Raw genomic sequence first — 71,908 nt, forward strand, 5'->3', positions numbered from 1 at the left:
AAAAATATATACAAATAAAAAACATATAATATATTAGATTATGCTCATACAGTATTTATCTTGTAGAATTATAGTTTCTCAGCTCTTCGCCTCCATTTGACCCCATGCTTATACTTGGTCTTTATTGTTAAATAGTCTGTGGCTCTTTTGTTTATTGAAGCTTGTAGAGGCCAAATCTGCTCTTGCTGTGGTGTCACAACAGACCAACCACAGGCTGCTATGACTGCACTGTAGAGCCCTCTATCCCCAATGGAGTCTTCTTCCCAAAGATAGGATTACAAAGCAAAAGCAATATCCTCATAGTGTCAAATGGTTGACATATTTTTTTTGTAGTCCGGTCTTTGTTCTATCCACACTTCTCCATTAGAGGGTCGGGAGACCTTTGTTTTGCCGCTGAGGAAGAGGACAAATGTAGGGGTGACGAGAGCGGTGTGGCCGGTTGAAAGACACCAATATCCGCTGAGCAGGGCCAGTCTGTGCATTTGGTACCCTGGTTACAGTGCAGTGCAGTGCAGTGTGTGTGTGTGTGTGTGTGTGTGTGTGAGTGTGTGTGTGTGTGTGTGTGTGTGTGTGTGTGTGTGTGCATGCGCGTGTGCGTGTGCGTGTGCGAGTGCGTGTGATCGAGTGTGCAGCTGGGCCGAGGCTGAAACAGATGTACTCACTTAGCTCCAATAAGAGTAAAGAGAGGCTAAAAGTCCCTCTAGGTCACCTTCACTCCAACAGATGCAATCTCTTACAGGAAAAAATAACGAGAGTGAGGGAAGAGTCCTGTAGCCTTGCCGGCCAAATCCCCACGGCCCTCAGAGAACTGGGGCACAGCATGTTCCCTTTGAAGATGGCGTTAGCTTCGATGCTGTTACGCTGTGGTCCCAACTAGCCGTAGGCAGCAGTTGTATGTAACCCACTCCCCAAGCCATGGAGCTGAGTCAGCAAAGCACATCTGACCTGGTGAGATTGAGAGCGCGAAAGCCCCCTGATTTGAAGTATGTCCCATCATGATGGGCATACTTCAAGAAAAAGACCAGGAGGTTCGGGCCAGGGCCTTAGAAAGAGGTCTGAAGATAATAAATGTTTTACCGGTTTGATTTATTGAATATGGGTGTCATTCTTTAGTCGATTCTTGAGATTTCCCCCTATGTGACACTGACCGTATTAGAATCAGAGTTTCCATACTATTGAATGACTGGACCGAACTTGATGGGAGAAGATGGGGAATGGGTTGAAACATGCAGGTCTAACAATGGGCTCTCTGTTTTGAATGATACAGTATTACAGAACTAGAATGACCACATACTCTGTCATGCTCTCGTCTCTCCTCTCACTGTGCTATGTAGCCTACTCGTTTTATTTTGTTTCTTTGACTACAGTAGGTAGGTCTCCTTGGTTGGGCAATAATCCAAACTGAACATGAACAGAATTTGAAATATTACCACGTATTACCACCGCAATACAGAGTTGTTTCAACTGGTCTTTTATGTAGACCTGTATAAAACCACAATGAGACTCTCATGCTACTCAACCAATGAGACATTACTTCATTAAAAACAAAGATAGTGAATAAGGTTCATCAGTTTGTCTACTGTACTTCCTCCTAGACTAGTATCTGCTTTCTCATTTGGCCAATCGATGACTTTCAGGACAATACAACCATTATTTGTTATGTACTGTAGGCTATATCATGCCGAAAAGGATGAGTAAAAACAAGACTCATCAATTGCATGTTTTATTTGCTAGGGGATTGCGCAATTGTAAACAGCCTGTAATACACTGATCACTGTTAGGACTGGATATTGCACCACACATTTTATTCCCCTGTCTGATGAAAAACAATGAACCTCAATCTGCAGATTTACTGTATGTGAGATGAGAAATCTGTGATTCCATTGGCTGAGATGCTGTTCATGGTATATTGATATACCTGATTGAAATAATAATGGAATGTTTGATCAACATTTATTCATGAGACTGTTTCACCATTTACAAAATGCTTGTTCAGAACCTGGTTACCAATATTGTTTAATTCCATGCCCACATCCAGTCACCAACACAACTCTTCACTCAATTAGGCCTCTTTCACACCGGCAGTTCCGAACGCCGGTTCGCGTTCGCGTGCCGAAACCTCCGAACGTTGCCGCTGTCTGACGAACGAGCCCGCGTTCATACCAGTGTATCGTTCGCCAGACATCGCCAACGTTCGGAGGTTTCGGCACGTGAACGCGAACCGGCGTTCGGAACTGCCGGTGTGTAAGCCCTATAGAGTAGTCTTATGACATGAATAACAGACCATGTTTATTTCCTTCGATTTAAACTTCCTTGGAGTTCGACTCCCCTTATAAATGTACTTTCATTCCGAATTCAGATTCAGATTCAGATAACGTTTATTGCCATTATGCCTGACACATATAGGAATTTGTTTTGGCATTTACAGAAGGTGCGTTTATGCTTTTTTCACATATACATGAACAAAACAAATGCAAAAACAGGAAAACACAGGACAGACAGTGCATGGATAGTGCTGTATGTAAAGTGCAGTGCAGAGTTATTTAAGGTCCAGTGCATGTTCAGTCCTGGGCAGACTTGGAGGCGGGGGGGAGGCGGAAGCCAGAGTCATTTAGCAGCCTGGCGGCTGAGTAGAAGAAACTGAGCCTGTGGCGGGCCCTTAATGTCTTAGGCAGCCGCAACCTTCTTCCAGAGGGAAGCAGGGTGAGGAGGCCGTGGCCGGGGTGGAAGGGGTCGGCCATGATCTTCCTTGCCCTCCTCAGAGCCCTGGTGTCATGCAGGGAGTTGAGGGAGGGCAAGGGACAGCCGATCACCCTCTCTGCTGAACGTATCACCCACTGCAACTTGGCCTTGTCCTTGGTCGTTGCAGCAGGGAACCAGGTGATGATGGAGTGGGTGAGGATGGACTCTATGATGGCCGTGTAAAACTGGACCATCATGGACCTCGGCAGCCTGAATTTCCTCAGCTGCCGGAGGAAGAACATCCTCTTCTGGGCCTTCTTCGTGAGGGCCTCGGTGTTCCGCTCCCACTTAAGGTCCCGGGAGATGGTCATGCCTAGAAAGCATAAACATTATCACAATGTTTGTATTTATTTGTAGAAGAATCTAAGAAGAGTGGAACATGCAGAGTATCGTGTCCAGCTTCCTCAAAATCTGTGAGAGGCCTCAAATTACATTACAGTAAAGTAACTCACCAACTCTGTTATAGAGGAGAAAATGTTTACTACTGTCATCCAATCACATTTTCCATTTTAACACAGCTCACAACTCTTAAACATCCACTGAAGTTTTACAGGGAGGCCTATCAGTAACCTTATCCTCTTTTAAACATAGTGTTTCATCTTCCACCACCAGTCACCTCACCACCCACTTTGTGCACACACAGAATAAGTTATCCTGTGTGTGTGTGTGTGTGTGTGTGTGTGTGTGTGTGTGTGTGTGTGTATGTGTGTGTGTGTGTGTGTGTGTGCGTGCGTGCGTGTGTGTGTGTGTGCGTGCGTGCGCGCGTGCGTGCGTGCGTGTTTGTGTGTGTGACTCAGCAGGGTAGTGGGGGGTTTACTAGGGCAGACTTCTTGATCTACTGTAAAATCATTGCTAGAGAATGTGAGACACAAACATGGCCGGATATGTTCGGCAGGGTTTACGAGTAGATGTTCATCTTTCCTTCACTTTTTAATTGAGACAGTCCCTCAAATGTGAGCCCATGCAGCTTAAGGGTTAGGAAATGAGAAAACTAATTCCACTATGTGATGACTTTATTGAAGGGCTTTCCATTGTGTTAAGAGGATTTTGATACATACATAGAAGAGAGAAAAAAAGAAAAGCGAAAATAAGTTATACTGTGAGGTTTTCTATTCTGCCAGCTCCTAAAGTCCAACTTCCAGGATCCCTGAAGAGTGTTTTCACTCAGACACTTGAGATAGGCGCTCAAATCCAGCGGGCAGGAGTCCAAACATGAGCAGGGAAAGACCTGCTGGAGTAAGACAGATCAAGCGTTTTCTGTCCTACAACACAACAGACCATTCTCATATGCCTGAATGGAGCCAGCTTATCAGGGATGATAACAATCAAGTAGGACACTTGCCTCCTCAGGTTCCTCTTTTTGGGCTGTGTGGTAATGGAAGATCTTTTATAGGAATGGCGGATCATAATGCCATAGATAGAGTATAGTGTGTGTGTGTGTGTGTGTGTGTGTGTGTGTGTGTGTGTGTGTGTGTGTGTGTGTGTGTGTGTGTGTGTGTATGTGTGTGTGTGTGTGTGTGTGTGTGTGTGTGTGTGTATGTGTGTGTGTGTGTGTGTGTGTGTGTGTGAGAGAGAAAGAGAGAGAGAGAGAGAGAGAGAGAGAGAGAGAGAGAGAGAGAGAGAGAGAGAGAGAGAGAGAGAGAGAGAGAGCAAGAATCAGAAAATGACAAGCACTGGTCTCTTGGGGAACATGCTCCAAGACCCCTCTCTCCTTGCCTCCTTCCTTTTTTGGCCTTTTTTGCCAGGTTATTTCTCAGAGCTTTGAGCTTTCACATAACTAGGACACTTCAGTCCAGCCCTCTCTTCTTGGAAGCTAAACAATGGTCTATAGTGACCACTAACTTCTGTTTAGAAAAATATATATCGTATTGAAACATAATGCTACAGACAAGTGTTTTTTCAAGGGCAAATAGTCAAATGTTCCGTTGGTCATGCTATTATGTATTTACATAAATGCAATGAGGAAATACATTTTGGGGGGGGGTATGGGGGATGAAAGAGCCATTCAATATGTCATTGGTCAAAATGAGTAGGCTACAATGAGAGAGAAGAATAGACTTATTCATGTGGTCAGCTAAATACTTTTCCAAAGTTATTCTTGAGAAATATGTTGCATACTGTATACTTGTGTTAGTACCATGAGCTTCTGATAGCGAATCAATTCCAAATTGGCCAAATGTCATATTTCTCTTTTTATCGTGTTAATCACATTTGTCATCTTGTTCAAAGTTCTCTGTAAACATCCCACAATTGAAGAACAACTGTCTACCCAATTATCATCTATCACATCTATGACTCACCAGTGGTTAAGAATAAGGGATTGCTCTATATTGATCTGAAAGTAAACCCTTAAAACTCATAAAATACAATCTGGAATGCATTAATATAATCCGCACTAATACAGTCAATCAGTCTTTTTCGTACTCTTCGAACTGGCGTCTATGCCGGCAGTGTCGTGTATCATGTCTCATGCTGCTCTTCACTGTGAATAATCATAATTCATTGTATTAGCCTGTGATCCCTTGAACGCAGACATATTTTCACAGTATATTAATGTTGCTCTGATGTAACAGTGGTTTGTATTTCATCTTATTTAATTGCTCTCCATAAAACCGTTTTTATGTAGTTCTGGTCGTTTTAGACTGTAGTCATCCATACAATGCACTCCCTTTGAGTAACAAACACATGGTATAAGTAGTAGGTACTACTGAGTTACAAGAATTGTATTTATTTTAAAATGGTATGCATTTATGTATGTATGCAATCTAGATCAACATTTACTGATTGATTGATAACCACATTGGTTGACTTCAGTGGGCATGGTTTGATCATGAAATATTGTTTAACTACTTGTTATTACAGCACAGGTACCCATTTGGGGTTTGCAAAGGAGGGCACATCGGGATAGTATTGTGGCCCAGATAAGAACCGGTTGGTTTGGTACAGCTGTGGGAGAGATGCCCCACCCGGAGACCCTGGATGGAACCCCCTAGGTTGAGAAGAGATGTTGCCAAGTAAACAATCTCAAAGCAGTTGTTGAAACTACACAAAATTAAAATTTATTATTGAGATGTTTACAAATTGGTATCTCTAAGGGGGTGTTCTCACTAGAACATTTGCTTCACTTGAAACGGAGTTTAGGATAGTTCGCTTTGCTCTGCGTCGTTTGGAGCTGTGAGAACGCGCATTCGAAGTAACTCCTGAAACAAATAGCCGTCGGATGCTCCGCTTGAAAAGGGTGGTTTCGCTTCGGTTACAAACGACGCATCCATCACTTTGCTTCGCTTCGCTTTTGGTGAGAACGCTGCTTGAAGCAGCCCATAGGAAAACAACAGCGCACGTGTTATGTTATGTTATGTTATGTTAATTTTATTTATAATGCGCCCCCCATCCAACTTTTACATCGGCCCGGGGCGCAGCCCGGGTAAAGGAACAGATAAAGACAAAGACAAGGAACACAGAAAGCAATCAGACACAAACGACTTAAACGTAAATCTCAGGCATACAATTCACAACAAATTGGGAGTAGACTTAGGGAATATCATTTAGGAAGAGGTGGGTTTTTAACTTGGCTCTAAAGGAGTCCAGAGTGGGGGCAAACTTGATGGCAGAAGGGTGCGCGTTCCACAGGGTCGGTGCTATCACCGCAAAGGCACGGTCACCCTTCCTCTTGAGGTTGGTACGTGGGACCCTCAGGCTGAGTTGGGCGTCGGACCTGAGCCTGGGTCTGGGCCTTGAGGAGGTAGACTGGTCCAGGAGGTCCTTGATGTAGGGTGGGGCGAGACTGTTGAGAGCTTTAAAGACAAAGGTGCAGATTTTGAACTTCACTCTCTTCTTCACTGGGAGCCAGTGAAGGGAGATGAGGACAGGGGAGATGTGGTCCCTCATTTTGGTGCCTGACACCAGCCTGGCAGCGGCATTTTGCACTAGCTGCAGGCGGTAGATGGTCTTATCAGGAAGTCCAGCATAGAGTGAGTTGCAGTAGTCGAGCCTAGATGAGATTAGCATGAGGACGACCCTCCTCAGGTTGCTGGGGGTGAGGAAGGACTTGATCTTGGCTATGATGCGTAGTTGGTAGAAACATGCCTTCATGACGGAGCTCAATGTCGGTCAAGGTTGAGCTCGGAGTCAAAGATGACACCGAGGTTCTTGACATGTGGTCTGACAAGGGTGGACAGGCTTCCCATGTTGGTGCTGAGCTGAGTGATGGCGGTGGTGTTGCCGATGAGGAGGATTTCCCCCTTGCTCTCATTCAGCTGTAGGAAGCTCTGGGCCATCCACTCCTTCACATCGCGGAGGCAGTCCATCAGGCGCTTCAGATCGGCGGGGTCGTCAGTGTTGATTGATAAGTAGAGCTGGGTGTCGTCCGCATAGCAGTGGAATGAGATCTTGTAGCGTTGAGGGATTAGACAGAGGGGGAGCATGTAGAGGGAGAACAAGATGGGACCGAGGATGGAGCCCTGAGGGACCCCTAAGGTGAGGTTGGCTTGTCTGGAGGAGCTGTCTGCGACGTGGGTTGATCTGTATAAGGGCGGGACAACGGGCAATTCTAAATGTTTCTGACCAATCAACTACCACGTCTGTTGCTTCGATTGCGTATGTTACTTCGTTTACATGAAGGGCTGTGAGAACGCAAATCAGAAAAATAATGTAGCCTATGCAACAATGTTGCGAACTCATCCACTTGCTCCGGGTCTCGATTCGGACTTTCATGTGAGAACATGACCTAAGACACTTACGTGTGATTGTTTTTAACATCAACAACGAGTTGGAGGTTATTAAACTTGGATGTGTGCTGTTGATGTTTGTTTATTCTCTTTCTGTATCTCTATCTCGGATCTCTGGCCAAACGAACTGATCCCTGACATTTATACAACACAGACCGAACCAATAGCAGATCAAATCAGTGACAACGCCAGAGGTCCCAAACACCCAGATTTGTTTTCAGGAAAGCAGGATTCGTAATTGGACAACTCTCCTGTGTGTTGTGCAACACCATCACAATTTGCAGATGGTTTAGAGATCGACTTTGTTGAGCCATTGTGTAACTAAGTTCCTGCAGAGGAGACAAGGTTGAACTGTGTCATACAAACCTCCCACTGATCAGTGTCTAACTGTGTGCACAAGATCTCCATGAGGTGGACTTCTGTGAAAGACTCACATTACATGTCTATGCTCTATTGTTGATAGCTCCTTAGGGTACGCCTTCTACAGTCGATTAGGCTGCTTTTAAATGTTCATGGATATAAATATGCAACAAGTCGGGTTTCAATATTATAGAGCTAAGAATGCTTTTTCTTTTCTTTTCTTTTAAGCTACTTACTTACTGTACTGTAAGTCCCACTTACTTACTCACTACTTACTTACTACTTAAGTCCCATTCATTGGGCTAGTGGGATTTGGGTTAGCTGTGCTTTATTTTTACTTCAACCCTGATATATTACCTAGATACTTACAACACTTTTTTCTTCAAGATCCATGTCATCGTTAATTTGGTTAACTGATCTGTTAATTGGCTAATGCTGTGGTAATGTCGGAATCCATGTTGAATCCATTAGTGAGAATGAGAGTGAGATATCATATAGGACTACAGAGGGGGTCTACTGCTGAAGTGCCCATAATGAAGAAATTAGCTGGAATTAAACCCTACCACACATACACACACACACGTGCATGCACGCGCACACACGCACACGCACACGCACACACACACACACACACACATACACACACACACACACACACACAGAGACACACACACACACACACACACGTGTGGTGGGAACTCCAAGTGTGCATGATGAAAGAAAAATCAAGAGAAACCGAAGGACTGAGGGATGATGAAGAGGCCTGAGCACACTGTGCTAATTTACTTCTGGGCCTTGATTTTTACATATCTGAACATTTCCTTTTATGCTGAATCCAGAGAGCAAGACCATAGCCAGCTGGCTAATCCACAGCCTGCTCTACCGGTTTATAACAGTCTCAGAGCTTCTCTCTCTTGACATCGCTACAGTGGTCGAGTATCAATACAGGAAATTAACAATGAACGTCTCCATATATTTTAACAGCCACAGCCCACAGCGGTCATATAAAAACAATAAAATCTATGAACCGCAACTCTTGGTCTAGGAGTTATTGGAGGACGACGCAGACCATCTTTGAATCCCAAGTACTCTAACAAGTCATTATCTTATATAAAATAAATAAATAAAATCATATGAAAATGCAATACCACTGTGACTGATGACATGACTTGTACCCTGTCAGGGTGAAATTATCATTAGTGTGCAATTATCAGTTATTTTGCCCTTTTCTTATTCATTATAGAAACACCAATGTTCATTCAGGAGAGGCCCCTTGAAAACATGTGAACACTTGAATTAACCAGAAGACTTGACTATGTACAATTCATAATTAAGGCTCACCCATACAGAGGGATCTTTGAACATCCCTGACCAGTCGATGTCTCAGTGTCTGTCACAGTAAGAGGTAAAAAGGTTATTGGCCCAAATATCCCTCCAAAAGTAGACACTATTTGTTGATTGACCTCTTGTTTCTCTAGCCACCAGCATGTAGGTTGACCTATCCATACGGAACAAACAAACTCTCGACTCCCCCTGTGATTGGATAGGGTCTGAGGTGAAAGGTCGAACCAGTAGAGGTCATGGGGTCATACCACACATGTGTGTGTGTGTGTGTGTGTGTATGTGTGTGTGTGTGTGTGTATGTGTGTGTGTGTGTGAGCATGAATATTGAATGCACACGCCCACACATATACACCTAAACACAGAGCTTTGGTCCCCCCCCAAAATGTATAGGCCTTCAGCAACACACACAGACACAGACACAGAGATACACACACACACACACACACACGCACGCACAATGTCTGAGCTTCTAGAGTTGACAAACAAATACAGTCTCATGTCCAATTCATTTTCAATGGACAATAAGAAGATGTCGCAACACATGGATCCAAATGAAACTTCCAAACCATGTATGTAGCTAATTCACAGAACGCTGTGGAGTAATAGAAAACACAGTCAACTCCTCTCTTAGTGACTGACATTCTGCCCGCAAAGTAGGAAAAGCAATTTGACTGCACTGTTGAGCCCTGGTGAGTTTTCAACTTGACGAATGACAGTAGATGCAAAGGTATACAGGCTGAAAGTCTTTCTCTCTAAATGTGTACATGGGATATTCCAGGATCACATGTCACGGATTGGGGACGTGGATGGAAGCATGCCAGTTCTCAGGCAGAACCCAAATCAACCTGACTGGACAGATCTCAGGACACCCCTGGGAAACGACTGAAGGTGGGTAAATAAGTACTGCAGTAAATCCAAGGGTAAAACTCTCTATGAGGCACACACATAATCCATTATGACTCATTATTATAGACATGTATGGTGTCTATGGTTAAACATTTTGTTATAAGATATCAAAATATGTTATGTCAGTCTATAAGACTGATGGAAAAAGATTATAGTAGGTCAGTATCATCATAAGATGAACGAATGACCTTTATTGTCGCTGTAACAGGTACAACCAAATGTAACTAAAATAAGGTGACAACACCCAGTTACAGTATTCACCAACGTTTTGTTTTCCTTGTCTGCAGGCAACGCTTTTGAGTGAGTGTTGTGTTATTGAATGAGCTCTAGGCTTTCCCTTAGAGTCACTTGATCCATAAGCAAATCAAAATGTGATTAATGAGGGTACGCAGTGTCTTAAATTGGAATATAATGACAGTTGATATACAGAAAAAAAGTTGTTATGTTGCAGATAAACACTTGAGCTGATTACAGGCACAATGTTTTGAAATAAGCCATCTTTCACCGATCCAATGGGCTGGTACGTATCTGTCAAGATTAGCAAAATGTTGCGCTGTGAATATTGCAATACGTTCAGTTTCCACATTAAGAGTGAGTGTTGCATCTTGATAGCTTGGTTGAGTCCCCTCCTAACCACTGTTAATTCCCCCAGACCCATGGGTGTGACTGGTGAGCGAAGTGATGACGACAGAGTGGTTGGGAAGGAATTCCTGATTTAGGATGGGAAATCCCCAACAACATCGCTGGAGATTTGGGGTCACAATATTCTGCCTGACACCCCATACATACAAGTCATAGGAGGAGGATCCACTGACATTATACAGAGTTGTTTGTAAACAAATAGGGCTTACTGTACTGTACTGTTCTCTATTAGATTAAATGTTCATGTCCTTTCCTTAATTAAATGAGCTTTAACAGACATTGAGTACTAGTTATGGTAGCTATGCAACAGAGTAGGAAGTCACCAGACCCGAGTAGCAAAGTATTTGAAATACTTACAAATACTTTGAGTGTTTGCTTGGGCCAGCCTGGAGTGCCATATGGGTAAGGTTTGCACTTTTGGGACTACCGGTACTCTGTTGGTGCCATTGTGCCAGGGAAACTCAATCAAGCACTGCTTTGTAAAAGTATTTTTAAATTATTTATAATATTTGAACCTAGGTCTGGAATGGTTGAGGGGCTTTCTTATGTTAGCTGTTAAACTGGGATACAAAAGATCCTCTGTTTCTTCCCAGCTTGTCAGACATGACTCAGGCTAAATGAGAGACGTCTCTAGCTGAAGGGCCTCCCTCTCCAAGACACTCCCAAAAACTGCACAGGGGTCACTCTCTGTAGCACCGAGCCTTACCTATAGCTTTACCTATATAAACCTTACCTATAGCTTTACCTATATATAAACCTTACCTCAACTTTGCCTAAATATGGATTTCTCAAGCTTCTACTCTCTGTGATTTTTATCTGCTTTAATAAAGAAAGTAATATTTATCAACTACCATAAACATACAAAGAATTCAGTTTGTTATACTGCTTATTACTTTTAATTATAAATTATTGCTGTCGTCATGACATTAAAACACTTTATGATACATTTGAAAGGACAAATGTACAGTATGTCATGTTACTAGCTTATATGATACTGTGTCTCCTCAGTACAGTATTGAAGAGCAGTGACTAGACTTTGTGAGAGTAGCTTTGATGCCTGTGGTGGAAAAACAGTCAATGTAGGTCAATCTGTGAATATGATGCAATATCTATACCTGGCTAATGTCTGCATATGCAGACTGATATATGAATAGCTTACATAATTCAGTTTCACCTCATTCAGTCTTCCTTAGTGAGGTTATGCCCACCATCTGACTTGATGCCCAACAAATGTTTTAGATATCCATCAACGCTTCAAAGAAAATAAACTAGAATGACAGACGTGTAAACCTCAAAGTTTCAAAGATCATAAAGCACACATTTTCTCTCGGGGAAACCCCCTCACCTTGGTTTATTTGTCTTGTATACTAGTCCCTATGTGACCTCCCCTTGGAGGAAAAAAAGAGTGTAAACGTCAACATGACCCCCTCCACCTTTGGCCAGGGTATACGTGCTGTTGGACATGTGTCTGAAATGAATTCAGCTGATTGCACACCATTACATATCCACTACAGATGGATGATTCACACTGTAAACCTCTCACTATCTTTACACCATCAGGCAGGGGAAACACTTGAACACTTGAGCCTTTGAAGAGTGCTCAGGCAAACTGTTTGTTCTGACTATAAATATTTTCAGGGATGTTGTTTCTCTTTTCTCTCTGTTTATTGGGGTCATGTGACTGTTAAACTACAGATCTGTATATTAGGCTAGTCCATATACGTCATGGACCATCTCCCGGGACCTTAAGTGGGAGCGGAACACCGAGGCCCTCACGAAGAAGGCCCAGAAGAGGATGTTCTTCCTCCGGCAGCTGAGGAAATTCAGGCTGCCGAGGTCCATGATGGTCCAGTTTTACACGGCCATCATAGAGTCCATCCTCACCCACTCCATCATCACCTGGTTCCCTGCTGCAACGACCAAGGACAAGGCCAAGTTGCAGCGGGTGATACGTTCAGCAGAGAGGGTGATCGGCTGTCCCTTGCCCTCCCTCAACTCCTTGCATGACACCAGGGCTCTGAGGAGGGCAAGAAAGATCATGGCCGACCCCTTCCACCCCGGCCACGGCCTCCTCACCCTGCTTCCCTCTGGAAGAAGGTTGCGGCTGCCTAAGGCATTGAAGGCCCGCCACAGGCTCAGTTTCTTCCCCTCAGCCGCCAGGCTGCTAAATGACTCTGGCTTCCCCCTCCCCACGCCTCCAAGTCTGCCCAGGACTGAACAGGCACTAGACCTTGAACAACTCTGCACTGCACTTTATATACAGCACTATCCATGCACTGTCTGTCCTGTGTTGTCCTGTTTTTGCCTGTTTTTGCATTTGTATTGTACTTGTTTTGTTCATATATATGTGAAAAAAGCATAAATGCACCTTCTGTAATGCCAAAGCAAATTCCTATATGTGTCAAGCATAATGGCAATAAACGTTATCTGAATCTGAATCTGAATCTGAATGGTGAACTCAAGGCCTCTGTTATTAAGCCGACTGGTGAGAATGTAAAATGCTAAATGTTTGGTTTGACACTGGACACCCTTTTTGTATATTTTTGCTGTTTTATTTTTCATTCGAGTCAATTGGATTTAAGATCCATTCCTCTAACCCTAGTCCTCCAGGTCCTCTAGTTCCAGTCCCTCAGCCCAAGCCCCTACAGCCTCAGTCCTCCATTCCTCTAGTTTTCTAATTTTCTTTGATTGTGATCCCATGAGGGTCAAAGGCACTCTGAGAAGTGTACTGTGGACTTGTTATGCCCACGCTCAGTCAGACACATGAAGGACCTGGAGAGACGAGGTTGATACTAAGGTGCTAATATTTTTAGATATGGATACCATCTATGTAGAGTTGATGGTCTAACTTCCGAATAATGGACATAATATACGCTGACAGTGGGTGCGTTCGTAAATACACTCTGGAGATTTGATCAGCACTCATGCAATGCCTCTTGTCCAATCAAATGACTTGGTCGCTCTATGACGTTGAACCCAGTGTGCTCCAGCACTCTCAGAGCGAATTTACGGACAAACCCAGTGTCTCCTCCTCCCAACCCCATGCAGCTTTGTGACATAGTGTGTGCGTCAGGGCCATGAGACGAGTAGGGTCCATCTGGAGTAGGGTCCATCTGCGCGCAACAAATCCAACACCCGGAAATGTGTTATGCAAATATGCAGGCGCGGTATGATGACGTATGGTACATCATATTTCCGGGTGATGGATTTGATGCGCGCAGCGCAGATGGATACACTAGGAGTAAACCATGAATCGCCTTACTACGGCCTTACTACGGTGAAAACTACGGAAAAAAACTAATATGTAGAGTACAGTCCTATCAATTGTTCGAAAAGGAGTAGGAAGAAGCCTGTCCTACCCCTGTTTATACTTAACAATTATGCTTACATTATATAATCCAATTAATTAATACATATATTTCAGTATCATCCGTTCTAATACTTTTTCATAAAAAATAATTTAAACCTTTTTTTAAATAGAGCAATAGAGCAATATTTCTGCTTTCCTTCATATTTTCTTCATATTTTTGACATTAGGAACAAGTTATTAGTGTGATCACGATATCCGACCTCATGTACAATCTGTACTGCAGTAAAAATGTGGAACGCCCTTCCTATAATCTTAAAGGAGTGCAAAACACTGCCCACCTTCAAAACCACTCTCAAAAAACATTTACAGGAGGCTGCAATCCGTAACTGGACCCTCTAAATCAAAAATCAGATTAAAAGACCCGAACTACCCACTGTACATACTTTGTGTTTTGTCCCCCGCCCCCACCTGTGGTGTATGTCCCCACCTGCCCTACCCGCTGTACATACCTGATGTTTTGTTGTATTGTTCTTCCCATGATGGATGTATTTTTATCTTGTAGATAGTAATAGTTATTTGTCTGTATTATCTTGTAGATAGTACTAGTTTGTTTTGTCGGTCTTACATGTAACGATGAATTGAGAATCAAGGACCCCAATTGAAATAAGCCAGTGGCTTTCTTGGGTTTTTATCCTGTTAGTTGACCTTGTATGTAATATGTACTTTCATGTACCTACTTCTGCAAATCTTCTAATAAAGTTTTCAATCAATCAATCAAAATCCTCATAGCTTTTTTCTGTAGTGTAATCAATGGGTTTAAAGTGCTTTTATATTCATTTCCCCATATCTCCACACAGTAACTCAAATAGGGTAAGACAAGACAACAATATAGAGTATACAACATCCTCTGTTCCAGAATATGTTTTGCCCTGCACAATACTGCAATACTCCTTGATACTTTGGATCTAACGTATCTTATATGAGATTTCCAACAGAATTTACTGGGCTTAAAGTGCAGACTCTCAGCTTTAGGTTAAGGGTATTCACATCCAAATTGAAGGAAGGGTTTATGAATTATAGCTCTTATGTATAATAACCAAAAGTAATTAGACAATTGACTCAAAAGCTGTTTCATGGGCCAGTGTTGGCTATTTATTCCTTCATTATTTCTTTATCAATTAAGCAGGTAAAAGGTCTGAGTTGATTCCAAGTGTGGCATTTGCATTTGGAGGCTGTTGCTGTATACGCACAACATGCAGTCAACAGAGCTCTCAATGCAACTGAAACAGGCCATCCTTAGGCTGTAAAATGCACTTCAATTACATCTGGATTGTTTCATTTCAAATCCTTTGTGGTGGCATACAGAGACAAAATTATGGAAATTGTGTCACTGTCCAAATACTTCCAGACCTAACTGTATATAAATAAAAGAATGTCAATGACCCCAGGTGAGGGACTTTATTAGGTCAAACAGGTTTGAGGGGTCAGGCAAAGGACTTGGTGGAGTCAGGCAAGGGTCAGGCGATCATCGTTGTAATCCATGGAGCAGGGCAGGAACCGTGGTGCAAGGTGCTGGGCTGGAGGTGTCCATGGTGCTGAGTGCCCACTGATGAGCTAAATAAAACATTATATTTCTGATGTCAACAGCACTAGGGCTCCTTCACAAAACCCTTACTGGAATCTTCATACACTCTGTGAATTAGTCTTTACTTTCTGATGAGTCAACAGCAATAACCCCATCCAGTGCGACATGTAGATAGCATATATTTAGAATATGTAAAATGCAAACACCAGAAATGCAAGAAAGTTTATGAGGTATACCAAATGGAATTAATAACAAGTGTTACAACCCTTCTGTCTAGAGTAAAATAAGGGCCTAACAGGGTAGAGTGCAGAATGTACAGGTGTGTTGCAACACAAATGCCCAAAAAAAGTGTACAAGGGATCAAATCAATTCAAGCTTTATTTGTATAGCGCATCTCACAAGATACGACTCAATGCGCTTCAATCAAGACATCATTGCTGATTGCACTTTAGCACAAGTGCTCTTTCAACATTGTCTCTATGGTCTTTCAGCTTCCTTTTCTTCTCACATTTTCGACCATATAATGGTGAGACAGCTGCTTCTCACTGTTGAGACAAAATGTTATAAAGAAGTGATTAATAATTAATTTAAGAAACTCACATTCATCAGTGGTTGCAAACTGTCATGGAATTTGTATTAGCACTCTCCTCATGTTTCCAAAATGCATTGCAAATGCAATGCACTAACAAGTCATTGGTCACTCTTCGTTGGTGTTGAACTTGTTGAGCCCTTTCCTAAAATAATAATACAGTGCTTAACCATGTTACAATGAAAAGGTGCAGTTAAGTACTGAATGAGTCACTCACTTTCTTTCCTTGATCATTCTACCTCAAGTGTCCTGATAGAAAGTGTGGTTTCACTTTCCAGGCTTCTGACATCTTTGTCCCTGGTAACAGGATACACACATAAGCATGACTATGTGTACAGCTGTGAATGGTGGATAGTATGTTTGTATGCAATAAACTTCATTCACACTAACCAATTCTTTAGGAGGAAAGCTGTAAGGCCTCTTGAAGTACGTGTGGTCCTCGTCAGTGTCCAGTGGCATCTGTACAGAGTCCACCATTATTGCCAGTATGTTTTACATGAAAGGGTTAACTACTTCAAAAAGAGATCCAGGCTGGATTCAGAATGACACAGTACCACTAAACATATTGCATGTGCCATAAAGTTGCATGGAGTATGTGTTTTAGGAGCAGTAGCCCATTCAGAAACAGGCACACGGTCATAGATACTTAGTGAGAGATGCACTGACCATGGTGTTGCTTGCATGACTCCTTTTAACACTTGAATAGGTCCTGAATACAGGTGGGACACTGTCGTGAAGGGTCGCTCTGCCTTCCTCACTAAAGTGAGCAAACTTCCTTCCATATCTGAAATTAACACACATTATCTTCACCGGAAGGTTGAATTGTAGGGCCAGGTGTTACCCCAAAGTCCTCTTGATAATAAATGTACAAATACAATTATTATTTTTGTAGCACTGCAGCATACCCTTCCAGCCCAAGGTTTTCCACCAGGACAATACACCACCACCTTCTCAGGAGAGACATGTCATCCTAAAGAAAGAGCAGTTACTCAATTTGCATTCAAAGTCTTATAGCATATTGATATAATGGGTTCTTGTTTTCTTAATACTTACAATGCTGAAGTCAAAGGTAGCCTCCATGGCGAAATACCAGGCATACTGTAATGAGAAAAGACACAAAGACAAGATTACCATGTGACAGCTTATAACTCAGTGAGAAGGTAGTCACACACATCCAATGAAATGTACATGGCTGATAACTCCATAGGAAAGTGATATGAGAGGTCTGCACACATGAATGTTCCTTAATACCTTTTATTGCACACCTTTTTATTTGCAAATGCACAAACAGAATGTTGGTCAGGACTAAGTGGTGGTCAGTCATTGTTACATACATTTACACATTTTTTTGATGGTTTTAAGGAACAATCAAGTGTGCCATATCACTTGGTGGCATTACCATAACTCACCATTATCATGAAGACACCACAGTCATTGCCACTGGTCTGCCTCGGAAGCCCCTGTACGAAGAAAAGTTAGTTAGAGAATAGTAGGTAATTATGACTATAGCTATAATATGATAGTAACATTCAAACAATACCTCCAAATCCAGACCAGTCTTCTCTGTCCAGGATCCCGCAACAATTTTCTCAGCAACACCCCTGGGCAACCAAGAATAAAACTAAGTCAAACAAAGAAGTACACACCTCCTACAGGAGAGAAAAAAGGAACAACATTCGTACCACTGCTGCTTCAGAACCACTTCACACCATGCAAGTCGGTCGATCATGCTTATTTGCAAAAGTTCAATGAGGAGGATTTCTCTGTGTTTCTCTTTCCTTGTGTTGGAAATGTGTCTATTTAAGTCCACTCCAGCTTTCGGGAAGCCAATCCTTTCTGAATGTTGGACAAACAATCAGTACATAATGCATGCATTGCCACAATGCCTCCTGATTGAACACAAGTCTTTAGAAATGGCAGTAACATTAGACAGGTCAGGGGACCGCCAGGACACACATCATAGGCAGGTCAGGGGACCGCCAGGACAAACATCATAGGCAGGTCAGGGGAACGTGACCGCCAGGACACACATCATAGGCAGGTCAGGGGAACGTGACCGCCAGGCAGGTCAGGGGAACGTGACTGCCAGAGCAAAAAATATTTGGGGCAACCTTAATAGTGTTCTGTAGGCTTCAGAGGTGAATCCCCTTGGAGTTTTGAAATACTGCGAATCTAGAAAGAAAATTTCTTTCTGGTGTGGCCTCATTACCTACAGGGAATAACGCATTCTGGACAATAAGCAAAAAGGACACTTTGGGGGTAATACAATAGACACAAACTCACAAGCAAATGGCATATGAAGGTTAAAGCTGAGAAATGCTCAACTACATTGTATGTCTTTATAATCTACTACTGTGGATGTCATATGTTGCATATAAAGTTATGCTCTGTATATATATAGGAAAGCAGAAATATTGCTCTATTGCTCTATTTAAAAAAAGGTTTAAATTATTTTTAATGAAAAAGTATTAGAACGGATGATACTGAAATATATGTATTAATTAATTGGATTATATAATGTAAGCATAATTGTTAAGTATAAACAGGGGTAGGACAGGCTTCTTCCTACTCATTTTCGAACAATTGATAGGACTGTACTCTACATATTAGTTTTTTCCCGTAGTTTTCCGTAGTAAGGCGATTCATATGTACCATACGTCATCATACCGCGCCTGCATATTTGCATAACACATTTCCGGGTGTTGGATTTGTTGCGCGCAGATGGATACTATAGTCCATCTGCGCGCAACAAATCCAACACCCGGAAATGTGTTATGCAAATATGCAGGCGCGGTATGATGACGTATGGTACATCACATTTCCGGGTGATGGATTTGATGCGCGCAGCGCAGATGGATACACTAGGAGTAAACCATGAATCGCCTTACTACGGTGAAAACTACGGAAAAAAACTAATATGTAGAGTACAGTCCTATCAATTGTTCGAAAAGGAGTAGGAAGAAGCCTGTCCTACCCCTGTTTATACTTAACAATTATGCTTACATTATATAATCCAATTAATTAATACATATATTTCAGTATCATCCGTTCTAATACTTTTTCATTAAAAATAATTTAAACCTTTTTTTAAATAGAGCAATAGAGCAATATTTCTGCTTTCCTTCATATTTTCTTCATATTTTTGACATTAGGAACAAGTTATTAGTGTGATCACGATATCCGACCTCATGTACAATCTGTACTGCAGTAAAAATGTGGAACGCCCTTCCTATAATCTTAAAGGAGTGCAAAACACTGCCCACCTTCAAAACCACTCTCAAAAAACATTTACAGGAGGCTGCAATCCATAACTGGACCCTCTAAATCAAAAATCAGATTAAAAGACCCGAACTACCCACTGTACATACTTTGTGTTTTGTCCCCCGCCCCCACCTGTGGTGTATGTCCCCACCTGCCCTACCCGCTGTACATACCTGATGTTTTGTTGTATTGTTCTTCCCATGATGGATGTATTTTTATCTTGTAGATAGTAATAGTTATTTGTCTGTATTATCTTGTAGATAGTACTAGTTTTTTTTGTCTGTCTTACATGTAACGATGAATTGAGAATCAAGGACCCCAATTGAAATAAGCCAGTGGCTTTCTTGGGTTTTTATCCTGTTAGTTGACCTTGTATGTAATATGTACTTTCATGTACCTACTTCTGCAAATCTTCTAATAAAGTTTTCAATCAATCAATCAAAATCCTCATAGCTTTTTTCTGTAGTGTAATCAATGGGTTTAAAGTGCTTTTATATTCATTTCCCCATATCTCCACACAGTAACTCAAATAGGGTAAGACAAGACAACAATATAGAGTATACAACATCCTCTGTTCCAGAATATGTTTTGCCCTGCACAATACTGCAATACTCCTTGATACTTTGGATCTAACGTATCTTATATGAGATTTCCAACAGAAGTTACTGGGCTTAAAGTGCAGACTCTCAGCTTTAGGTTAAGGGTATTCACATCCAAATTGAAGGAAGGGTTTATGAATTATAGCTCTTATGTATAATAACCAAAAGTAATTAGACAATTGACTCAAAAGCTGTTTCATGGGCCAGTGTGGGCTATTTATTCCTTCATTATTTCTTTATCAATTAAGCAGGTAAAAGGTCTGAGTTGATTCCAAGTGTGGCATTTGCATTTGGAGGCTGTTGCTGTATACGCACAACATGCAGTCAACAGAGCTCTCAATGCAACTGAAACAGGCCATCCTTAGGCTGTAAAATGCACTTCAATTACATCTGGATTGTTTCATTTCAAATCCTTTGTGGTGGCATACAGAGACAAAATTATGGAAATTGTGTCACTGTCCAAATACTTCCAGACCTAACTGTATATAAATAAAAGAATGTCAATGACCCCAGGTGAGGGACTTTATTAGGTCAAACAGGTTTGAGGGGTCAGGCAAAGGACTTGGTGGAGTCAGGCAAGGGTCAGGCGATCATCGTTGTAATCCATGGAGCAGGGCAGGAACCGTGGTGCAAGGTGCTGGGCTGGAGGTGTCCATGGTGCTGAGTGCACACTGATGAGCTAAATAAAACATTCTATTTCTGATGTCAACAGCACTAGGGCTCCTTCACAAAACCCTTACTGGAATCTTCATACACTCTGTGAATTAGTCTTTACTTTCTGATGAGTCAACAGCAATAACCCCATCCAGTGCGACATGTAGATAGCATATATTTAGAATATGTAAAATGCAAACACCAGAAATGCAAGAAAGTTTATGAGGTATACCAAATGGAATTAATAACAAGTGTTACAACCCTTCTGTCTAGAGTAAAATAAGGGCCTAACAGGGTAGAGTGCAGAATGTACAGGTGTGTTGCAACACAAATGCCCAAAAAAAGTGTACAAGGGATCAAATCAATTCAAGCTTTATTTGTATAGCGCATCTCACAAGATACGACTCAATGCGCTTCAATCAAGACATCATTGCTGATTGCACTTTAGCACAAGTGCTCTTTCAACATTGTCTCTATGGTCTTTCAGCTTCCTTTTCTTCTCACATTTTCGACCATATAATGGTGAGACAGCTGCTTCTCACTGTTGAGACAAAATGTTATAAAGAAGTGATTAATAATTAATTTAAGAAACTCACATTCATCAGTGGTTGCAAACTGTCATGGAATTTGTATTAGCACTCTCCTCATGTTTCCAAAATGCATTGCAAATGCAATGCACTAACAAGTCATTGGTCACTCTTCGTTGGTGTTGAACTTGTTGAGCCCTTTCCTAAAATAATAATACAGTGCTTAACCATGTTACAATGAAAAGGTGCAGTTAAGTACTGAATGAGTCACTCACTTTCTTTCCTTGATCATTCTACCTCAAGTGTCCTGATATAAAGTGTGGTTTCACTTTCCAGGCTTCTGACATCTTTGTCCCTGGTAACAGGATACACACATAAGCATGACTATGTGTACAGCTGTGAATGGTGGATAGTATGTTTGTATGCAATAAACTTAATTCACACTAACCAATTCTTTAGGAGGAAAGCTGTAAGGCCTCTTGAAGTACGTGTGGTCCTCGTCAGTGTCCAGTGGCATCTGTACAGAGTCCACCATTATTGCCAGTATGTTTTACATGAAAGGGTTAACTACTTCAAAAAGAGATCCAGGCTGGATTCAGAATGACACAGTACCACTAAACATATTGCATGTGCCATAAAGTTGCATGGAGTATGTGTTTTAGGAGCAGTAGCCCATTCAGAAACAGGCACACGGTCATAGATACTTAGTGAGAGATGCACTGACCATGGTGTTGCTTGCATGACTCCTTTTAACACTTGAATAGGTCCTGAATACAGGTGGGACACTGTCGTGAAGGGTCGCTCTGCCTTCCTCACTAAAGTGAGCAAACTTCCTTCCATATCTGAAATTAACACACATTATCTTCACCGGAAGGTTGAATTGTAGGGCCAGGTGTTACCCCAAAGTCCTCTTGATAATAAATGTACAAATACAATTATTATTTTTGTAGCACTGCAGCATACCCTTCCAGCCCAAGGTTTTCCACCAGGACAATACACCACCACCTTCTCAGGAGAGACATGTCATCCTAAAGAAAGAGCAGTTACTCAATTTGCATTCAAAGTCTTATAGCATATTGATATAATGGGTTCTTGTTTTCTTAATACTTACAATGCTGAAGTCAAAGGTAGCCTCCATGGCGAAATACCAGGCATACTGTAATGAGAAAAGACACAAAGACAAGATTACCATGTGACAGCTTATAACTCAGTGAGAAGGTAGTCACACACATCCAATGAAATGTACATGGCTGATAACTCCATAGGAAAGTGATATGAGAGGTCTGCACACATGAATGTTCCTTAATACCTTTTATTGCACACCTTTTTATTTGCAAATGCACAAACAGAATGTTGGTCAGGTCTAAGTGGTGGTCAGTCATTGTTACATACATTTACACATTTTTTTGATGGTTTTAAGGAACAATCAAGTGTGCCATATCACTTGGTGGCTTTACCATAACTCACCATTATCATGAAGACACCACAGTCATTGCCACTGGTCTGCCTCGGAAGCCCCTGTACGAAGAAAAGTTAGTTAGAGAATAGTAGGTAATTATGACTATAATTCAAACAATACCTCCAAATCCAGACCAAAGTAATGTCTAATGGATTTGATGAGTGGTACCTTTCGATGTGCTTCTTGACGTTCTTCTTGTTGAGTACTAAGTTACAAAAACAACATGTTGTTGATTGGTACCTTGACCTCGATATCTGGGGGGCTGTCTGAGACGTAGTTGCTGGAGCCGTCGTCCCCACAGCAGCTGGGAGTTGAGTGCAACACTTTTTTAAGTGATTAAGAAAATACTCCTTACGCGTAATGACTCGGGGGCAAAAGCCACAGTGATAATGGCTGTTGGTCACACAGTCACAGTGGCATTTATAAAAAGCATATCCTAAAAGAAATAAAGAAAGTGATTTAGAAGATAGGCCTACTAGAAACATACCAATAAGTTGTATTTTTGTAAATACATAATTTGAAAAAAGGTGTTTGTGAGAACAATACATAATCATGTCACTAACAATAATAGACCCCTGGTCTGAGGTAGATTACTCTTCCTGCTACGACTGGTGAATTGATGATTCACTTGCTTAGTCAAATGTATTGATTAAAAGTCGCTTTGGAAACAGGCGTCTGCTAAATGCCCAAACTTTTATTAAATAAAAATTCGATAACATAGGGTCCATGCCTATAACTTGAACTTTTGCATTTGAATTAATAATTAAACCCACATTAGGTAATTAATTCAGCGTTGCTAACAGGTCAGAACCGTAATATAAATCTAATGTGGAATGTGAAAGCTCACACAAACATCAAATGAGCCCACAATGTCTGATCTAAAACTAATTTACACCAAGGATGTGCTGGGGCACAGAAATAACACATTAACACCATTTAAAATTCAAATGATGACATGATAATATATAGGTGGACTTACCTCCATATTTCACAGCAGAACTATGGTGGAACTGCATATGAGATAGAAGAGCAGGGTACTTCCCTGCCTTGTGACAACATGGACACTGGAATGTGTCCAAGTCCAATCTCTTAAGCGCAGGATATTGTCCATCTGGAAACATCATGTTGGTCTATGGAAGAATAAAATATAATTAGGTGAATGTATCGAATGTGACTCCAAATAACTTTCATTTCCTTTAAATTGAATATTTCATTCCTTTAATTCATCTTGCTTGAAAATATGTGACCTGAGCTCAAAATATTATATGTGCAACCTACATACAACAGTGAACACACTACCAAAGTTCGAAAATAGCATATAGTTCATCTTTAACTTAGTGTTAGTTGTAATAATTACCACGTGAAAGTCATTCCCTTCCCCCCACCTGAGCGCGGCGTTTTTTAGCCCTGCCGGCTGTACATGTTTATCTTTGTTTTGTCACTATTTGCACTTCTGGTTATATGCATAACTGCATTTTGTTGTTGGTACTTGTACTCAGCAATGACAATAAAGTTGAATCTAATCTCATATCTGATAACGCTAAACCACATAGAATTACCCAATTAGATGAACAAAACTACAGCCAAATGCGTAACACATGCAACAACCTAAATAATAAATACATATATGAAAACTATAACATGTTCATTAATAATATTTCGAAATTCAATTCTCACCTGAGCTGCATTTGCCATTGTACTTGTAATTCTTCTTCTTCTTCAAAATCTCGCGGATTCTCGCGGTTTCTTTTACCGACGCGCTTACGATGACGTGGCCCAACACATTTCCGGGTGTTGGATTTGTTGCGCGCAGATGGATACTATAGCATGAGACAGTAACAAGGTCCATGTGTGTCCAACTCCTTCCTGTTGCCTCCCGAACCTGAGGGGGTAAGATTAACAGGATGACAGCGTCAGGAGCAGGAAGTTAGGGAGGAAGATAATAACAAGGGAGGGAGAGAGAGAACGGGAGAAAGAGAGAGAATGAGATAGAGAGAGAGAGTGAGCAATAGAGAGAGAGACCGTCGGGGAGAATTCATTTCAATAATCCTTCTGTTCTGAAATTCGAGATGTTCTGATAATTAGCATATTTTTCACCAGGAAAAAGGTTGTGTAGGGTTTTGAAGACTTGATGAATACTATATGAGTGCTCTATAAAGCCTTTATCAATTGCAATGATGAAAGTGTGACCAGAAATGATCTACATTTTGACCACGGGACCAATGCTTAGGAGTGGATCTGACATTTGCTCTGAGTCACAACATAATTGGTCATCGCTGTCTCATTTGGGTAGGCCTCAGTAAAGACACGAAGATACTCAGCTCTGTTTGTAAACAATCAGGAGTTGAGTCTAGAATCCTATTCTATCAACATATGGCATCATTGCGAAACATCTAGGCAATGTCCTATTTCGTCAAAATAGAAGACATCTAGGTAATATCCAGAGAGTGGTCAGACTGACCTTATGTCTCACCAAATCAATCCAATAAAAACCTATAGTTAGTCAATTAATTAAAAGATTCATCATAAAGTGTCTGGATCTCAATGTGAGGCCTCACTTAGTCAAACAGCTACAAGAGGATAGTCATTGGGAGGAGTCCATTAGGAGTCCGTTTGATGGATTGTTGTTTATGATATAGAGTGTGGTTCCCAAAGGGAAGGAAAGAATCCTTCTGTGATTGCCAACCCCCTCTAGTCATTTAGTTTTATTGTGATCAATGTGAATGATTACATTCCCAGAATACACAGACGTGACGTCATCAAAGTGTGAGTAAAAGTCATCCTTTCAACCAATTCATCCAGCAGACACGTTCTCCCTCAAAGACAGGAGATACTGTTGACTGAAACCATCACAGCCACATAACATTTTCAATAACTGCTCATTGGTAGTCCGTTTTCTGTGTGCGTCCACATCATTCTTATATACATAAATACTAAGAGAGTTAACTTGAAAGACACAGACTACGTTATGTCGCTTTTGTAGGATGTTCTCTCAGTCCCCATGACCCATCGGGCCTCGTCGATTGTTGACATTCAAATCAGCATGCTAACAAAATTATATTAAAAAATGAAATGTCATGTTCAGAGTCAGAGCAAATGCTCAATAGACTCTTCACCTGGAAAAAGGTTAATAAGCCTTACACAACAGCAACAAAAAGAAAAGTAGGCAATACATGATTCTGCCCACAAAATCATTCAACAATCATTCATACTGTAGAGAAACATGCAAAGCCTGTCAATACGCACATAACACAATTGTTAGATTTTTTTTAAACTGCCTTCCCAATGGGACCAAATTACAGGCAACGTGTAAACTGCTATTATAATTTAGGAGACTTCATCACAAACTGACAAAGCTAAATTTATTAACATAATAAAAATCACAGTGGAATATTTGGCAATGGGGGAAAAAACAAATGATCCGCCACATCATCTCAGGGTGTATCCATTATAGCCAGACAATAGATATATTGTTTTTTTCAAACTCTAAAGTAACAAAGATTCCCCATTTTCCCACGTCAATTCGACATGGTATGAATTATAAACATATGTCGGAGGAATCTGTGAGAAAAATACCTCAAGATTGATTATTATATTTGTTTACTACCGTCTCTCAGTGTTCTGGTAATAATAATGTCCATCTTGTAGGCATCATCAGTCGGGCAGACAAAGACAACAAAGGCACCCCATACACTTTCACAATCCCCGACTGTCGTATTGTGGAAGGCTTTGATGATGAGCAGTATGAGAATCTGTGTCAGAGTCTGGAAAGTGTGTGGTGTAACAGCAAGAGCAGATACCCAGACAACGAGACAGAGGAGATCATAGGTTTCCATGACGGCACCTACTGTACAGACCAACTGATAGACGGTCAAGAGGGGAGGCTCTTGCCTCAGTTTCATTTGACCTAGAAGCTATTTTAATCAAAATAACAATATAATAATAATTCATTATCAGTAGCATGGGGGAAGTAATCATAATCGTAATAATCCTTTCCGGAGTCATTTTGTTTGATGATTTGTAAGAAATGGAAACAGGAAACTCACTCCTACTTCGTTCTTCCATAGATATCATCGTTTTCTATTGGAAGACATCCTGTGGTCCATGGTGAATGGAATGCAGTGGTAAATGGCATTGTCCTTCAGACTTGATCTTGAACTGGAAGCTTGTTATGAAGGTGTAGCATGTAGTTTAGTCAAAGGTGTAGCCTGTAGTTTTGCACATTGCTGCCATATTTGGTGACACTGAGAATCTGAAAATTGAGAATGTACTACGTTTTATAATAGTGGAAAATGAATACATGTCCACAAAACACACACATGGTACGTAATTGTCAGTGCTCGGCCACAACACCAGATTTTAGAAAGCGCCTTGTCTGGACCAATACAGCACTCTCCAATTAACATTCCTTAGCATGTTGAATACTGATTAATCATGGCCATTTTTTGACATACTTGGACACTGTAAATTCATTCCATGTAGGGTTTTGATTAAAATATGTTCTATTGATCAGATATGTGTAAATGTGCCACTGCATCTAGTAACCACAGAAAATCAATCATCATACTTCAAACATTACAGTACAACAATTGGCAGCTATGGCACCCTTTAGCAAAATCTAAATATATATCCCAAATCTCCTAAATGGCAACCACAGGGGGAATATCAGCTCTAGTTTCATGCCTCATAAAATAATCCTTTCATGGATCTTTGCAGGTTGGCCAATCACACAAAAAACCCTGCCACACACACCTGGCAAACTACACACTCAATGGGAACCAAAAGCATAAGTGTCACTTGAAGAGCAGAGAAGAAGAGATGGTGCTTGGTTGCACTACTTAAAGATAATAACCAATTCCAATCTTCTCTCCATATGTACACACACTGTCTGACAATGGGAAGCTCACTATTCTCCTCCTGCAGAGACAATACAAAGGCAGAAGGATCTATTCCAAGGTGGCAGTGGTCCAGATGAATTAGAGGAGATGTGTTAACACTGAAAATGGGGGTTTCATTTGGCTGTTATCTTCCAGTGATTTTCTTTTCATGAGGCTGTGTTTATGTGTATGCCGTCAGAGAGGACTTCAGGACAGCCTGCTGCAGAGACTGGTGCCAGTCCTGGAGGGACATACATAACAGGCTAAACTGTGAGATGTTTCCAGTGTTGCTGCTAAAGATGTATTTCTTTCTCTTTCTTTACTTCTCCATACTTTTGACACTTTTCACACAGCATGAATATGGTAGTATCAAATTAATTTAATTCCAGTCCTTCACAAATGTCAATTTCTAAGAAATGAAAAACATCATTATGGGAAAGGGTATGTGATCAAGTCCAATACCTGTGACATGAATGAAAAATGAACTGAGCAAAAATCAAGAGGGAGCGTAATAGGGATAAATGACTCAAGTAATTAGGATTAGTCACTGGTTGGACCTGGTCTAGTCCAGAACCAGTAGATTTGCAGCAGTGGGCCAGGACCAGATTCATTCCATCAGGAGCTCGTCCAGTCCATCAGCTCTGGCACAGCAGAATGGCCATAATGAGGAACACATGGGCTGACCACAAAGAGTGCAAGAGGCGAGGAGTGTGTGTGTGTGTGTGTGTGTGTGTGTGTCTCTGTGTGTGTATGTGTGTGTGTGTGTGTGTGTGTGTGTGTGTGTGTGTGCGTGTGTGTGTGTGTCTCTGTGTGTGTATGTGTGTGTGTGTGTGTGTGTGTGTGTGTGTGTGTGTGTGTGTGTGTGTGTGTGTGCGTGCGTGCGTTTGTGCGTGCGTGCACACACAAACACGTGCCTGTGGACTTCTCCGTAACCCACAAGCAAATCTAATCAAATTTTAGGTAAAGCCAAATATGCTGGAATAAACACTCAGACAACACACACAAGACACACACACGTCTGAACAGCTCCCTTGTGGTCTCTGGGCTGAGAATTATTGGAAATGATGCTCACTCACATTCTCTGGGGTCTCTTTAGATTCCTTATCATGTCAAGACAGTGTGATTTATGAACTGGACACTACAGTAGGCCCTGTCGTCCATGACCATCTGATAACAGGAACATGGTTGTTCCATTCACAAAACAGGGTGGCTTATCTTTTCATTTATAGATATGCTATTGTTTGTTTTACTCATCCAGACCATAGATAATAGAACAGTTCTATCCATGGATCCAGACGCCAATGATGTAAATTGGTGACACTAACTATAATAATAACCCTTAGCTAACCCTTTTCCTAACCTTTACCTCAACCATTTTAAACTTCAATAAGGGGGCGTTTTACCATGTTGTCATAGTTCCTTGAAAGTCACTTTCTGCTGTATTGATAGTATAGTATATTGATCCTAGCCTGAACATTTCATTTTGAGATCTTGAGACTGATTGAAATTTAAGGAAACTTATCAATTATATCTACCTATCGCCATGACACTTATAACTTGCAAAGGGAAGTTGACTAGTTTTGAGAGGATTTCCAGTAGCTTAACCTAAGTTCTATCACATGCACTGTACCTTCCAACTAAAATATAAAATCTAAATATCTCTATAACCCAACAATTTCCTATCAAGAACGTCACAGTTGTTTTAAAATGACATCATTTAGGCCAGAGCTTTTATGTTGAAAGCTGATGTTTTATCGCCATCCAGTGGTTATAATTGGTACATTCAGTCTGCTTAACTACTTCTCTTAGTACAGCTGTTTCACTTGAGGTGCCCAGTATATTACATCACATTTTCCTTCATCTCCTCTGATACAGCTGATGTGAATTGAGTAGTATAATACATTGCACAATTTTAAAGGGGCCACTATGACCAATCAGGTTTCCTGTACACATCAAAACGTTAGCCCACTGAGCATAAGCCTTGGCATTAGCTCAAGCCTTAGCATTAGCTCACAGAGCTAACACTAGACTTCAAGTTTTACGCAAGGACATGAGAATTGTTCAACGAACCACCTCTCTCACACACCCCCAATACCAGTGTATTTGTATTTGTTGTACTATAGCAGTGAATGGCGTTACTTTCTTCTTCCCGTACACACTCTGGTTTGATTAGAGTTTTAACCAAGACAAGCAGAAGAGCTCATATAACTCCTATTTTAGTGACTCTACACTGGCTTCCTGTTAAGTTCAGAATAGATTTCAAGATCCTTCTGCTTCTTTATAAAGCTCTCACTGGCATAGTACCAGAATATCTGAAAGACCTTTTGCTAGCATATCAGCCCGATAGAGCTCTCAGGTCTTCTGACGCTGGCTTTCTCTGTGTGCCACATGTACAAAAGAAGAGATTTGGTGAGGCTGCATTCTCATTTTATGCACCCAGATTGTGGAATGCACTGCCAGTTTACATTAGGGATGCAACAGCAGCAAATATGTTCAAGTCAAGACTAAAAACCCATCTTTTTAATATATAAATAAATAATTAAATGATGATTATATAATGATTGAAGCACTTTGAGCTGCAACGTTTGCTATACAAAGTGCTATACAAATAAAGTTGTTATTATTATTATTATTATTATTACATTTACTTATTAGACATCCTAACCCAAAGCCATAGTATCTCAAGTTTCATTACATGGTCAGACACACAATAACAGTCTACTGGACCATAGTACCCAAGTCAAATGCAAAAACTCTTTCCCTGCTTGGTATCTAAATACTTAAATATGTAAGTTAGAGTGAGAAAGAAGGACACTAATTTGTGAGATATGTGGGGAATCTAAACAGCCTGCATCCTGCTGAACATGTTACAGCAGGCATCTTTAACCACCACAAGGGGGTAGTGTGTTCATGTTTTTCCAGTGAGAAACAGCTACCAGGTGAGTGTTATACAAGGTCACGGTATGTGCCCTCACATTCATCATCTGAGACCAAGCATAATTACAAGAATATTACATTAATATTATATGAATATTACATGCACTATTTGAATGTAGCCATTGTAATGGTCGTGAGATTTGTGGGAGAGCAGTGTTACAATGATGATATCACAGACTGGTCATTTTCCTGTCAAAGGAACAGTTGACACTGTTCTGAGATTGTATGCACTCCATAGAAAAATATGTTATTCAATGTTGTATGAGTAAAGAATGCCTATAATTGATTGATGTTTTGCGGAAGTGGGTAGGGGTAGTGTTTCAGTAGTGCTTACTGAATGGAAACCATGGATTCATGAAATGCAACCATGTCATTTATTGGTATTGCAAAAACACTGAATGATATTATTGAGATCACATTAGCAGGTGACATTGTACTGGCATACAACCAAGGATACACCTATTCATTTAACCGGAAATGTACTCAGATATTGAAATTGGGGTAAAAAAAATCACAATAGTCTTATTTCATGCTGCCTTTAAAAAAAGGATGATCCCCTTTAGAGAACATTACTATAGCCCCTAGATGTGTGCTCGCTCTGTGAAAAAAATAAACTGTGAGGGGCAGTGCTCTATATACTCACGCACAAGCACACACATGCACAAACACACACACACACACACACACACACACACACACACACACACAGTAATCAGCTCTGATCCCATCCGTGAGACTGTGTAAAAATGTGAGTTTGAGTTCACTACACACACATACGCACGCACACACGCACACACACACACACACACACACACACACACACACACACACACAGCATCTGAGCCCCCATTGGTCGGCGTCTCTCCACCCCACCGCAGGAGTCTCTGAGGGGTCTGCTGCAGTACTCCGCTCCAGGGGCCTGGAAACGCTGGAGTGAGCCTTTTTTTCCCTTTTACTTCTATTTTTGGGTCGGATATCTTTAAGCACAGGACCACAGTCTCTCTCTCTCTCTCTCCCGTTTCCCCAATTCCAACACATTGGTTACCAGTGTACACAGTATACCTAATTCTCCTTTCCAACAGGAAAGAGAAACAATAGTGCTGCTTGCTAAGAGCTAACTAGGCAATATGACCACATACGGAGTAGCCGATCTATGCATGGATAGGCTGAGGGAAACATAAATCTTGCTATTCCTGAGAGGCCCAGGGGCAGCAACCGACTGCTCACCCAGCCGTAGAGTCAGGCCATAGCTGCAGGATTTTGGTAGGTCCCCTCCCACACACCATCCCCCATAAGAGGACATGATTTAGGCAGCCTCATTCCAAGTGTGCAAGGAATTCATGACCAGAGAGCTTCAGTGTGATTCCTCAAGACCTCAGCCATCTTTGCTCCCTCGCTGCTTTTCTATGATGTTACGCTACTTACACAGCACATTATTTACAACACATACTGTACTACGGTACTGTGTTATCATTTTCACAACTAACACCAAATTATTAATACGTCTGTGCAAATCTTTACTTGTCATAGCCAGGTTGTAGATAAATATCCTGGTGGACACCACTTTGTTGTCCCCGGCTCTGTGGTGTGACAAAAGAGTTTCTTGTTCAAATGTCTGTGCTAGAGCATAGAAATTAGGTTTTGTTGGAATTGTACGATATTCTATGGGCCTCTCAGCTTTCACCTAGTGAAACATTCACATCATTCACAATAACATAATAGAATAGAATACTGTATATACTCATAATGAAATACTAAAACAAAGCTTGCAAAGCCTGCATAGAACAAAATATCCAAAAGGTGTATGTCCAACAAGACAAATGCATTCAATACGGTACTGTTTATTGTTCTATCCACCAACTGATCGTGACGTTAGAATTATAAGGTTCTATCTCCATTTTTGTCCAAATTTAGTTTTTTACATAATCTATTCCATTAGGTGTTTATTAATGCCTGTGTGGTGTTATTCTTAAAATGTTGACATTTTTGAGTTAGTAATTCATAAAATACAAAGGTTCCATCTCACAAAACATAATGGAATGTAACAACTTTGACGCTCAATATCTCTGAACTACCCTAAACGGAGATAGAACCTTATAATTCTAAGCTCACGTGATGCCAAGAACTGTCCTCAGTGGTGGTTGAGGGCTACTTAAGTGTGGCTAGATATTATTATTTTTATCTGATACGGTGCATTAAAATGTGTTGTGTTATACTAGACCTCAACTGTAATTGTTTATGGGAATGTAGAAAGAACAACAGTGGAGGACAACGTTGATGAGAGAATTACCATTTTAATTTATGATGTTTGATCACCTGATCACACCTGCACCTCGCTACTGTACAACATTTTGGTGGAAAGGGTTCAACCGCAAACATAATCAGACTGATTCAGTATCCCAGTAGTAGGGGTAAGCAGGGAATGTCCAAGATAATATGGACCTCAAATATGTTTATGGGAGAAATGACAGCCTTGCATTATTACTAAGCTACAGAACAGTCAAGTCAGACAAATCAGCTGACTGTAACACCAAAGGAATATAGCCTATAGTGATACACAATATCAAACCAAAAAGATGTCTCTTACAAGTCTTCTATTTGAGTGATGAATAAGGACTGCCCACATTCATAGAATATAAGAGGGGACGGCCCCAAATTCCCACAACAGCCTATAGGACTGCAGTTTCATGTAAGAACCTGTTTGAGAGGAAACAATATTTATGAATGAATGAGTTCGTCCTCTGCCTGAGTTAACAGATGTGGATAAATATGCATGGGAAAAGAAAAGCCGACTGTACTGTAGATAGTAGAGAAGCAGGTTATATTAACCCCATCCATCATTAACATTTCACTCATGTTGTGCGTATGGTATGGCGCATTATTGGGCTATGCGTAAAGACGCATGTTTACTTCCACTTTGACTTTGTTGTGTTTATTTGCAGTTCATCATCCAATTTCAACTTTTTTTTTTCTTCAATATAGGCCAACTTAAACACTGTATTGATATGATATAAAGGACATCTGCACGGATAGAACATATATATTAAATTCATGTAGTCTTTTCTTTTCCTCCGTGCCCCCCGGAGGAGGTGGGTATCCAAGCTATTGATAGTGGCGAATGCCAGCGGGCATTACAACAGCGAGCGGCCATCTGCCAGCCTAGCGAACGAGCCGCAACCCCACCAGCTGCAGTCGCAAAACGCCCTGCCGAGCAGGACATGGACATGCATGCAGCTCCTGACGTCTGCGGCCACACTGCGCTGCTACAAAGCGGAAACAATGAGATTCCAGCTTTTAACAAACCGCATGGTTTAAAGGACCACTACAGCAAGTTTTGCGAAGACGACTCTTAAGTGCATCATTTCGGATTGAAGGTTAGTTTGGAGTTTGGAGGATTATTTTACTAACCCACCCGCGACACATAAACGAAAAGACTCATGCAGTGTGGACAGTTCAATACCCCGACATGGCGGCAAGAAAGAGGAGAGAGCTTTTTACTATTTTGGAAACTAGCGCGGGGGACACAGAAACGACCACGGTCTCCGGCGCCGACAGTGAAGCGTCACCGCTTAATCTTTCAGTAGTCGATGTGAAGTGGTTTGAGATCCCTTTCAGAGAGCCGGACTCGGACGAGGAGGAGGAAGGAGGAGAAGGAGCAGAGGAGGAGGAGGGGGAGAATGGATTCACACACACAGCAGCGGAGGCAGAGGCAGAGGAGACTGCAGACGCGGCAGCCAGTTACATCGCATCGGGAGGCGGCTGCAATATTATTTTGGTCACCGGCAACGGGATCAAACACGAGGAGGAGGACTCGTACGCACAGGAGGAGTGCTATTATTCCACCTCCAACAATTGCCTCTCCGACACCACGTCGAACGACTCGGATATTGATTTCTCCGATTTGGAGGAGGAGGAGGCGCAGTCGCACACGAGTTTTTTCAGCTTTGACGAGGACTTGGAGGAGGATTGCACTTCTCCCGACTTCTGGGGTGAGCCTGATCAGGTGATATCGATAGAACAGTTCTCCGCTGTCAGTGGCCCTCAGCACTCGCTGGGGGACGATGCTGACGCCCGTGACTATTTCCGGTTACTCTTCCCAGATTCTCTGTTCGAACACATGGTAGAACAAACAAACAATTACGCCCTCTACCGTCAAAGGAGGAGTGGGAAGTCGGACCCCCACTGGCACCCCACTGACCTGAGGGAGATCAAAGCCTACATGGGGCTGAACATTCTCATGGGGATCAACCAACTTCCAGATGCGGGCATGTACTGGGCCAGTGATATCTTCATAGGCAACGCAGGCTTTAAAAAGACAATGACAGCTCGCCGCTTCGAGAAACTCACCCAATATCTGCACCTGTGCGAGCGCGAGTCGGAACCGGTGCGCGGCGAGCGGGTCTACGACGGGCTCTACAAAATCCGCCCCCTTCTGGACGTGGTGGAGAACACCATGTGGGACACGTACACGCCCAACCGCTGCTTGACCGTTGACCAGTGCGCCATAGCTATGAAGGGCCGCTTCTCCCCCACCCAGTACATGCCCTCCAGGCCCCTTAAGAAAGGACTCAAGGTGTGGATGCTGTGTGACTCGAGGTCGGGCTACTGCCACCGGGCTAGGATTTACGTAGGCAAGCCTAGTGAGGACGCTGCGTCCGCTGCCCTGGGTTATAAGGTCGTGACCTCTCTGGTGAGGGGGTTGGAGGGCAAGCACCACCACCTCTTCATGGACAGTTTCTTCACTTCTGTGCCCCTCCTCCAGAGGCTCCTCCGGAACGGCCTTTACGGCTGCGGCCCCACCCAACCTGCCCGCCGCGGCTACCCTGAGGTCCTCCGCCCGCGCAATGTAGGCAAGCTCTCGCCAGGTGAGTTCTACCAGTGCCAGCGCGGCAACCTGGTCGCCACGGTCACGTGGGACGCCACGGTGGTCAGCTGCCTGTCGACCAACTCAGCACCGGGGATTGTGGGTATCAGCCCGGGTCGGCAACAGAGGGAGGAGGATGGGGACAGCGACGATGTAGATGCAGTGGCAGGAGGAGGGGCACATCTCGGGGTGCCCCGCCCTCTCCCCCTGCTCCTGTACCAGGAGAACATGAGGGGCGTGGACCTGTGCGACCACCTGAGGGAGTGCTACCAGGTGGGCCGGCCCTGTAAGAAGTGGTGGCGTTACTTCCTGTGGTTCTACGTCAATCTGTGCATCGTCAATGCCTACGTGGTTTTGAGGGAGAGCCGTGGGGGTGTGCCACCTGCCGGCTTCAACGGTAAGCAGTTCACCCAGCGTCACTTCCGCGTCCGCCTGGCGCAGCAGCTCATCGGAGACTACCAGGGGGCAAGGGGCATGGAGCGGGCGGCCCGCAAGCGCCACGCTGACTCGCCCATCGAATACGGGCACCGGCTGGAGCGCATGTCGGAACGCTCCCGTCGCTGCAGGAACTGCACAAACAAGGGCCTGCGTCACGAGAGTGTCTTCGGCTGCAAGATATGCAACGTGCACCTGTGCAGGGGAGGCTGCTTCTCTGAATTCCACAAATAAGCCTGAATCGTTTTTTTGGGGGGGGGGATTTTTGTGTCAACAAACTTGTGTCAAAAAACTTAGTTTTTTTCATACTTAAAAGATTTGTAAAAATCCAAAGGTTGCCACTAAAGGCGCACACTATAGCCACACTTTATCAAAAGTAGAAATAGTCTAGTCAAAGTTGTAGGATAGATGAATTATTATCGCACGAACGACTGGAGAAAATAATACTGTAATACTGTAGTTAATTTGCATTTAGTATAGAATGTTTTGGCGTATTGCCTTTTGTAAACACTGAGAAAATTGCCTTGTGTCACACTTTTTATACAATCAAAATACAATGTTTTTATATGAAAATTAGAAAAAGAAACCGTAAAGACATCTTTTCTGCACTTACATCGACCAATGTTTACTGTGGGAAGTTTATCTCTGCTTTTTCTAAAATAAATACTCGATGAGGTTCCTTTTACCCTTTCATTGGTCTTTTCTCATGAAAAAAAGAGGAAAAAACGTCATGTATAAAATAATTTAATTTATAGTAAATTGGATTAGATAAACAATACACACTCTGTATATACATCAAATAAATTCATATACTGTATGTTCACTAGCTTTTTAGATGCCACCCCCTTGAACCAACCCCCTCCTCCCGCCTGCCCTCCCTCCAAACACACATGAAAAGCTGTTTCCACAGACTTTCAAGGGGACACAGCTTGGAGCAATTACAGGGCAGAAAAAGCCCCTCTGTGTATTTCCCATCCAACGGACACACTGTTGCCATTTCTAAAGGCTCTCCAACCACACTACAGCACAACCATCTGTGAGGCCTTTACCCCGGGACCAAACCCTAAGTAGGGTGCTTGTCAGTGAGATGGGGTTTGAGTGAGGAGGAAGGGTCATTGTGAGAGCTGGTACTCCTTTGACTGAATGATTTTGTTAAGGTAGCCTTGTTAAAGAGCTTACCCTTAAGAGTAGAGACTCAGGCGGGTTACGTTGTTTCAGTTAGATTGCATAATTCAGTCAACAGCATTTTACATGTTCGCTCCATTCATGTTGGTTAAAGAGAGACCAATTGCTTTCTCTTGTCTCTTGAGAGAAGATGTGGTCATAAAGTCTTGTGCATTCCTAACCTAAAGCGAGTGCATAAGTTAGTATCTTAAAGGGAAACCACTGATTTTGGATTTCAAAATCAGAGTTCAGATCACCTTATGAATGTCTGGGCATGGGAAAACAGCTTTCAAATGCGTTCTGTAGATCAAAAGTTAAGTATCGTTAGTTTGAGGATTTTACCCTGAGTGTCGCTTTAGAGAGGAGTGAGCTTGCCATTCCTGAATTAGCTACTGCATGATTGTTTTACATCCATAAGCACCACGCTTGTGCATACATCTATCACTTGTGTTTACTGTGTTAATGTGCGTCTTCGCTTAAACACGCCTTACTGGCTGGGAGGAGCAAAGTACTATGGACGTTGTATAAAGCTTGCTCTAAAACCACTAATAACTTGCTGTTGAGTTGTGTTGACTATCGTTGAAACTTATTAACTGTTACTTTAAAACAACAGCTTTTGGCTTTAACACAATTGTCATTGGCTATAGCTTGCTTATGTTGAGCAAAGCTATACAGTATGTCTTTCAAAGGCATGGATAGACCAAGGTAAACAGTAGTGTTAAAGGCTGTGTGCACTTATGATGGAGCCTGTTATTTTTCTAAGGCCCTGTTTTCATAGTTCAGAACGCCAGCCTACTGTGTATCCTTCTCCTGGGGTTTCTCTATCTCTCTCTCTCTCTCTCTCTCTCTCTCTCTCTCTCTCTCTCTCTCTCTCTCTCTCTCTCTCAGCCATGCCACCTATCGCCTCCTTGGGTTTGGTGTGTGGTCCTGTCCACTATAGGCTCTGCTGTGCCATCACACATGGACACACACACGCACACACACACACACACACATACACGTACATGCACATGCACATGCACTATGCAATCCCTCTTGCTCTCCCTCTCTCAGTTCTGCTGTTCCATCTCACTCTCCCTCCCTCTCTAATCTCTCTCCTTCTCTTCTCTACTCTCTCTCCCTCCCCCCCACCCTCCCTCCCTCTCCCTCCCTCGCTCTCTGCTGCTCCCCAGCTGGGAGAGGGTTAGTCAACTGGACGCCCCTCCCGCTGATCTGCGGGAGCCCCGCGGGGAGTCACCATGGCAACCCCGACCGGCAAAGACAGGGAGTCGCCAGCAGGCCCGTACGGTTGTCATGGGTACTCTCTCTGGCTACGCGGCCGCAAGGCGCCAGAGGCCTCACCGCCCTACCCCTTTCCAAAACCAGGCAAGGCTGAGGAGTGTACAGGGTGCATACTGACTGACTCTAGGCATACACTGTACGTGGGGTCTAGTTGCCAGGCAGTTTCTGCTTCATCCAAGATCAAGCCAAACATGAAAAAAGACTTGGCAACCATGCGACTGTACATACAGGTATTCTGGAGAAGTGATAGTGGATAGAGAAGTAAATGCTGTATTGCATAACATCTTTGTTATTAGCGCTTCATCTTAACTGAAAACTGACTTGGGTTAAGCCTTTTCATACCTTTAGCACAGTTTTATTATCAGACTGAGGATAATGATAGATGGGTGTATGTTATAAGGAGCAACAATAATCAAACTGACCATACCGTGGTTAGTTGACCATTGACCATACTGTGCCTTATAAAACCCCTATATGTATAAAAGTAGTTTGGTAAATTGCTCTTATTCATGACTTTGGTCAATTGCTCTTATTCAGAACTGGAGAGTATGACCTAAAGGATTATTGTTCTATTATTTCTATATTGCCCATGCAACCTATTCTATTCCATTCCATCCCATTCTGTTCTATTCTGCCATGACGGCTTGTTTATCACCCTTTCCTCCGCCCTTCTGTACGGTTGATTGTTATTGGCTCAGATGTTGTGCGTAAGTGATTTAGAAGTGAATAAAGACATAATAGTTTGCTTAGTGCTGTGTGATTTACAATGCTGTTTTTACCCATGTGGTTCCTATCCTTTCCCAACTGGATCCATTTACGCGTGGTGGCGTATACATGCAAAAACAATTACGATCATTTGATGTATTGTTGGGATTTCAGTATGAACTACAGCCTGTGTGATATTATAGGATGCTGTAGACTCGAGTGGAGCTCTTTAAAAAGTCACTCGCAAATCACTATCATAACTGGAGCTGAATTGGAACAGTATTGTTGTTGAGTCTTCTTGTATTTCTCGCCCCCCCCCCCCCCGGGAGTCCTGTAAACTGAAACCACAGATTAACATAAACAACATTGTGATTTTACTAGATATAAACAGATGTGTACCGTACATACAAAAATACACCAACCTCTCTTTTAGGAAATGTTCTCTTCTCTACTGTAACTATGATTTAACAAATTCTACCAGCTGTTCTTTCTTCCCTCAGCTGAGTTGAACTTAAGAGTGAGGCACTGTGATTCTTTCTGCTGAGTCAGGACCCAGCGGAGCTCTGTTGCTGTGTGTGTGTGTGTGTGTGTGTGTGTGTGTGTGTGTGTGTGTGTGTGTGAGTGTGTGTGTGAGATGTCCCAATTTCCAGATCTGAGGGTTTCAGCATGGACCTCTGCCATAATATGCTCTCCTCTTAACAAGCTCTCCTTCTGGGCAACAGGAGATCGTCTCTGAGTCGCCTCAGTCACTGTCAAGGGCATGGTTTCACTTAAACCTCTTTGATTGGGTAACACATGCACTGGGAACCATGAATATGCTCCTTTGTTGTGTGTTCTCTTCCTTGTTGGACACAGACAAGCATGATCGTTTCCCAGTTCAGAGCACTGTTGTCTTCTGGTTATATATTTTTGAGTTTGTGCTCAAATTTCATAAATGCTTGGTCATAAAATGCTAGTCGTAAAGGCAGTTGACCTTGGGTCAACTGAGCAATAAGAAGCTCTCTCCTTACTCAAAGTGGTTAGATACTGTATCTAGCCGAGCTCTTATTACATTGTTCGAGAGATATGACCCTTTGCTGTTTACCTTAGAAGTTATGCTAAGGTGTGGTCAAGCATGCTTGTTTTGAGGTCCTCGAGTGCAGATAACTTTGTCAGCTGCTGTGAAGTCACTATACTTATTGGATCATTTCCCAGACAAAGATTAAGCCTAATCATAGCCTAAAAACATCTCCAAAAGAGATGTTCCATTGACAGTACGATTTAGTCCAGCACTAGGTGTAATCTGTGTCCGGGAAAGGTCTGGAATCCATAATATCCCATTGGAAAAGGTGGCTTCCTCTTTGTTTCATACGCTGAATAGATACATATTTGATAGCAGACTGCGAGCCAGTGGTACTCCAGTGCTTTGGTACAATGTCCCTCTCCCCCACACAGAACACAGAACCTTCTGGAAGCCCTTAGTCATCTGAGGGGCCACAGACCACATCCACACACCAATCAGCAGATCTGAATGGATCTGATTGAATGACTCAGTTGTATTACAGGGTTTAATATGTCACATTTTACATACATTCTTGTAACAAACCAAAGGCTAAGGGTGCAATGATAAAGTGAGCAAGATCTGGGAAATAGTGAGACCAGGGTTTACAGTAGCCTACAGCATCAAACGCATAGAATACCTGTTGGCAGTGTATCAGAGTTAACAACCTGGTCACTGTTCTTTTGTTTCACTAGTCAGGAGCAGACCTTCACATCACCATGCACCTAGCCGTATTATTACATGGAATGAGAGGTACTGTATGCATAGTTTTGGAACATCAAACATTTGTGGCGTTGTAAGACCTTATTCTGCTATAATAATATGATTTCTTTCAGCTATGATGTAAATATTAAATTATTTAGCTGCAATGATTTAGAACGTGGATGAAGACTTTCAGTTCAGGTTCAAGGTTTATTGACATACTGAGATACAGAGGGGTGTATATGTTACGGTACATGTGGGAATACGGTACATGTGGGAAAACTAGGGTTAGAGTTAGGTGCTAGGGTGACTTGGTACATGCTGGCATGTCTAACCCTAACCCTAACCTTAACCCTAACCCTAACCCTAGCATCCTAGCACCTAACCCTAACCCTAGTTTTCCCACATGTACCGTATTCCCACATGTACCGTAACATATAGACTGCAAGCCAGTGGTTGAACTGCAACACTGCATGTGTTGAACTATTGTGTATCTCAGCATGGACTTGTATTGTCTCACCTGTTAAAAGTGGAAACAAGGAAAGGATCTTATTTCAATTATTATGTTTTAAGTAGTTTTTTGTTTTAGTTTTTTAACAAAAACCCCTTCATAAAACACAATACAGAACACAATAATTATCACAAAGTATTTGTGCTTTTGATTATAATTGTATGGAACCACATGTATAACATCAATCTGCCAACAACAGATATAGCAGTCAGAACAACAGTAGGGGTTGGATGTACTGTACCATAACTGTCCTCCTGTGTCAATGTTCTCTGTGGCTAACATCCCCATCTAGTGGACATGAAGTTCATTTCAGCTTTCTTACAGCCTTCAACAATGGTAAAAATGCAGGGTCAAGAATAACAGATAGCATTGCTTAGATTTACTTATTTCTTTGCTTTTGTCCCTGCAATGTTCTTTACTCTTCATTGTCCTGGGGACGCACAGGGTGTGTAGACTTGTGTTCCTACCCAGCATGAACACACCTTATTAATCTAATTAAGACTTTACAATTGGTTAAATCTAGTGTTAGTGCTGGAACATGGGAGTTGAATATTCATCCCCAGTTGAGGATGGGAGTTGAATCTTCATAAGGGGATGTTTTCAAACAGTATCCTTGGAGGAGATCTGAGAACTTAGGACTCATTTGGACCGGCTAGATTCCAGCTTCTCGGGCGCTTTTGATTTGTTCAGGAGGACGATCAGAGGAAGTTTAATCTCTGGGTCTCTGGCCCGTGGGACATCGAGAGTGACCTACAAATAGAGAAAAAATGTAAAATAAATTGCTCAAAGTAGGTGATATTCTAACAATCTTACAATTTTTCAATTGACGGTTATAACAAATATGTTAAGTGTAAAGGCTTAAACATCTTAAATTAGTTGCCTCTGTCCCTTTATTTGAATTGTCAGACTGGAAAACTGGTAAACGATTTGAATTAACCTACAAAGGCACCACTCCAGAACCGGTTTGGTTTGTCTGTAATCTGACCCCCGACACACGCACATGCTGGTGTTGGATCACATGACCGCTTTTATCAACCTTCAAACTTTGTATGTTTGCCCTGTCTTTTATTCTAACTCATTGCCCTCGCCTCCTCTCTCCTCCCTATATTCAAAGCCTGACTATTCGCTTGTCTTTTTATTAGACATGTGAATTCTGTATATCTGATCATCATGTAGGCCTACCTTCAGCCTGTACTCCAGCTTCAGTAAGGTGCAGTTGAACATTGAAACAGGGAGTTGTGGAGGGATAGTCAGAACCTTGGTCACTGTTTGTTGTGTGGAAGCAGGGACAGGCTCTCCTCTCTCTGTAATGATGTCATTGGTGTGGACGTTCCTCCTCTTAGGTTGGACGAAGAAGGTCTGCTTTTCACACAGATAGAATGTGGGGGTTACTGCACGTGTTGAACTGTTGTGTATCTCAGCATGGACTTGTATTGTCTCCCCTGTTAAAAGTGGAAACAAGGAAATGATCTTATTTCGATGATTATGTTTTAGGGTTAGGTTAGGTAGATGGTTTTTATGCTTTTGTTTTAAAAATATATTTAGTGTTTTATACTGTACTTGTGAAAACAAATGTACAATATTACAAAAAGGGACATTTCACTCATACATGTTTCAATCGATTAGTTGAACTTATTTGCCTCTGTTGTTAAAATGCAGACTTCTTCCACTTTCCATATCAAAATAACCAAACTCAATGGCAAAATGGCATAGAAATTACCTTGTTCATACCCCATTCTCTCTGACTGAACATTCATAGTGACGCTTCCATAGGCATAGAACAAAACCTTTGTCCCATACTGAGGTTCCTACAAGACATCAGCCACAGAGTACTGTTAAATCGTTGGGTGTAAGATAAGATAATTACATGGTAAAATTATAATAACCTGTATTATGTATTATTAATTTGTTTAATTTTATTATTAGTTATACATATATATTTACAACATTACTATGTAATTAATGTGTAGCAAAACGTACCAACACTTCTTGGAGTGAGAAAGACAGGAATTGGAAGGCAAAGTTTAAACAACATCATTTTAAATTAAAATCAGCTGTATACCATCAGTATTCTTTGAGGATACGCTGCTTGGATTGTCCAGGGAATGTTCAGGTCAGACTTTGAGACAAAAGTGAACCCTGTCTTGGTTTTGTATATCTGCCAAGCTGTCTTGGTTAACTTTGCTCTCAGACTGTAGGTGATTTTACCCCATTCTCCCTCATAAGACGAAGGCATATCCCTAAGAGGACACATGAAAATGGAGTTAAAATGAAGTTGGACACATGAAAATGGACATTATCTGATCACCTAATAAGGCCATCATAAGAACGAGTGTTGTGTATAATGTGTAATATTATAATGTGTAATACCCACACACACATATTATTTGTTGGAATAGAACACAGAAACATTGATGGAACACTTACTTATCTGGTATTTTTAAGCTAAAAGGAAACACCTGTCTCCCAGGACCAATCATTTCGGAGCCTGAAAAAATGAGAAATGTGTGTCTTTAACAGTGTTAAGGATATACAATGTGGTTAATATATTTTGAAAATGTATAATGTTACAAATTGATATTCAGGGCTACATACCATCCCCTTTACCTTCTTGCATAAATGAATGTTCAAAACAGAAGTATATCTTCTTGTCACTCAAGGCCACTGGAGATAGTCCTTCTTTATGTTCGGACCACTTCACCTCGGCTTTCCCTTTCACCTTCACGAAAAAGGACTGGATTTTGGTTTCCTTGGAAACTTCCACGATGACTTGTCCAGAGATACTATCTCCAGCAGAGAAAGTACCGTGTCCATTGTTGCAGTTGATGTATAACCTTTTGATTGTCATTTCATTGGTTAACTGAACAATCTCAAAGGGGGTGGTCTAATCCTTGACTCACTAACAGATAGGTTGACAATTGTGCCATTAACCATTTGTGTGTTACGATACTGGATCAGATATCCCAAAAGCATTGTTCCTGAATATGCACAGGTTAAGAACTGTCTGAATTGGCTGTAAGAATCCAAGCTTTATGGTCAAGCGTAGTCTCTCTTTCTCTCTCCCTCTCTCTCTGTCTCCCTCTCTCTCTGTCTCTCTCTTTCATCTACAGATGGATACAAACCGGCTTTGGGCCTGCCTGTGAGACTAGACTACTCAGAGTGTATCTATGTCAAGGCTCATGTGACAAAGGCTTACTGGTGTCAATTTCACATTGGCAAGCTGCTGACCCTATTGCATAGACCTTTAACCCCACTGCATGAATTGAATCAATTATAATACTGTTAGCTACATTACTTTCATTCTCATAATCAAGTTTAAAATACTGTAGTCCCATAAGGCTAAATGCTGGAGGTCTACATCTCATGTAGGCCTATTTCTATTAACTTTACTGTGCAGTGTTACATTACTACATTATCTTTCATTTTGCTAACAGTTTGTTCACAATTAAGTTAGAAGTGTTGGTCTACAGTACTCCAAACTTTTGGTGAAACTTGGCAGCCCTTAAGGCTTTATTGAAACGATGTACTAGCACTGGCGCCCCCACCCCGCCCTTGGGCCCGCTCTCTGGGCCTGGGCCTGGGCCAGTCTCTCGGCTGTTCTCTGGACTGCTCTCTGGGCCTGGGGCAGTCTCTCGGCTTCACTCTGGGCCAGTAGGGCTGCTCTCTCGGCTCCCTTGGCCCAAGGCAACCGTGGCCACATGGCTACAATATGAAAAACAAGGAAGAGAATGTGAAATTAAGTATTTTAGATGTATATATTATTATTATATAATTACTCAATCATGTAACCTATAAAGTTAATCCTGTAACCTATAAAGTTAATCATGTAACCTATACAGTTACAACAATCCTATGAATACAGTCAGGCCGTCAAGCCCATAGACTTTTACTTGTCAAGGCAAATGTTTTATGTGCAAATCTGTAATTCAAGACTCTCTGGTAATTTACGCACAAGACCCACGTTGATCTCTACTCAGCGCACACACACACACACACACACACACCACTGGGTTGGTCCTCCAGGCTGTCTGCTGTCTGGGCCTTGTTGTTGTCCCTGGGGGCGGCCATGATGGGGGCGGCCATGATGGGGGCGGCCCTGATGGGGGCGGCATTCATGGCATTGATTAAGGCGATCTCCTTGTCCCTCCATGTTTTGAGCATATGCTCCTGTTGAGCTCTGTTCAGTTTGAGCCTCTCTTGCCAGAGCCTCTCTCCCTTCTCAGCCATCTCCTCTTTCTCCTTCCTCAGAAGTTCCTCCTCTTTCTTGTTCTTCAAACGCTGCTGTTCGGTTTCCTGTCTCTCTCTTTCCATCCTCTCCATTTCCTCACTCTCTCTCAAGTTCATCTTGCTCTCCCTCTTCTTTAACTTCTCTCTCTCTTCTTCCAGCAGTCCTCTCTGGTTAGTCAGGGCATCAGTGTCGCTCCATGTTTTGAGCATGTGCTCCTGTTGAGCTCTGTTTAGTTTGAGGCTCTTTTGCCAGAGCCTCTCTCCCTTCTCAGCCATCTCCTCTCTCTCCTTCCTCAGAAGTTCCTCCTCTTTCTTGTTCTTCAAACGCTGTTGTTGCATTTCCTGTCTCTCTCTTTCCATCACCTCCCTTTCTCTCTCCATCTCCTCACTCCTCCTCTCAACCTCCTCTGCCTTCTTCCAAACGGCCTCCTCCTTTGCCCTCAACTCCTCCCTGTCCTCCAATAAGATGTCTGTCTTCTCTTTCCACCACTCTACCTTTATTTCCACCTGCTGTTGCTTCCTGCTCAACACCATGTTGTCTCTGTTGAGCTGCTTCCTTTCCTCAAAGAGGGCCACCTCCATTCCTTCCATCACCTCCCTTTCTCTCTCCATCTCCTCACTCCTCCTCTCAACCTCCTCTGCCTTCTTCCAAACGGCCTCCTCCTTTGCCCTCAACTCCTCCCTGTCCTCCAATAAGATGTCTGTCTTCTCTTTCCACCACTCTACCTTTATTTCCACCTGCTGTTGCTTCCTGCTCAACACCATGTTGTCTCTGTTGAGCTGCTTCCTTTCCTCAAAGAGGGCCACCTCCATTCCTTCCATCACCTCCCTTTCTCTCTCCATCTCCTCACTCCTCCTCTCAACCTCCTCTGCCTTCTTCCAAACGGCCTCCTCCTTTGCCCTCAACTCCTCCCTGTCCTCCAATAAGATGTCTGTCTTCTCTTTCCACCACTCTACCTTTATTTCCACCTGCTGTTGCTTCCTGCTCAACACCATGTTGTCTCTGTTGAGCTGATTCCTTTCCTCAAAGAGGGCCACCTCCATTCCTTCCATCACCTCCCTTTCTCTCTCCATCTCCTCACTCCTCCTCTCATTCTCCTCTGCCTTCTTCCAAACGGCCTCCTCCTTTGCCCTCAACTCCTCCCTGTCCTCCAATAAGATGTCTGTCTTCTCTTTCCACCACTCTACCTTTATTTCCATCTGCTGTTGCTTCCTGCTCAACACCATGTTGTCTCTGTTGAGCTGCTTCCTTTCCTCAAAGAGGGCCACCTCCATTCCTTCCATCTCCTCCTCCTTCTTCTCCAAGGCCTCCATAGCACTCCTTATATCCTCCCACTGTCTCTCAATATCTTCTCTCTCTTTGTCCATGTTTGCAAATGAATGTAGAACACTGCACTGCACTGAGCTGAAGTTACTTACTTTAGAATGTTTTACATCCGTTGTCATGGTAGTGATAAACAGCATAAGAACTTCTATACATTCCAACATTCTAAATTACACAATAAAGGATATAGGCTGCCTTCGTAAATTCGCTCTGGAAATCTGATCAGCACTCATGGAATGCCTCTTGTCCAATCAAATTACTTGGTCCCTTGCCGTTGAACACACTGTGCGCTCCGGCGCTCTCAGAGCGAATTTACGAAATGGTAAATGGACTGACTTATAGCGCCTTTATCCAAAGCGCTTTACAACGGCCTCTCATTCACCCATTCACACACACATTGTCCGCGGTGTCTTGAAAAGTATTAAAAGTTGATAAATCGATTTTGGGAAAATCAAGACCCTTAATAAGTATTAAAAAGTCTTATCACGATTTTATGAGGTCTTGAATTTTGTATGTATTTTTCTGAATTAGACTCTGTCCAAAGAGTTTGTCCTAAAAACGTTTAGTAAAAGTTCGTGAATTTATTAGTTTTATTAAAAAAAACTAAGATGAACCGGAAACTTTAACGTAATGCATAACCCCGAGGTTACGTCACATGACGCCCTGAGAGCGAAAGACGAAAACGAATGTCTTTGAATCATTTTGTAGAAACCAAGTGGAAAGTGTAAAAAAATAACAATGGGAAAGTGTACATTTGCGGAGTCCTGGTTGGATGTGCCAGACTTTAAGCCATGGCTGCCTGCAACCAGTCGCCGGTAACATCAGAGAGGCGTATTGTATATGTAAAAAGAAAATAAGTGTTGCATCGATGGGGATCAACGGGGTTAAGTCGCACATGCATGGCGCTAGCCACAAGGCCGCCGTTGGTCACCGAGAGCGGCAGCTCTTTATTGTAAATGTTTGTGCTACTGCCGTTGCAACACTACCTAAATCTACTGCCGACGTTACACCAGCCGCACCCAATGAAGCTCACGTTACAGCTACGACCGTGGCTACTAACAGGGCAGCCACCTCTGCCTCGTCTTTTGCCGACATCAGGTTGGCTCTGGGCGGCACACAAACACTGCGTGCGGAGATTATATGGTGTCTCGACACAGCGGTGAAACACCACTCACTGAACTCAAACGCAGAGGCGCCCCGTCCATAGAGGCAACCAAGGCAATTGCTTGGGGCCACCAAACAAAAAGGGCCTCCAAATATTTCCCCCCCCAAAAAAAAAATCCCAAATTTTATTTTTTCCAGATGGGAGTGTTACATTAGTTTTCTTAAGATAGGATAATAAATAAATCTGTTCAATGGGCATTTGCCAAAGTAGCCTACTGTTAATCAGTATTTATCCTGTATATAATAGAATAGAATAGACTTTATTGTCGTTGTACAGTTGTCTATACAATGAAATTGTAGTGGCTCTTCCGAAGGTGCAAAAAAACAGAAAACATATTCACATATTCACAAACATATACACATATAAGATAAACATTTATGAACATGTCTTATGTCTACTGTTCAGTGTCTACTGTATGGTGTATATGAAGATGTTATGACGTTTTATCATGAAAATAATGAACAGCAAGCTAGATCCAAAACTAGGGCCGGTGGAGGAGGGCAATTGTCACATTGGACAGACTACCAAAACAGAAAAATAAAGTATCTTAACGACAGCAAAAGTGATGGATGTCAGAAATACATTACCTGGAGATTCAATAAGGTACTTTTATATGGCAGGATATGGGTTAGGGTTATATGACACCTGTAGCGAGATAGATAGATAGAGCCAAAAGTAAAAAGTCGCTGAGAGACGCAACCAGGGTCTGGCTGGTAATTGTATGACGCGCCAAACAATCCGCTGAGATGAAAAGTACGTTTTAGAGCATTTATTGAATAGAACAATCAAACTTGGCGACGTACAAAAATAATCCATAAGCGATCAAAACCAGAAAAATAACAAACAATGCGTATAGAATATGCGTATAATGCGGTCAACAAAAATACATCGCTCCCCTCTCTCTCCACTACCACCATGCAAGGTGCGCAGGTGCTTAAATTACCTTGCAATATCATCCCCCATAACCATATGACTTCTCAATACGGTGATCTAGGCAATAAACAAACAATCAAAGTAAACTCACGATAAACCCATTAGCCTGTTATACTAAATACCCCCTAAATTATATTCATACCTCCTACAACACCTCAGGCCTTTGGGTCGGGTGGTTCATGGAGGCAGACTGAAAGGACAGACATGCATTGCCTATTTCATAAATGTTCTCCATATAACGACGTCGATCATTGATCGGCAACGACACTATATAATTGTTTGCCTGACTGGCAATCGGATTTGGGCAGTCTGGGGATTTACACGGCAAATCAAATGAAGAACTACAAATCCCTGATGACAGGGAGATGACGTATGACTGCTCTGATGAATCAACCCCTAGGCTATTTCATTATTTTCTCTATATAACGACGTCGATCATTGATCGGCAACGACACTATAATATAGTTTGCCTAACTGGCCATCGGATTTGGGCTCCTAATATCTAAAAAGCACTACGGTTTTTTTATTTTATCGGATTAAAGTAGCGAAGACCAAAAATTCCCATTGACCGCCAGTCAAACTTCTCCCCTTCTATCACCCAAAAAGGGGCGTGATCATTCTGATGACAGGGAGATGACGCGCAATTGCTCTGATGAATTGTAGTTTATTGATAGCTGGCTAGTCTCGCGGTGCCAGCCGTTTCCACTTCCGCTTTGCTCTCGCTCCAAACGTCTGGAGACCTTTATCCAAAGAACGGATTCTATGTGCCGCCCGGAGCGAGCGGCAAATCTAGGACACTGATAGGCCGGACCGATGGGAAGCACCGCCCCCCCGTCCTTCTCATTGGTTCAGCGGGGCAGTTTTTTTTTTAAAGTTAACTATTCATTTGTTACGTATTTATTTGACATCTGGGTACAAAATACAAATAGTTAATACATCATGTAGCCTATACTAAAGCCTTTAAAAATGATTCATGATAAGATCCATCATTTACATGCGTTTACATGCATCATTTACATGCTCCATGTTGCATGTAATTTGTATGCTACTTGTGGTCCAGTATGTCGCAATGTGTACTAGGTGTGCTACTGTACCTGTGGTCATGTACTGTTTTTACTGTTTTTATGTAATGTGCTTTGCATGTTTTTATGTGCTTTTATTATGTCAAATGTAATTGTTGTATTGTGGCTGTCTTGGCCAGGGCTCCTTTGTAAAAGAGACGCTAGTCTTTCAGACTGTTTTTTTACTTACACACACACGAGCGTACATTGAAAACTTTATTAGAAGATTTGCAGAAGTAGGTACATGAAAGTACATATTACATACAAGGTCAACTAACAGGATAAAAACCCAAGAAAGCCACTGGCTTATTTCAATTGGGGTCCTTGATACTCAATTAATCGTTACATGTAAGACAGACAAAAAACTAGTACTATCTACAAGATAATACAGACAAATAACTAGTACTATCTACAAGATAAACATACATCCAACATGGGAAGAACAATACAACAAAACATAAGGTATGTACAGCGGGTAGGACAGGTGGGGACATACACCACAGGTGGGGGCGGGGGACAAAACACAAAGTATGTACAGTGGGTAGTTCGGGCAGGGGGACAGACATATAATATGTACAATGGGTAGTTCGGGCGGGGGGGACAAAACAACAAGTATGTACAGTGTGTGGTCATGGTGGGGGGGGGGTACAAAAACACCAGTAGATTTAGGCGGGGGGGAGACGGGGGGGGCGACATAATAACATTGCGTTTGCTCAGAGTGTAGACCAGGTAGGGGGGTGAGGATTGGGGGATGGGGGGGGTTGTCCATGCAGGCATGCAGAAAACTGGTTCAACCACAAGTCAAACTTGTTACAACATCAAGTGCTGGAGTTTAGGAGTCGACGGGAACAAAGACTTGTTTGCAAGTAAAAGCTCAAAATGCGTGAGTTTAATCTCTCTTTTCACAACAAGCCTCTTTTCATTCAAACAACAGGCGCAATAAAGCGTAAATAATGCGTGACCACCCAATGCATCACAACTGCGACATAGGCTTAAAGGGCCCTAGCCAATACACAATACAAAGATACTTAGTGAATTATGTCATTGTCTATAAGTAGGGTCCGCTACATACATCCCCCCAGAATTCACTAGAACTGACAATGTCAATGTAGAGGGGCCCGGATCACCCGTCGGAAACAACTCCGTAAAACCGGAGCGTGGACTAGGGGGCCCACAGGAGGCTCCTTAGGGGCTTTGTGGCGGCGTGGGGGAAAAGCTGGAGGATGACCCCGCTGGGGGGTTGAGCCAGCCCCACGGGTTGTTCCAGATCCATATGGACTGGCTTGAGGCAGACCACTGAAATGTAGTCTAGCACAGTGTTTCTCAACTGGGGTGCTGTCTGGCTTCGTCAGGGTGCTGTACAAAAAAATATATACTCTGACGTTGCTGACATAATAAAATGAATTTGTCAGCTAATGAGCACCAGTGTTACAAGGGGGGTCAGCGAAGAGGACTCCCCATCGCCCCTACTGGTCGAAGAACGACAGTGCTCCAGCCCTGGACTAATTATCGAATGATTGTTGTCACCTGTGAGTGTTTGTCAGTGTATATAGGTGTGTCCCATTTCCTTGTTCCCTTGTCAGTCGATCACTTGTGTTACCCCGTATGGAATGCTTCAGAACCCTGTGTATGTATTACCACTTCACGTATCCGTTACCCGGAACGTAATTTGAACTTTGACTTTGTTTGCTGGTTTACAACCTTGTACCGCCTTTGGAGCCCTTTGCTCAATCTTTAGTTTTCGTGCACTTTATTATTGACCGCAGTGCCTGAGTTATTATTACCTACGTGCTGAGCCCTACTGCTCCCCTTTTGTTATTCCGGCTTAGAGTTTATGTTTGTACCTATGAATCATACGTCTCAGTAAAGAGAATCTTTATTTTATTACATCTCCGTCTCATTCTTTACTTACACCGCACCTGGATCCGACATTATTGTGTACACCCAGAACCTATTGAGAAACATAACAGAACCTATTGAGAAACGTAACACACCAGCACTGGTATTTCCCGTCACACTGAAGTTGGAGGGGGGCGACACTTCGTAGCTTTTGGGCCATATTGCATGTGGTAGTAGCACAGCTGTTGTTGGGCTGCTGTGGCAACGGCTATTGTGTCCCCAGGCAGGGATGAGTTAATGTTGGCGGGGTCTATAATGGCCGTGCAACGCTGTTGACTAGTGGAGAAAAATGTATCAGCCTCTTTAGCCAGAGCACGGCAATCCTTAGTTAGCACATGCACATTCAGTTAAACAAAAAGTATGTAATACTTGTTGTGCTCAGGAGGGTTCTCGAGAATACTCACGACTCTGTCTACATTGTCCATAAGTAGGATCCATTACAGGAGTAATCTTTTCCCTTCAACAGCCCTACATTCAAAACGTGAATGATGTCACATTAATCCTGCTCTTTGAGATCTAGAGGTTGTGCAGGCTTTTTATTACAGCCCTGTTCTAACACACCTACAGTATTTCAACTAATAAATGGCAATCCAGACATGATGATAAATTGAATCAAATGTACACTGTATATCAAAGTCAACATGCTTATTGGTTGTCATCAGCTATGCCTGATTGACTGAGCTGTTCAGAAATGTATTCATATATCGATTGAGTATCTAGCATTTTTAATAAAACATAAAACATGTGATAAGATCATATTTCAAGTCGGCACTGGGAAGTACTGATATTCTGACCAATGAACTGACATTGTTAATTAAAATAATTTGATATAGGCAAATACATTATACACAGGGGTGCACATAACTGGTGCGCCAGTGCGCATGCGTCGCCAAAATGCATGCTGCGCGGCAGATCAGCCGCATGAAGGCGCTCTTGCGCACCAACAGCTTTTATTTATTTATTTTTTATTTTTTTTAAAGTTGATTTCAGTGTTTACAGAACAGAGCAGTGCTTAAAGAGATGTCCGTTTATATCAGTGTGTTTAAAGAACAGACATTCAGTTAGTGCTTAAAGAGATGTCAGTTTATTTCAGTGTGTTTAAAGAACAGACATTCAGTTAGTGCTTAAAGAGATGTCAGTTGATTTCATTGTGTTTAAAGGAGTCGGACAGACTTTCATTCTTAAAGAGCAGTCATTTGATTTTGCATTTGTTTCTTTTGTTTTGCACACAATAATTTGGTCGTTCATCTTTATTTATGAATAAATGTCGTTTTGCTAATAATATATCCATGTATCCCTTTTTTATCCATCCTGTGGGACGGGTCGTGACTCGCGAGCTCGGGGAGCACCAAGCAGCATCCCTAGGTGCTCCTCTGAGCACTGGCCCCAAAAAGTTATGTGCACCCCTGATTATACATTCATTCTAAGCATCTGAAGAGAATGTCATTTGGTCCAGTATGTCTCAAGTTCCTTGGAGGCTGATCCATTGATGTCAGGGAGGATAACGATAGGTAGTTTGATCTCAGGGTTTTTGGTGAGTGCCACATCAAGAATTACCTGAAATAGAAACACTTTCTTTCTCAAACCATGACACAGTGGTGTTTTCAAATGTCAATTCTGTCAGTACAAAAATCTGTATCAAAAGTTATTAAAGTTATTAAAGTGACTGAGCCTGCATGGAGTGTAAGATGTTGGAATGTGGTATTTCTGCAACCCCGAGACAACACATCTGCACTGTACACCCTCCCCCTCAGCTATCTTCAGTGCCCCTGGAGCAGTTAGGGGTTAAGTGTCTTGTTCAAGGGCACAACGGCAGTGGTAGGCACCTTAGATATGAGGCCAGCAGCCCTCCAGTCACCAGCTCACACCCGGCTCCCTCTTGGGGTGGGGATCGAACCAGCAGCAACCTACAGATAGCTGGCCGTCCACTCTAACCTCTAGGTTACCTGCCACCCCTCAATCAATCATAGACAAAGCACAAGAAAAAAAACAAGGCTGATGGACAATGGAGTTGTACCTTCAATCTGTACTCATTCTTCAATATGGAGCAATTCAAGATGGAGGGAGAAAGTCCTGGGGGGATGGTGAGCAACTTGGTCACAATCTGTCTGGTAGAAGAAGCAATCGCATCGCCTTTGTCCTTTAAAATATATTTGGTATCAACTCTTCTCTGCCCTCGGGCAAAGGCACTCTTTTTTTCGTACAAGTAGAATCTGGGCTTCACAGTGCGAGTTGAGCTGTTGGTGATTTCTGCTATGACTTTCAACACCTCACCTGTAAGATGCAACGAGACAACAATACATTGTATTTTGAAGGACAACACATTTATATAATCAGATTAATGGAGTATGATCTGTCCAGTGTCCAACCAGGAGTCAGATCACTCTTGGTCTGGACCATTATGAATGCTCATGGGGGAGTGAATCATTACCTTGCAGATATCCCATCCTCTCAGTGTGAATGTTCAGAGAGATATTTCCAGAGGCAAAGAACACAACATCCTTTGCCTTAGTCCCATACTGAGGTTCCTAAAAGACAAATAACACATTATAACAGTTACTTCAAAATCACTTTTGTGCAATGATAGTTGAATGATGAATCCCATGTAGTTTTGTCTGCAATCCACTATGGCAATGCTCAGATAAGACATGTGTTCAAGAAACAGGAATGTTTTATAAAATGATAAGAGTTCCGTAGATAAACATACCATAAGTCCAGGCATGGCCATGTCTGCTTTGGAGACAAAGGTTAGTACTGCCTTAGCATTGCTCGCCATCTTCATAGATCTGTTCAACTTGGCCTCCAAAGAGTGGACAATCTTGCCTCGCCAATATTTGATGGTGGATGGCATGTCTCTTGAGGAATAAAATAGAGTATTGAAGATGGAAAACAACTAAAACATCAGTTTAAACACATATACAGTATATGCATGTAAGATGATTTATGTACCTGTTTGGAATCTGAAAAGTGAAAGGAAACACGTGCCTCCCTGGACTGATGATTTCAGTGCCTGAAATAAAAAAGGTGTACATATTTGTCAGCCAACTCTTAATAGTGGCATGTGCCGTTTAATTAATTCAGTCATAATGCTCTAAAGGCTATGCTTTATTGTCAATATTGTCACTTGGTAGAGGGTTTGCCAGCTTGCCTCTGCGTGTCGTGCCTAACAGCACTCCCACTACCCATGACAATATTGAAGATAAATCACAGCCTCAGGCATTATTACTGAATTAAGACAACTTTATGATAGAGGGTTGAAAATAGGCATAACCAATATGTATGGGTAGTGTATCCCAGTGAGAACAACATCTATAGCTTTCTATCATTTCTTTCAAATATAATAAGGTAGAGTAATACATTGTGGTACATTACCATCTCTTCTTCCCTCTTCCAAGATGGTGTGCTGTATTTTATAGTATTTCTCACTCGCATGGTATATAACGGTTCTTTGTCCGTGACGTTCAGTCCATTGAACAGTAGCTTTTCCTTTTGCTGTGAAAGTGATAGACTGAATCTTAGTTTGACTGGAGACTTCCACAGTGATACGCCCAGTTACGATATCTCCATTGGAAAAAATATTTGGTGCGTTGATTGCATCATAATCAATGGAGAAACCTTTGATAGTCATTCCGTACTGCCAATATTCCCTATAAGATTGGTTGCAATCAATAGAATGACAACTCCAGTTAAGGTAACAGAACAAGTAAGCTGTATACAGTTGCCTCCAACCACTCTAAGTAGGCTACTGATAATTAGACAGGCATTTCACTTCCTCTTCAAATTCTGAAATCTGGTTTTACCAGTTCTTGTGACACCTCGGTGGTTGTAATTTTCGGTGTGCCCCTCCATTCTGATTAACATCTGGTGAGCTTAGAATGATAAGGTTCTATCTCCGTTTAGGGTAGTTCAGAGATATTGAGCGTCAAAGTTTTTACATTCCATTATGTTTTGTGAGATGGAACCTTTGTATTTTATGAATTACTAACTAAAAAATGTCAACATTTTAAAAATAACACCACACAGGCATTAATAAACACCTAATGGATCAGATTATGTAAAAAAAAAACTAAATTTTGACAAAAATGGAGATAGAACCTTATAATTCTAACGTCACCATCTATAACTTAACATTCAATTGAGCAATTTTGAATTGTGTAGTTAAAGCATGAAAAGCTTGGCGATAAATACTCTATGTTTTGTCTTAAGTAAAGTTGAGCAGGTATTGATTAGAAAAGTGAAAATGTTTAAAGATCGACTCAGGAATGTTATCAAGGGAAGTGGAATGTCTTCAGAGATATTTCAACTTCACCCATTTAAGAACTTTCACACGTTAGCAATACTGACTAGCACAAGGGCGGTAAGGCAACGTGATAGCAGTGTGACAAAAGGAATTGTGGATTTGAGTGAATTGTCTTGCTTCACGCTAGTTATCTCTGCCGAAGCTCAGCCCGCTCTTTAGTAGCTACCTCATATTGAGTCTACCTTAACATTCCATGGAGGTGCACCTGTTGGTTGGACCATGTCTGGTCAGCAAGTATGGAAGTGTGCACACACAGACACTCTCTGAGGACAATCACCTTTTTATCGTTTGCAAATCGTTAGTGAAATCAAGCACAGAACTACATTGAAGAACAAAACTGATTAATTTATTCTAGCATGGTAGCTGCCAATTCGGTTGTTAAGTCGTGACGTGTTTCCGGGTCCAAAGTTGGCTGAGGCGCTCTCTTCGGAATGCCTCAGTAATAATAATAATTCATTAGATTTATATAGCGCTTTTCCGAGGCTCAAAGACGCTGACAATATTATGTGGAAAACGGGAAAGTGTGTCCCTTGTTGTATGAATAGATCCGAGTCTAAAAACCGATTGAACTGTCATTCTACCGCTGTAGTACACTGGTACTCTGGTACAGGAATTTCTGGTTTGGAAATTGCTACACGTCACGTTTGACGTCAGACTTAACAACCGAGCCCCAGGTCATATCATAGATTACTTTTTCTAGATGATTCAATCACTTAGACAAATATATTTGTTGTAAGTTGCTTTCGATAAAGGTGTCTTTTAATGCCAAAAATGTAAATGTAAAGTAAACTGAATACAAGATGGTTACACGATAGTGCTTGATGCACAATAATTCAAATAATGATTTTAAAAATGTAACAACAACAACAACAACATAAAAACAAAAAAGAGTCACAAATCTATCATCTTAAACACTACATCAGGCCTACATTTATTTATGTGTCCCTTAGAGGCGGAACCATCTTGTCTCAGAGAGAACAACAATTTGAAGCTTGAACTCCAGGTTTTTGGTGAGTGCAAAATCAAGATGGACTGATTGGGCCAACCAGTGTTCTTTTTTCACATGAAACAACAAACATAAACATAAGCTCCTTGATAGTATCATCATAGTCCCATCCCAGCGACCTGAGGAGGGTCGTCCTCATGCTAATTTCATCTAGGCTCGACTACTGCAACTCACTCTATGCTGGACTTCCTGATAAGACCATCTACCGCCTACAGCTAGTCCAAAATGCCGCTGCCAGGCTGGTGTCAGGCACTAAAATGAGGGACCACATCTCCCCTGTCCTCATCTCCCTTCACTGGCTCCCAGTAAAGAAGAGAGTGAAGTTCAAGATCTGCACCTTCGTCTACAAAGCTCTCAACAGTCTCGCCCCACCCTACATCAAGGACCTCCTGGACCTGTCTTCCACCTCAAGGCCCAGGCTCAGGTCCGACGCCCAACTCAGCCTGAGGGTCCCCCGCACCAACCTCAAGAGGAAGGGTGACCGTGCCTTTGCGGTGATAGCACCGACCCTGTGGAACGCGCTCCCTTCCGCCATCAAGTCTGCCCCCACTCTGGACTCCTTTAGAGCCAAGTTAAAAACCCACCTCTTCGTCAATGATGTTCCCTAAGTCTACTCCCTATTTGTTGTAAATTGTATCCCTTGAGATGTTCGTTTAAGTAGTCTGTGTCTGTTTGCTTTCTGTGTTCCTTGTCCCTGTCCTTGTCTTTATCTGTTCCTTTACCCGGGCTGCGCCCCGGGCCGATGTAAAAGTTGGATGGGGGGCGCATTATAAATAAAATTAACATTAACATAGTCAAACTCAAACCTTTGATGGTCATTATGGCGCAAGAAATTACGTATGCAGTCAGCTGACCTCTCTGTGTCAACTTCAGATGAGGAAATCAGTCCATCATGTTATCACACACACAATATGTGCAATGACATCAACAAGCATGGTTTGACCTCCATGGGTAATTTCTTTACTACCTTGTCAGAAGATAAGATATTCCACCTGCAAGTCATTACCGGTGTTTCCATGTTTTGTAAGAGGAAATCAAATTAATGCCACTTAACAGCAATGGACGGGGCAAAATATTCCCAGTCTTTAGTCTTTACCACACATCCGATAACCCTGCCTCCTCAGGCACACCATTTAAATAGAACAAAACAGGGCAGGGGCATAACATACATCCATATTACTTTGTATTATGTTATTTAATATATGCAATTGGAGTTATACAAAATTATTAATATCTGCCATTATAGTTATACAAAATGATTTGCCTTCCACATATCATAGTATAACCCTGGTATTTATTTGAAAATGACAACCTTGTAATTACTCATAAATGTGTTCCACATAAATACATGTTATCACTACATTATTTCATTATACTATTTCCCCGGTCTATTTTGAACATAAATGATTACCACACTGAATGATGTCTACCTCATCTCATTCTTACAACAAATATCTTTAATGTTTTTAGTGACAACATCATGGAACAATTGTTGGAACAACAATGAGAGAGACATGCAGTAGCTTATAGAGGGGTGTCTTAAGAGATACTCAAGAAGGAAGAATAGCAACAAAACAAAAGGACAGAAACTTTTTGTGCAACATGTATGAGACAAACACTCATGTACAGTAAACACAAGCCTATACATGTAGTATGTATGTATTAGTCCAAATGGATAAGGTGCCTAAGTGGGGGCTGCAATTTGTACAAAATAATTTATTTATTATCTCCTGTACCAGTGACGTGCCTTGAGGTCAATGGTTGGGGAGGCACTGGCTAGTAGCCTATCATATCCAGATTTACACACATAATGAACCCGATAGAGATATCTTAAATTATAAATTAAACTTATAACACAGATAAGTGCAACATTTTTTATATTCTTTTTTTTTTACTGTTCATAACAGCTATTTTTCTTGGAGTATGACAGGTGAGGCTTTGTCTCCCCTGCCTCCCCTGACCGCACGTCCCTGTCCTGTACAGTATATGAACATTCCTTAAGTTTTTGTAAAAATGTATCTTACAGGTTAGCAACACACTACACACTTCTATTTGAGGGGGGTGTTACTTTTTTCCCCAAAACAGTTGGAAGTTTTTAACAAAATTACATATATACATATATATATATATGTACATTGATATCCTTAAAATGACTGTTTTCATCTTAACATTTTGGATTTTTACTGGAGGAGGTCTTTCAACTTCCTACTTCTTTTCCTCCATTACGTCACTGCCAAAGTCTGATATGGATGGGTACATTCCGTAGGCTGGCGGAGGTGGATAGGCTGCAGGAGGGGCTGTTGGGAATTGTGGTGCATTGTTCAATGCAAGTTGGGTTGGGTTCGCATATGGCTCAAAACCAAAGCTAGAGTAAGGTGGTGGGGGTGGTTGCTGCCCCGGTTGTTGTCCCAGAGACTGAGTGGCAGGAAGGATGACCAATGGGAATTTGATATCAGGGTTAAAAGCAAGTGGAATATCCAGATAGACCTACAGCATGGCAGAGAAAAATACATTAATTATTATTGGTGAAAAGAAGTGGAGGGCATATTTATAACACACCACACAGGCTTTGAGGCTGGCTTTAACACGCTCGCGCGCACATGCACATGCACGCACACGCACACACACACACACACACACACACACACACACACACACTACACACTACACACCTTGAGTATGTACTCTACTTTGAGAATGTTGCAGTTCAGCATGGACGGGAAAAGGTCAGAAGGGATAGGGATGACTTTGGTGACCGTCTGTCTGGTGGATGGCGGGATGGGCTCTCCCACCTCCTTCAGGATCTCATTGTAGATGTACTTCTTCTTTGTTGGGGAAATGAAGATGTTCTGCTCGTACAGGGTATACTTGAGCTTGATCTCTTTCGAGGAGCTGTTTTCAATAGAAGCCACCACCTTTAAACCTTCTCCTGCAGAGTGGAAATTCAGGAGAAAAAACACAATGACTATTTTACCTGTTTTACACTACTGAGCCAAGCTGAGCTGTACTGGACTGGCCACCGCAGTTGCGGAGACAGTGCTGCATTGGAGTAAATAAGGGATAAACCGATGGTTCTCAAGCCTAATGGCGGCAGGAGCCTATCCCATTCTTTCCGTAGCGTGAGGCAGCTTGATGTACAAGACATGATGCTGGTATGTCGCAGGGCTTACCCCCAATCCAACCCTGAATGCTGAGTGCATAGCAGGGAGGTATCGGGTACCAATTTTATCTTTGGTTTAACTCGGCCAGGGATCGAACTCATAACCTCCCAATCTCAGGGCGGACACTCTAACCGCAAGGCCACTGAGCTGGTGCTACATTGTGAAGATGAATGATCTGATAATACCAGCATGTAGTGGTTCTAGCCCTGTAGTGCCCCTTAGTAACGTGAGTTGTGTGAATACTTTCATGTGATGTATCCATGTTTACATGGATACTATGGGGAGAATCCTTGAGCTCTATGTTCAGAAATTAGGTATTGGTGTCAATGGAAGATTTGAACACAGATGAGAGATTCAGCCCTACAGTACTGTATGCATAACATGATCACCCCAAAGTCAATATCTATCCATCTTAGCATTTCTATACTTAGTTTGCCTTATTTTACAACAGTATAGGGTCATGTACATGAATGTTAACTACTCTATGACAAACAACTGTCTAATGGTAGCCTCTAAAGTTGTGACAATTCATCTGTGCTTTGGACTAGTATTCAGGTTTTTGCCTGTGTTGACTATTTTAAATCATAAATAATACTCAAATAACTCAATCAAGCATGAATGAGAGTATATCCAGCTATGTACACAATGGAAATAAATAAGTATGTAAATAAATGAAATGTGTCTGTTTGTAAACTGCAGTTAAGTGTTTAACGTGTGATGTATGATGTATTGGTTCTCACCTTGGTAGTAACCTATCCTTTCAGTATGAATGGCCATATGCACCTTTCCTGAGTTGAACAACTTAAGCTCCTTATCCTTGGTCCCATGCTGTGGAGCCTGAAAGGAAACACAAACACATTGATGCCATGAACTACACTACCACCACAAAGCCACAATCAGACCTGAACATAAAGGTGAAAGAAATAAACAACACCATAGGCAGTGCTTCAATGTAGAATCAGGCTGGTAAATGAAGAGGTAAATTGTGTGTGTGTGTGTGTGTGTGTGTGTGTGTGTGTGTGTGTGTGTGTGTGTGTGTGTGTGTGTGTGTGTGTGTGTGTGTGTGTGTGTAAGATAATACCAACATTAAAAACAGGTTTGAATAAAACCATACCATCAGCCCAGGCATGCTGTTCATGTTGACCGTTGAGACAAAGTTGAGCTCAGCCTGAGCATTGCTGTTCATCCTCATTGACCTGCTCATCGTGGCAATCAACACGTAGAGGACTTTACCATAACATCTTTTGAGGGAGGATGGCATCTCTCTGTTAGCAAAGAATAAAGACGAACAAGCAGACAGTTGTGGCATTGTCTGGTCCGACCACGGAAGGGTGAGCCTCCACTGACCCTATACTCTTTCTCCCCTAAGGTTGGTGGGGAGGAGGGTTGAGTATTGTTATGTGACCTCTGTTGTGGTTAGGATTAATAGGTGTGTGATTATAATTGTATATGTGGAAGAGAAAGCATGTTTATTCCTGTTTCATTCAATAAAAATACAAAATAAAAATTGTAAAAAGTTGTAACTTGGCATGTTTACAGAAGATTATATACTCTTGTTCACAATCTCATAAATAACCGCACCAAGTGTGTCTGCTGAGGTTGAGTGCTTGCTTACTGCTGAGGGATCCTAAAGGTGAAGGGATAGACATGGATTCCTGGTGCAACGGCACGGCAAACTGGAAAACAAAAGCCATGGTTATAAGACGTCACTTTGTTTGGAATAATATATATAATGTATATTTATAATAAATCTCATGGATACTTTTAATTGTTAATTGTTAATTCTTTGATTGTCCCCTGTTGAACTTGGTTAAAAAAAATAGTACCTTAGTTTTGTAATATGCATGCAGCAGAGCAATATTCGAAGAATTCATGAGAAAACGTAGGGGAGAGGTCCAACTGTGTGGACAAGGCAAGGCAAGGCAAGGCACGTTTATTTATATAGCACATTTCATACAACAGGGGCAATTCAAAGTGCTTTACACAGCATTTAAAAATACATCAAGAGGAGAGTAAGCAGTTTAAAAAAAGAAAATGACAAGAATAGATATATATAGAAATATACTTGGAAAGATTAACTAATTCATCTCAGCTGACCTTAGGGGCCTTGCTGGAATATAGGGTGGGAGGAGATCATTCTACAGAAACGGTGGCATTCCTGTCTCTCACCTTTGCAGCAATCAAAATACTTTAAATAAACATAATGATCACATGTAATATATATTTTAGATAAATATACATTGTTCTTATCATAATAACATATATAATTGAGTCATGTAATGAGCAATTCTTGTTTTTTTATCATTTATTTAAAATATCAAGTGCAAGCAATTTGCTTGTCACGCTGACCATGTATTGAAGTTTAGTACCATATTTTTAGTTTAAAATAATAATTCTCCTACTTTAAATGTCATCAAGTAAACACAAATGTCACATTTATGGAATGGAAAACCTAAAAAGCTGAAATACCAAATAAATATGATAAATAATATAACGGGTGGTCACGCCATTTCATGTCATTGGTGTTACTGCCTCACAAAACTTTTATTTTGAAAGAAATGAAATAACTTTTCGAAGTACTTCTTGGTTCAAGAGGTCATTGGAGGACATGTGATCAACATATGCACATGGTCAGTCTGCTGTCTCTCTTCATTTGTTATACATTTGATGATTTATGTGTTAAATTCTACACAAGGCTTTTACATTTTATGTCACCGGTGTTACTCATTTCATACGAAGGGGAATTTAAAAAAAGATATTGAGTAAATTTGATATTTGAATGATTTTGATATGATTGAAGACATGGCTTGAGGTACTGCTTGAGGTTTTTTGTAAAAAAAAAAAAAAAAAACATTTGTTCTGTAAATTGTCATTGGTGTTACTGTCATTGGTGTTACTACTCCTGGTAAGACCAATTTGAGTGAATGTATTTTAAAAATCTATAGGCCTACATTAAGCTTTCATTTTTGGGGATTGTTAAAGGTAAGAGGTTAATTATTATTGTACACTAAATTTTGATTAAGTAAAATGAAATACATTTTAAGACATTCGCAATTCCAAATGCCACCGTTTCTGTAGAATGACCCATATGTATTTTGGTCCAAGCCCATTTTGCGATTTGTATACAATTAAGAGTACTTTGAATTAAATTCTCTGAGAGACTGGTAGCCAGTGTAGAGATCTCAGGATTATATTGTGTTAAAACTGTTTCTGTTAGGACCCTAGCAGTGGTGTTTTGGATGAGCTGCACGAACAGCCCCTTTAGATAGGCCTGTTAGTAGACCATTACAATAATCGAATACTCGAAACAAATGCTGGATGAGCTTTTCAAGGTCTTGTTTGGATATGAAACCTGAATGATGAAATGAACAGAAATACATATTGTATAACAGGCACATGTACATACAAGGCTCCCCATTCTGACCCATCAACAATATTTGCTGGTCTTGTCCTAAAATAAAAACAGAGGGTCACCGTTAAAAACTGTTCATAAGACCAGGATGACAACACTCAGAAACACATGAGGAGTTTAAGGGCTAACAGTGGCAGGGAATGTTGGCTAATTTACCACATATTCATCTGTGCTGCTCATCCCACAAATACATGATCCTACAAGTTGGTTCATCCTTGTAAAGGCTTAAGGCTTGTAAATGTAAAGGCTTTCCAACCAAATCCAATACAATGCCAATTCGTGAGCTTAGAATTATAAGGTTCTATCTCCGTTTAGGGCAGTTCAGAGATATTGAGCGTCACATTTTTTACATTCCATTATGTTTTGTGAGATGGAACCTTTGTATTTTATGAATTACTAACTAAATAATTTCAACATTTTAAAAATAACACCACACAGGCATTAATAAACACCTAATGGATCAGATCATGTAAAAAACTCAATTTTGACAAAAATTGAGATAGAACCTTATAATTCTAACGTCACGAATTAGCATTGTAACAACAAAGAAATAATCGACCAAACACACATTTCCAAACTTTTCCCCCCGAGTTTATAATCATACCACCAATAGCCTACTTCGTAAATCAAATATCATAATATGTAAATAGGCTACTGTACTAGGAAACTCACTTACGATGGCCTTTTTCTTCCCGGATCATCCACTGTGTCATGCTGAAGTACTTCTCCTTGGCCTGGTACGTGTGGGAACTTTGACCATGTTTCTCGGTCCACCTAATCTTTGCCTTCCCTTTCATCTTTATGGAAAGAGACTCAATGTTGCAATGTTTGGCCACTTCTAATAGTATTTGTCCCGTAACGACATCACCACTGGTAAAGGCGTTGCTTTCATTGACGCTTTCGTAGCTTACTGAAAAGTTCTTCACAGTTCTGTACATGATCTAATCGAGTTCTAAAGAAAAGTAACCTGCACAGTGGGCAACTGAACCCGCGAATAAGTTGCGCAGACAATTCGCTGGGTGTGGCACCGTTCAGTAGACGCTTATTTCCTCATACGAAGTACGCAATATGAAATGTACAGTTTACAGTGGGAATTGCCTTATTTTAAGCTTTTTCCTCAGTGGTACATATGCAAATACAAGCATAATGTAATTGTCATGCAAGCGTGTAGTAAGTACAAATGTAAAAAGGTGGACATTTAGCATATAGGCTACACCGCAGAGAAACATCATACATCTGTAAAAGTCCAAAACATGGACAACAAAGTGAAAGAGTCACAGTTTATATTTTATTGCAAGACAATATGGGTTCATGGGAAAGGAAAGGGGTTGAATCGTAATTTAGACAAAGTGCTGTAGTACATTTACAAGGAAACGCCTCCTGCGTGGAATTCTCTTCCGTCTCCTGCATGGTAAACCAATGGTAGCGTGGGGATACTAGCCTATGCGCAATTACGCAGGAGGCATGAGACTCTGTGGGAGTTTATGTAGTTGTATCTCAGTATGTGACAACAATAATGTTTCTGGGGCGGAGTGCTTGACTTGTGCTCATTGTGCATCCCTGAGATGAATAGATCACAAGAGAACGAGCAGATAAACATTCTGTGAGAATAGCCTCATATTCTTTCTTAACATTTTCTTAAGTATTCTGCCATTTGTAGTCTGATGATGACACTGATTATACCATTCGCAAACACATCCTAGCCTAGTGTGCAACCTCAACCATACTAATAAACATACAAATACATAATAACATTTTTAAAAAAGATACCTAAATAAACAGGTCTAAATATGTACAATCATAAGGAAGCATAAATACAAAATAATATTTAATATCCATTGCACTCGGTCAACATTTGTTTACTGTTGCTTTACTGGCGGAGCTACCGTGGAGCCACCGGGTGGCCCCCGCCTGCAGATTCAAGACACTAGTGCTCGTCTCCAGGGCAGCAAAAGGGTCAGACCCTGCCTACCTGCAAGCAATGGTCACCCCCCAAACTTCAGCCCGTTCACCTTGCTCCTCCACCTCTGCTGGCTGACTGGCCCCACCACCTCTACACCACGCTACCCGTATAGTCAATTATACACATTATTAACATACATTATACATTATTGATTGATTGATTGTGTTTATTTTGGTCCATTTTTTCCCCTTTTTCCCCACAAATTCACAACATAATACAGATATTAAAAGATGTACACAGTCACAATGCGTAACACCAGGACCAAAAAAGTGTAGGCTGAAGCCATGGCTTATTGTGTGTGTTGTATGTATGGTTTGTATGTATGGTTTTTCCCCATGAGTACATAATCAAAACATTGAAACTTTTATAAACAACATTTCACTTACGCATCTTAACAGAAAACTCAAAAGTACCAAACAAAAAACTATATTAATGCGCCTACCCTTTTTACATTAGTGGTTTTCCCCTTATGAGTGCATAATCAAGACATAGAAACATTTATAAACAAAATTTTACTTACGCATGTTAACAAAAAGTAAAAAAAATACCAAACAAGACACGCGGTGGCGCAGCGGTCTAAGCATTAGCCTCTAGTGCAAGCTGCCCACCGGGGACTGGGATCGAATCCCGGTCTCGCCAGACCCGGATATGGCCGGGGCCCACAGGGAGCGGCATATTGAGCGGCCGCTCCCAAGGGGGGGTATAGGACTATTTTCCGGACAAGGATCCGTCGCGCAACACCGCCCCCGTCTGGTGCTGGAGTAACCGTGTCGGGCTCGAGGAGCCAGACAGCTAGTCTGCCTGGCGATCTCCTCTGGGGCTGCCGGCCACGGGGTCGTGCGGCGGATCCTACGCAATAGGCAGGGGATAATTGGATGCTAGGTTGGGTGCAATTGGATACCAAATTGGGTGAAAAAGGGATAAAATCAGAAAAAAAACAAAAAAAAACTATATTTATACCTCTGGACCCCTGGATTTGTGATTGTTTTGTATGTGTTTCCCCACACATGAGAAGTATACTTGAACCAAAGGCATTGTAACAGTACACAAAAGGCAATTTCTCCTTCACTCCTCATCTCCTATACAGTGCGATACGTCTGTAAAGTCCTTTTTTATCAACATTCTTTCCTCACAACATTGAAACACACTTGAGTGACAGTTACAGTTAACAATTGACGCTAGCATTACATTTACATTTTTGGCATTTAGCAGACGGCTTATTCCAAAGCGACTTACAATCGATACATTTGACTAAGCAAGTGAATCATCAATTCACCAGTTTTAGAAGGAGGACTAATCTTGCTCAGGCTAGGGCCATTGGCAGTCGTCGGCAGCATTGCAGAGACATGTACATAATATCTACCACATCAACATGTGTATCCCATAAGCTAGGACATATGTTGAGTCCTAGTATAGGAACATACTGTAGATACGTATGGTGTGACATTTTTAGATAAATTAAAGGAACATTGGAGACAGAGGCTCCTGCTCAGGTTTCTGGGAATATTGCATGTTAGAAACCATGATCTTCATACCTCAATGGCTGGATTTAGACATTTAAATTAAAATGAAACATTATCCCCTCTTAAGCTCATGATGTACACTTAGAGCAAATACAGTACATGTATCTTTGGAACATCAAGTATGGCAGTACATATAATGGCAGTATGCAGCTCTTATGACAGTTCAATGTGTATCTTATGTTCTTCACTGAACATGACACTGAGGCAAGCTTAGTATATTTGTATATGTAATTGTATATTAGTATATTTGATTAGGAATCTTGGGGGTGTTGAAGCACTTGCAGGAAGGAACAATCTGTTAGGAGATTTCCTCTGCCTGTAGCATCCTGCTCAGGATATGGCAGGGCACCTTTTTGCAAGTGTGTGTGTGTGTGAGTGTGTTGTGGCATGCCCAGGTAAATCTGTCTTTCAGGGTTAGGGTTAGCATTGATTACTGAGTCCACCCTTTGTTCTCCATAAGAGACTACCTGAGTTCCGCATTAGATGCCAGGAGGCGAACTTAAGTTGGACTATACCTGCGAGGCAGGACCCTTTTCCTTTAATTGAAACTTGTGTGTGTGTGTGTGTGTGTGTGTGTGTGTGTGTGTGTGTGTGTGTGTGTGTGTGTGTGTGTGTAAGTAAGTAACGTTTATTTACTAGCACACATTTACAATGACGAATAGCCACCCTAAGTGCTGAACAGATAAAAAGATAAAAGACTAGTACAAGAGAAAAACAAGAGAAAATAGATAAAATACAGATAAAAAACAGATAAAATCCATTAAAAACAAGGTGCAATACAAATAAAAGTGCAAAAGTGGCGGGAGGCAGGCTCACTTCAGGTCAAAGGCCAGGGAGAAGAGATGTGTTTGGCTAGTTTTTTAAAAGCCTCAATGCTCTGGGAGGATCTGATGTGGAGGGGGAGACTATTCCAGAGCCTAGGGGCTGCTTTGGAAAAGGCTCTATCCACTCTGGAGGTCCCTGGAGTCCTAGGGACCTCCAGAAGCAGTTGATCAGCTGACCTAAGGGCTCTGGACGGAATGTGGTGGCGCAATAGGTCAGCCAAGTACAGGGGTGCCTGCCCGTTCAGTGCTTTAAAAACAATCAAAAGTCATTTAAAAACAATACGGAAGCGGACGGGGAGCCAGTGGAGTGAAGCCAGGATTGGGGTATTATGGTCACGCTTCTTGGTACCGGTGAGTAGTCGAGCTGCAGCATTTTGAACTAGCTGCAGCCGACGGAGCAGGGACTGGTCGATGCCAACATACAATGCATTGCAGTATGTGTGTGTGTGTGTGTGTAAACAAAAACATCTTTCAAAAGTCTATGTATAAAACATTTCCTATGAACATTTAATGTGAAGGTGTCAAATTAATAAAGGCCTTCTTTATTATGAAGCTTTGGTCCTCCTTCTTTTATAGCCATAAACCCATCCTATCTTACCATCACTGATATAGACGTGAAAGTCAGCTTTGAAATAAAAGAAAAAGTGCTGAAAACTGGAAGCACCAATAGCTATGGTGAGAATAAACAAGTCAGATGGCACAGCAAGCCAACACCAAAACAAACTACACTGGATGGAACCAGAGTGCGAATTATACACTGACAATCGGGGGGTGAACTTTTTTGTCGATGGGATGGGACAGGGTACGGGACGGGATGGGGGTTTCGGGCTGGCCGCCTAGTGTAAAGGGAACACAGTTCAGCGCGCTGGCATGTGCTATATAATATATATATATATCTTGTGATATATAAAATGCCCCACCCCCTGACCTTTTTTTAAGAAGGAAAGGTTGAGGCACTAATATGGAGGGGGAGCATTAGGGGTGTAATATGTACGGATCGCCCTCCACGGCACGCATGTGTACCGCGGATCAAATGGCTAAATTTAAACAAGTAATAATATTACTTAATATCTCATATTAATATTGTAAATCACAATGTAGAGTTGCCATGAAAAGATAGACGCGACAGTTGCATGCTTTGTTTTACTCTAAAGCGCAATGCAAAAAAAAAAAGAATCCGTTGTTTACTCACTACACGTGAAGCTGATATGGGAATCCACAACAACAAGGCTGCGTTCGTAAATTCGCTCTGGAATCTGATCAGCATTCAAGGAACGCCTCTTGTCCAATCAAATTACTTGGTCCCTTTATGACGTCGGACCCAGTGTGCGCTCCGGCACTCTCAAAGCGAATTTACGAACGCGGCCCAAGTGTATCATGGCGAGCTAGTTACGTTGTTCGGCGGAGAAGAACTCGAAATGCCTCCCTCGTCATTTAAATCCCATGTATGGGAGCACTTTGGCTTCTCTGTCAATTATGACGGGAGGCACGAAAAAGGTAGCTCGACAACTTCTGAGAATGTAGCCATTTTTTTCATACCATGTTCAAAGGAAGTGTTCACTTTAGTTAAAAGTGGCATAAAACTGCATCGTCTGCTTTAAAGAGCCCAGTGACTCACTGCTGCAACCAGGCGCCTCCCTCTCTCATATTGCACTATAATTTAAGTTGAATGTGTATTTCAGTATAATATGTAATGTTTGAGTGTAGAATATGTTATATATGGTGTTTTTACAGAATTCAAGGAAAAAGCAGTTTTTATAGGCTACAAATAAAAAAAAATTGTGTTGATCCGAAAAATGATCCGATCCGTGACTCAAAAACCGTGACACGATCCGATCCGTGAGTTAGGTGATCCGTTACTCCCCTAGGGAGCATGCACTGGAATATCACACAGAACGATGGGGAACAGCACCACGAGGTCAGAGGACATGCTGATACACAGACTGACCTGCACCAGAAAGAGAAAGAGAAGAGACAAAAAGAGAACACATCATCAGAACAGATGGACTTAGTTGAGTGTGTGTGACAAAACAACAAAAGCGTTGATTTAATGATTGGTGATTTCATGTGATGAAATGGTTCACAGATTTGTACCCCAGAGGTAGGGCCACTAGTCAGATGAAGCATTATTCACTCTAAATCAAATTACATGGACATTCATTTCAATGTAAATAGTAATTCAACCAAACATGAGGCCATGACATACAATATTGTAGCGAACGGGAACTGGTAGTGTAACTCGCCCCATGCGGGAGTCGAACCCCGACCTCCCGCATAACCGCCGGCCGCGCTAACCACTATACCAAGAGAGTTAACTCCCTTGGAGGAGCCGTTAACGGGGCCTCATACAGGATCGTTACACTATCCTCACCGTTCGGGAAAGCGTGCCCTCACGCTTCACTATGTCAAGTCCCTCACGTGGACACGCTCTCCGATGGCCTTCCTTCCATCCCAACTTTCAGACACCAGTGTAGCGAACGGGAACTTGGTAGTGTAACTCGCCCCATGCGGGAGTCAAACCCCGACCTCCCACATAACCGACGGCCGCGCTAACCATTAGACCAAGAGAGTTAACTCCCTTGGTCTAATGGTTAGCGCGGTCGTCGGTTATGCGGGAGATCGGGGTTCGATTCCCGCATGGGGCGAGTTACACTACCAAGTCTCCGTTCGCTACACTGGTGTCAGAAAGTTGGGATGGAAGGAAGGCCATCGGAGAGGCGTGTCCACGTGAGGGACTTGACATAGTGAAGCGTGAGGGCACGCTCTCCCGAACGGTGAGGATAGTGTAACGATCCTGTATGAGGCCCGTTAACAGCTCCTCCAAGGGAGTTAACTCTCTTGGTCTAATGGTTAGCGCGGCCGTCGGTTATGCGGGAGGTCGGGGTTCGACTCCCGCATGGGGCGAGTTGCACTAGAAGTTGCCGTTCGCTACAATATGTTAGCATTAGGGTTGGGCGTTATGCAATTTTAGATACTGTTAAACCGTCCCCAAATGTAACCGCGGTACACAGTATTACAGCGGGATTAAAAATGACATTGTAGGTCTTTGAGGGAGCCGCGAATTTCAAATGATGAACGTAGTTGCTGCTATACTGTTTCCCGCCACAAGGTGGCTGGCTGCAGTGCACTTCATTGATTTTCCATCTTGTGTTACATTAGCGTTTTTACATTTTTAAGGTTAATTGTATATCTATTTTTTATGTGAAGCATTCAGTGCATGTAATTTCTTTGCTGTAAAGCAAGTTGAGCTTAATTTCTTGTATGAAAGGTGATGTACAAATAATGTTTATTATTATTTTCACACAACAGCAGCTGGAGGCTTTGAATGGCGTGTTCGTCCACGCAGCAGTTAAAGGGTGATTGATTCTGAGATGGTCACTTAAATTTGAAGTATTTCCATCTTTGGCTGTCACCTTCTTCATGCAAATCTCGCACACAGCCTCGTCAAGATTTGCTGGCTCTCCCTTGTTATTCAATCAGAACCCGAAATGCTTCCAAATTGCAGCAGTTCGCATCTCGCTCGCCATCTGTTTTTCTAATTCTGCCTTCTGAGGAGAAGCTGTCAATAGTTATCTTTTTTTAATTTTTTAGGTTATTTATTCAGGGTTCAACAAGTCAAAACCAGTTCAAGTTGGTCCACACACTCCTGACCAATCTTTTTAAAAAACAGAATAGATCACATTTTGCCATAGCATTGAACATGAAACAAGACTAAGCAGGCCTAGTTCAAACAATTAACTAAAGATGTAATGATCAATAATCTAGCCTAGCTCAAGCTTGTTTGCTACCTGAGTGTTCTCCGAAAAGTTCTCACAGGCAAACTAGCAAAGCTAGTGTTTATTGGTTCCAGACCTATTTCCATACTATTGTTGGGGGTGGCGGGAGGAACT

The 71,908-nt window shown here is 41.9% G+C and overlaps 6 protein-coding genes across 13 annotated transcripts in view; 1 reads left to right on the plus strand and 5 right to left on the minus strand.

The window, feature by feature from the left end:
- Positions 1–16,017: 16,017 nt before the first annotated feature.
- Positions 16,018–18,007, minus strand: LOC308157496 (uncharacterized protein). 4 transcript variants are annotated; one of them, XM_080531055.1, is made up of 9 exons: positions 17,888–18,007; positions 17,746–17,806; positions 17,615–17,665; positions 17,259–17,303; positions 17,111–17,175; positions 16,872–16,989; positions 16,596–16,664; positions 16,445–16,502; positions 16,018–16,161 (listed from the first exon to the last, which is right to left on the minus strand). In XM_080531055.1, exons 1-8 carry the CDS (start codon positions 17,932–17,934, stop codon positions 16,473–16,475), a joined length of 486 nt encoding a protein of 161 aa, XP_080387181.1. In that variant the 5' UTR covers positions 17,935–18,007; the 3' UTR covers positions 16,018–16,161; positions 16,445–16,472. The 4 variants fall into 4 exon arrangements, with proteins under 4 accessions (XP_080387181.1, XP_080387182.1, XP_080387180.1 ...); XM_080531056.1 differs by lacking the exon at positions 16,445–16,502; XM_080531054.1 differs by having other exon boundaries at positions 16,445–16,664.
- A 3,109-nt stretch (positions 18,008–21,116) lies between these two features.
- On the minus strand, positions 21,117–24,422 carry LOC308158978 (uncharacterized protein). 5 transcript variants are annotated; one of them, XR_013937473.1, is made up of 10 exons: positions 24,383–24,422; positions 23,685–23,835; positions 22,874–23,141; positions 22,714–22,764; positions 22,358–22,402; positions 22,210–22,274; positions 21,971–22,088; positions 21,695–21,763; positions 21,522–21,601; positions 21,117–21,260 (listed from the first exon to the last, which is right to left on the minus strand). XR_013937473.1 is itself a non-coding variant. In XM_080532700.1 (10 exons), exons 4-9 carry the CDS (start codon positions 22,720–22,722, stop codon positions 21,540–21,542), a joined length of 360 nt encoding a protein of 119 aa, XP_080388826.1. In that variant the 5' UTR covers positions 22,723–22,764; positions 22,874–23,141; positions 23,685–23,835; positions 24,383–24,422; the 3' UTR covers positions 21,117–21,260; positions 21,522–21,539. The 5 variants fall into 5 exon arrangements, 4 of the variants coding, with proteins under 4 accessions (XP_080388826.1, XP_080388828.1, XP_080388825.1 ...); XM_080532700.1 differs by having other exon boundaries at positions 21,522–21,593; XM_080532702.1 differs by lacking the exon at positions 21,522–21,601.
- Positions 24,423–33,985: 9,563 nt separating this feature from the next.
- LOC308157739 (piggyBac transposable element-derived protein 4-like) lies at positions 33,986–36,052 on the plus strand (the record flags this gene model as incomplete). The annotated part of the gene is made up of 2 exons (XM_080531346.1): positions 33,986–34,073; positions 34,275–36,052. The coding sequence occupies 2 exons, from the start codon at positions 33,986–33,988 to the stop codon at positions 36,050–36,052; spliced, it is 1,866 nt and encodes a 621-aa protein (XP_080387472.1).
- A 17,220-nt stretch (positions 36,053–53,272) lies between these two features.
- LOC308157740 (arrestin domain-containing protein 3-like) lies at positions 53,273–55,457 on the minus strand (the record flags this gene model as incomplete). The annotated part of the gene is made up of 4 exons (XM_080531347.1): positions 53,273–53,386; positions 53,847–54,103; positions 54,261–54,357; positions 55,362–55,457. 4 exons carry the CDS (start codon positions 55,455–55,457, stop codon positions 53,273–53,275), a joined length of 564 nt encoding a protein of 187 aa, XP_080387473.1.
- A 4,335-nt stretch (positions 55,458–59,792) lies between these two features.
- On the minus strand, positions 59,793–64,505 carry LOC308157741 (arrestin domain-containing protein 3-like; the record flags this gene model as incomplete). The annotated part of the gene is made up of 4 exons (XM_080531348.1): positions 59,793–60,064; positions 61,037–61,133; positions 61,411–61,492; positions 64,381–64,505. 4 exons carry the CDS (start codon positions 64,503–64,505, stop codon positions 59,793–59,795), a joined length of 576 nt encoding a protein of 191 aa, XP_080387474.1.
- A 5,377-nt stretch (positions 64,506–69,882) lies between these two features.
- LOC308157742 (arrestin domain-containing protein 3-like) overlaps positions 69,883–71,908 on the minus strand; it is a gene marked incomplete at both ends in the record, with an annotated part of 13,839 nt that continues 11,813 nt past the window's right edge. Inside the window, one exon of the mRNA XM_080531349.1 lies at positions 69,883–69,966. Within this exon, the coding sequence (XP_080387475.1) occupies positions 69,883–69,966 (84 nt within the window). The remainder of the gene's footprint in view (positions 69,967–71,908) is intronic.

The sequence above is a fragment of the Nansenia antarctica genome, assembly GCF_963989245.1.
Source record: "Nansenia antarctica genome assembly, chromosome: 5".
Taxonomy (NCBI): domain Eukaryota; kingdom Metazoa; phylum Chordata; class Actinopteri; order Argentiniformes; family Microstomatidae; genus Nansenia; species Nansenia antarctica.

Coding starts and splice junctions, on each gene's coding strand:
- LOC308158978 (XM_080532700.1), bottom strand. Junction 22,275..22,357: donor CTACCTTTGACTTCAGCATT/GTAAGTATTAAG, acceptor CTCTTTCTTTAG/GATGACATGTCTCTCCTGAG. Junction 21,764..21,970: donor GTCATGCAAGCAACACCATG/GTCAGTGCATCT, acceptor GACTCTGTACAG/ATGCCACTGGACACTGACGA.
- LOC308157496 (XM_080531054.1), bottom strand. CDS start 17,934: ATGATCGACCGACTTGCATGGTGTGAAGTGGTTCTGAAGCAGCAGTG. Junction 17,807..17,887: donor GTGGTTCTGAAGCAGCAGTG/GTACGAATGTTG, acceptor TTGGTTGCCCAG/GGGTGTTGCTGAGAAAATTG. Junction 16,990..17,110: donor GAAAACCTTGGGCTGGAAGG/GTATGCTGCAGT, acceptor TGTTAATTTCAG/ATATGGAAGGAAGTTTGCTC.